Here is a 70084-nt window from a genome sequence, read left to right on the forward strand (position 1 = left end):
CTGAAGCCCTCAGTCGTCCTTCTGCTTCCCCTTGAGAAAGGGTGGTGCTGCCCCAGGCTCCCTCCAGAGCAAGGTCTTCCCTAACACCCGCCCCCCACCCTGTACCGCTACAGTGGGGCGAGGAGGGCAGGCCCCTCCCATTGCCATGGCCTCCCTGCAGGGGGCTCTGCCTCTGCCCAGAGCCCCCTGCAGGGAGGCCGTGCTGACCTCAGACCCAGGCAAAAGAGGCCTGTTTAGAAAGATCCACTCTGGCCTTGCTCTGGCCATGGCCTTCCCCACAAGATGAAGAGGAGTCTGAAGGTCAAAATGCACAGGTCCCACTAGAGCCTGTGACCTCCCTTCTAGGCCACACTCTGGGTTCCTGGAACCCCGAGATTCCCTGAACAAATGCCTTGAGCCTGTGTCCAGTCTAACGGATCTGTTCCTTGCATCCCTCCTCCAGGGAGGAGATCCTCTGTTAATGTGCAGAACCTCAGCCCAAAGGGCGGCCAACAGGCAGCTCCGTATTGAGGGGAATGGATGAACTTGGCCATGTGGGCAGAGGAGTCCACATCCACGTGCACGAGACCCCTGGCAGGAAGGGATGGGGCCGAGGTGGGCCAGGGGACCATGGCAGGCTCTCCCTGTCCCTCCACAGTTCAGCACAGGACCCCAAGGAGTCCAAGAATTCAAAACTCAAACCTGGCCTTCTAGGTTGTGATCAAAAGTGTATTTGTCAGGGCAGGAGAATACACATATGTTACTGAGTATACGAATACGATTTATAAATTCTGGATATTTAGACATCTAGTACGCAGCCCTCTCCTCGTGCTCCTGACCCAGCCCGGCACACCCTGGGGGCAGGAGAGGACTTCCCAAGCCTGGCCAGAGAGGGCAGGGAGGAGAAGCACCCAGCCCGCAGCAACCACACAGGACCGGGCCCAGACCGGTCCCTGGCCTCAGTCTCCCTGCTCTGGCCCCTGTGCTCCCCCAGATCGGACGTGGACATACTCCTTCTCGGGCGCCATCCTCTTCTCCATGGGCTTCGTCGTCGCGGGGCTCTGTTACCTGAGCTACAGATACGTCTCCAAGCCGCCTCCGCCTCCCAACTCCCTGGTGAGCAGTTGGACCTGGGGCAAAAGAGGTCCCAGGGTGGGAAGGGGGGCAGATCCCCAAACCAGCAGACGACACGGGCCCAGGGACCCCTGGCTCTCCCTCAAGGGCAGGAATAAGCACACAGGGTAGAAAATTCGGCCTCATTTCTCCTCTCCAACCTAAAGTTGGTGAAGACATGGCCCAGCAGGGTGTATTGGAGAAGGGTGGGTGATTGGAACTAGTGGGCTTGGAGTAGAAACCCACTTGTCTTGAAAGCATCCGCGTTAGGCAGGGAACGTGGGACCTGGGAGAGCCTCTACCTCTGCGAGGGACTGAGGGGTCCCTGTGCAGACTAAGCCCCATATAAAGCACCCAAGTCCCACTGGCAGTCACTATGGCGGCACGCACTGGCTCTCTGCTGAAGTAGCAGGTCGGCTGCCGCAGAGGCCCAATCTGACAGGTCTGGGGCTCTAGGAGCTGGTTCTTGGTTATCATGTGAGGGACAGGGGAGCCTGAGGGCATTTTGCTCAATATCAAAGCCCACATGAGCTATCTCCTGTAGAACTCTCCCGGCCTCCCCTTATCTGCTATCCTTTCACAACTGGCCCCTTCCATCAAGCTTTTAGGGACCCACGAGTGAGGAGCTGTGTGGGCCACCACCTTGAGAGTGTACCCCAAGGTAACCTCCAATCTGAGTCACCTACTTTCTAGATCATTAGAAGGGACGGCCTCCACCTTCAGGGAGGCCCAGAACTGAGAGGAGTCTCTGGAAAACCAACCGGATGTGCAGCATGTGCATTTTGAAAAGTCCCCCCAGGGGTCTACCCCATCCCCCCTTGCCTCCCCATGGAGGACCCAACCACCCGCGGCCCCTCAGGGATCTTACAACGTGCCCTAATGGGTTGACTGTTGTTGTCCCCACACAGAACGTCCAGCGAGTACTAACCTTCCAGCCTCTGCGGTTCATCCAGGAACACGTGCTGATCCCCGTCTTTGACCTGAGCAGCCCCAGCAGTCTGGCCCAGCCCGTCCAGTACTCCCAAGTCAAGGTCTCTGGGCCCAGGGAGCCCCCAGGATCCCCACCACGGCACAGTGTGTCTGAGATCACCTATCTTGGGCAGCCAGACGTCTCCGTTCTCCGGGCCTCTGGAGTGCCACCTCAGCAGACGCTCACCTCACTGTCCTACGCACCCCAGGCGGCCCCTGAAGTCAAGCCCCTGTCCTATGCGCCCCAAGTAACCCCCGAAGCTAAAACTCCATGCTACACTGCACAGGCCATGGCTGAGGTTCAGCCTCCCTCCTACACCCCTCAGACCGCTCCAGACCGCTGGCCTTCCTATGGGACCTGCGGGGAAGGCTCTGGCAGAGACTCCCCACCCGTGACACCCTCTAGTCCCCAACACCGCAGGACTAAAGGTCAGCTCCAGAAAAAGGCACCAGCTGAAACCCATATCCCAGGTGGCCTTCCTCTGCAAGGGGTGACCTCCTTGGATATGAAGGACCCCCAAGAAGCAAATTTCTTCCACCAGCCTCTGGGAGCTCACAAGGACAGAGCACCTGACCCCAGGGTACTACATAGAGGGGAACCTGGGACACCATCATACCTAAAGGGCCAGCTCCCCCTTCTCGCCTCTGTCCAGATCGAGGGCCACCCGGTCTCCCTCCCTTTGCACACTCCTTCCCTCCCATGTTCCCCCACAGACCAGGAACCAAGTCCCTGGAGACTGCTGGAGTCCCTCGTGTGTCCCAAGGATGAGGGTCCTGAGTCTGGGATGGAGGCCCAGAGCCCAGCCTCTCAGGACTTAGACCTGGAGCCCCCCACAGAACTGGACTCTCTCTTTAGAGGCCTGGCCCTGACCGTGCAGTGGGAGGCCTGAGCAGAGAACGGGGCAGGTCGGGGCTTCCTCCTTGTCCCCACCCAAGCTCACATCGTTGGCCATCACTCCCACCCCCAACCTTGCCACGTGCTCTGCAGCCTTGCCTCAGGGGAATTCTCTTGAAAGAACCAGAGGAAAGAGGGACCCGGGGCCCCTGCCACGGCTGAGCAAGGTGTCGGAGCAAAGCGGCATGATAAGGACTCCGGCTGGAGGATTCTGAGTGTGCGGCACGTGCAGATGAGCTCCGCGGGGCAGGAGGGGACCATCAGAGTGCTGGGTGTTAATGCACGGAGACCTCACGGAGATACAGCGCCACTGGCTCCTAAGAGGCTGGACACGAAGTTCACCCCACTCCCAGCCAGTTTCATAAGCTAGTTAGACAGAGAGTGAGGTCTCTACCTCCTCCTGAGAAACGGAGCCTGGAAAGGACACCCCACAGCAGGCTGGGCTAAACCAGAACTTGGCCCATGATAGCACGATGGCAAGACTCCAGGGAGGGGTGCAGCCTGGGGCTCAGTCCCCACCAAGCCGCTGTTGAAAATCCACACTGTCTCAACCTGGCTCCTCTGCCAGAGGCTTTACCCCAGGGGAAAATCAGGTCTACCCGTGAGGGAGAACACACAGGCCTTTCCAGCCTGCAGAAGCTGTAGACCCTCTCCGGAGAGCAGGATTCGTAAGGAACGGGGGTTGGGGGGGAGGCACACGGCCCCCAAGAAAGAGTACGCACTTCAAGACTTTGAAAACTCAGCCTTGGGTTCAGCTCATCTGGGTTCAAATTTCCACCTTACCACTTACCAGCTGTATGACTTCAAGGAAATGAATCACTGCTCAAAACCTCAGTTTCTTCACCTGTAAAATGGGGATCGTAAGACCGACTCCACGGGGTTGTGGTGAGGATGACGTTAACAATGTCTATAAAGTACTTCATGGGGCCTGGCCCGTGGGCAGTGCCCAATGAATGTAGCTATGTCCCCTTGTGATTTTTTGTAATCGGGCCGCACGGTGAATGACCCACTCCCCCAGCTCAGGGTGGCTTCACATGGGGCATTTTTTCGTGGGCTCAAATTATCCTGATTTTCTCAGGATTGCTCGAGGCCAGGCCAGAGGGGCTAGACTACCTGGGGGAGGTGGAAGGACGGCAGGGCCTTCTGGAAACAGGGTCCAAAGACAAATGGAGCCTTCTCTCTGAGGTTGCAGGGGGAAGTTGTTTGGGAGTGCGGTGGCATTCCCTGAAGATCTCCTTCCCCACACCTCAGCAGAGGCAGTGAGGTGCTCGGTGCTCGGTGCTTGGTGCTCGGTGCTCAGTACTTGGTGCTCAGTACTTGGTGTTTGGGACTTGGTGGTCAGTACTTGGTGCTTGGTACTCGGTACTCGGTGCTCGCTCACTTGCCTTTCTGCCCCTGTGGCCGCTCTCCCATAAGGAAATGGCTCCTTGCTTGTGCTTACAGCATGCTGGCATGTCCTTTGTGTCATTCACCTCCCAGATGACCCTAGGATGAGATAACCAAGGTCCAGAGAGAAGGGACCCAGCTAGGGGACGTCCCACTGAAGCTGGGACACCAACACCGCTGGAGCTCAAACCCAGCGTTTCCATCCTCCTCACGAGAAGGAGCTTCCCACACTAGTGTGGATTCTCGGAGATGGGATGGAGGGGGCGCAAGGAAGGCGGCCCCAATGGGGTCCTTAAGGGGTCAGGACCTGTTGACACCCTGTTGTCCCCAAACCTCTTCTGAACATTTCTGAGAAACAAGATCAACGTCTGTTGCCTCAGCATGATCTTCCCGAGTATACAATGTCCTCCGTTCTCTGCACCCAGATGTGTCTCCCACCTCTTCCTCACCCCCCCCCCACCCACACACAACACAGCACCAGCTGGTGGTGCTCTTATCTGCTTGTTATTAATTTTTAACATCTCTTCAGGGTCACGGGTCTAGATCCAATATCTCCATAACAGAGGGGTGGGCCACCCTCCTGACCACCTCGGCTGCTCTCTCAGCAGCCGCTAAGGTGGCCCCGTGATTATTCCCCTCCCCCACACTGCAAACAAGTCTACTTCCTGTCACTTGGGGTGAACTTGGCCAAAGGTTGACTATCTTCAGTAATGAGAAACAACTTAACAGCCGGACTGTTCTCACCAGGTAAGTGGGACAGGGAGTCACAGAGATAGATCTATTTTTAAGGCCATAAAAGGGCTGAGAAGCTCTCTAAGCTCCTCGGGGTGACAGATGTCCCAGCTATCCATGACTTTCTGAGGGTGGAGCCTGAGTGCCTAAGGGGAGAGAGGAATGGCTCTGAGCCCTGTGAGCCTCCCAAGCAGGCAGCCCAGGCTGGCAGATAGGGCTGGAAGCAGCCAGAAGGCAAAGGGCCTGAAGCCCCTCTGGGCAGAGGCATTGGCATCCCCGAGTATCCTAGGCCCTGACCCCATTACCAGGAATCTGCATAGCCTTTTGCCGCACCCAGCCCTGCTGAGGGAGTCTTCGCAGGAATAAACAGATGTGGCAGCCGCTAGCAGGACTGCAAGCAAGAAGGAGGAACTCAGGGCGCCGGGGTGGCTCAGTGGGTTGAGCCTCTGCCTTCGGTTCAAGTCATGATCCCAGTGTCCTGGGATCAAGCCTCGCATCAGGCTCTCTGCTCAGCAGGAAGTCTGCTTCCCCCCTTTCTCTCTGCCTGCCTCTCTGCCTGCTTGTGATCTCTGTCTGTCAAATAAATAAATAAAATCTTTAAAAAAAGAAGGAAGAACTTAGCCATGTCGCTTACGGGTTCACTCATCCTCCTCCCGGTAAACTGCCATGGAACTTTGCGTTATTGATATTTTGCGAGGAAAAATGTGGCTTAGAGAGGTTACTTGCCCACGTTGGTGTCCTAAACTTGCCGCATTGTGAGAATCCCCTGGGAACATATGAAAAACGCAGCTTCCCCAGCCCCACCCAGACCCGCTAAATCAATGGCTCCTGGGGAATCTGTATTTCTAATAAACACCTTTGGGGATGCCTCTCAGGCAAGTGGAGGGAACAAGGTCCTCATACCAACAGTTTCCTTGTGGATTGCTTCAAATCACCTCCCAGGAGTCGCCCTTATTCCAGCCCCTGGATGGGGGTGCGGGGCAAGGCTACTCAGGGGGTATTTCCACCCGTGAAGTCTGCAGACCTCTGCCCTCCCACACCCCTGGCCCCGGGCACATACAGGGGTTGCCCGAGTTCCCACTCAGAGGATAGGGCCCCTGAGACGAGAGCTCCTCCCGGGTCCCAGAGTCTGGGTCTCTCTGTGCCCCTCCCAGGTCCGAGCATCAGTCTGAACAAGGAGGCCATGACCATGCATCACCGCCAAGTCTGGTCCCCTGTGGCTGTCCCCAGCCGACGTTCCAGAAAGTGAGACAGAATCAATCAGCAGAGGCAGGAATGTCCTCACTTGCTGTGGCTGGTGGGTCACAGCCCTGAGACCCTGGCCCCCACACTCAGCCCCTAGGCTGCTCAAGGCCACTTTCCTTTCCCACGCTCAGGAGGAAGTGGCAGAGGAATGATACATTTTGACCTGTAAGTCTGAGAAGAACCATAAGCAGAATTAACTGAGTGGGGAGAGGGACAGAAGGAGGGAAGGGAGAGAAGCAGGGGGAAAGGAAGGCTGGTGTCTGAAATAGTGGCGTGGAAGGTCAAGGTGTTGGGTACGTGAATTTGAACAACTGTCCTTAATGCTCATACTTCCAGGGAAGGCAATAAAAGGGAGAAGAAGAGAAGGAAAGGGGAGAAAGAAGGAGATATTGAGGGTACCACGAGGAGCCAGCTACTGTACCCGGCAATTTATGCATCTTAACCTCATTTGAATCTCACAACCATTCTGCAAGATAGGTATTCATTCATTCATTCATTCATTCTTCAGCAAGCATATATGAAGGGGCTAGTTGTAGGGCGGGCGCTGTTCTCAGGGCTAGGGATGCCGTGGACAAGACAGGCAGGCGAGCTTCCTGTGTTTTAGAACTTACCTCTAACTCACCAACAAAGAAACTAAGTTAGCCCAGAGAGGAGGCCAGGGTCCCTCCATTAGTGAGCGCAGGGGCCAGAGGCTGGGATTTCAACCGAGGTTTGTAGAATTCCAAGTCTCACCTCTGCTCGACACTGTGACCTGCGGGGTCAGCTATGTGCTCCTTAAGACACTTCCAGACCTCCCCCAAGCACTGCCTCAGTGAGGAAGGAGGGCATCACTGGGCTGAATGGGAATCCCACACACAGAAGGAGGGTAGGCTCTCAGCATTTCTAGAGCTATGGAATCATCAGTGGCGGTCTCATCTAGCCAGTGTCTCCAGGGAGCCGGGCAATCACGTGCCCTAACCCAATCTTCTCATTCTCCCTGGAAAACCAGCATTGTGGAGCCCACTGTACAGATAACAGGGGCAGAAAGGTTGAAGTGACTCACCCAAGGTCCTACGGCTAGTAGCGGTGGCCCCTCCACCAGGCTGCCTTGGGGGAAAGGCAGTCACAGGACCAGTTTAAATGTCCATCTCCTGCTGCTTTGGAAGCCCACACCGCCCTGCTGTATGTACAGATTCACACTCACACCTCACGGAGAGTGTATACACGTGGGTCTTGGAAAGTCCTTTTGAGGTCAGCTCCATACAAGAAGGAAGACAGACACCAACTGTTCTCCCCAGAAGAGGCCTTTAACACTGTCCCCAGGGAGGAAGGGGGAGAAGCAGGAGAGTTTAGAAAGAGGGTTTCAAATAGGGCAGGAGATTAAGATTTTAGCTGAAGAGCTCACTTGCATTCGCTCGCTTTTTCCCTCTCCCTCCTCCCACCACCCCCAGCCCCCGGTTCTGGAGAGCTGTCCCTGAGACACTGGAAAGATCGATGGTGTTTCCGGCCCCAGGAGGAGGCCAGGGAGGGGAGCTGTGCTCTCTGGACCAGAGCTGACACCCCCTTCCTCAAACCTGGTCAATCCTCAAGACCTGGCTCAGGGGTACCTTCCTGATCGCCCCCCGCCTCCATTCCTGCCTGTCTCCGCATTTAATGAAAGCTTCCTCCACACCATGGGTGTTACTCCCCTCTGACTGCAAAGGGTGGGCCTGAACGAACGTGGGGGAAAGAACTGAGATTCAGGAGGGGCCGTGGCAAAGGCTAGGAAGACAGAGTGGCCACTCGGGAACCCCGAGAAATGCCGCCCCGTGAAGGAAGAGGCCGCTGTCGGGGCCACACCCCACGCAACACAGGGCATGAGAAGCAAGCTGCTTCCATTTTGACCAGTGATATGGTACCAGCACTAAATACTGGTTTTAGGTCACATTCTTTCCGCTGTCTTCACGAAGAGTTCCACTGCTCACAGTGGGGGATCAGATTAGAGACGCTGGGTGTCTGCCCCAAGGCGCCAGTCAGAACCCCAGCAGCAGGGAAGACCACCCTGTAGCTGCCTTCCCGCCAACCAGGCCTGAGCTCTTACCTTCCCTCTACTTCAGTTGGGGCTGGAGGTGGGAGGGTGGGCTCTAGAATTGGGCAGAAGGAATCCCGCTGAGGGAAGGAGCCCTGTGCAGAGGCTGCGGTGGGGGTGGGGAGGGCTCCACCTGTTGCTGCCGCCTGAGCGGGGCTGGCCTGGAGAGACAGCCCCTCCTCTCTGCCCCCCCTCCCCATAGTTCCCATCCATTGTCATCAACTGTCTCAGCGCTGCTATATTTAAGGCCCACGCAGGCTCCAGGATCACATTCTTCTCCCCCTCCCTGCTGAGCCCAGGGCAAGAAGAAACCAAGGTCCGGCTCATCCTCTGGAATCTTCTCCCCAGAGACGCCTGAGCGTGCGCAGCTGCCTCTGTGAGTCCCCTCCAGGGATCGGGGTGGGCAGGGACACCTTCAGAAAGTGAGCCCCTCAGTTTTCCATTAGGAAGTGGGGTGTGTGTGTGTGTGTGTGTGTGTGTGTGTGTGTGTGTTGGGAAAGGAGCCTGAGGGATTTGGGAAGAAAAAGTACACGCGTGCTTAGGTAGTACCCCCGAGTGACAATCGGAGGGGACTGTGGCAACCCGCGTCCCCTCACTGTTCTGTGTGGCCCTCCGTCGTCTGTGCTGAGCCCTCTGTGATGTGACAGCTGCTGGAGAGACGATCGGGAATGCCCGCAGAGTGGACGGGCCCAGAGTGAGCTGGCAGGCCCGGCAGAGCTAAGGGACTCCTGGCCTCCGGAGGCCTGCTTGGCCCACCAGGCAGGCAGGGAAAGGGAGGAAGCCCTCCAGGCCTGACTCTCGGGGCCAGGAGGGCACGCGTCCAGCTCAGGCTCACTGGCAGGAAACCGAGGCCCAGAGACGGAAGGGGTGGCCTCGGCCACTCCACGGCAGGGTCAGAATTCTGGAATCAGAAGCTGGCAGAGCACGGCCGGCCCCTGGGACCCAGCTTTCTGCCCTCGGGCTCTGCCAGTCACTCAGCTGCTGTGCCCTGCCCTTTCCCTCCTGAGGAAGGGGCTCAGCCTCCTTGCCCCTGGTCTCTGGGGGTGCCCGTGAGAGGGCCTGGTGGGAAAGCAGACTGGGGCTGGGGAGAAAAGGGGAGGCCATGCCGCGGGACCCATGACCCAGGCCTTGTATCCCTGGGAGAGGGCAAGAGGCTGCTTCCCCGAGGTCCACACCCCGCCGACCCCTCCCCGCCAGGAGCACATGCTGCTTCACTCCCACTGCTGTTTGATCCCAAGCAGTCAGTGCTTTAAAAATAATTGATGGCTCATCTGCTAAAGCTGGGGGGGGGGGGGTTCTGGCTGTGGGAGGTCCAGGAGGTCAGGGATGGGTGCCAGTCACCGCCCCCCTGCCACGGTGCTAATCAGGAACAGAGCATCCGGGGAAGGGAGCCAGCAGCTGATGCCAGCGAACGTTCCTCAGCTGCTGGAGCCAGGGCCACGGTGTCCCAGGAAAGGTGGGGGGAGGGGGCCTCCCCATCGAGGCCAGTTCCCAGGGCTGTGAGGAAGGAGGCACAGAATGAGCTTGGGCCAGTCATTCTCTGGGAGCGAGCAGAGCCTGTTCCTCGGGGTGGGGGGGCCACATGGGAAGCCCAAGGGGTGACAGTCCTCTTACATTCAGCTCAGGTCATCTGCCGGAGACAAAGGATACTTGGGGCAGGCTTTGGTTTTGGCTAACACTGCAGTAATCCAGATACTAAAAGGGAGCACACTTTTGGGAACTAGAAAGGGTAAATGCCCATAGAAATTGTCCCCCCTGACACCCCACGACAGGCTCACAGGGCCATGGTGCTCTAATGAGGCCAGCAGGCCCATCTCCCATGCTATGGACTTAGAGAAGCGGTACACACACACACACACACACACACACACACACAAACACACACACACACATTCCACCACTGCCAGGAGGACCTTCAGGGAGACTGGGGCCAAGGACAATATCAGGTCTAAGCCTGGCAAGGACCCTCCCGGGTCAGAGGCCTGCCGCCCTGAACTCCCATCTGAAGGAGATATGGAAGCCACTCCAGGGACTATGGTCCGAATCCTAGAGCCTCAGCATCAGAGGGACCCTCGGAGACCAGCTGTGACACCACGGCCCAGACTGGGGCAAGAACTTTGTGCAAGAACCCAAAACAGCTCGTTCCTGGGCCTTCCACTCTCCCTGCCTGCCTCTCCACACCCATGGAGTCACTCCCCAATCCCTGAGGCTCCCTCCACACTCGCTGAACCCAGCCCTGACTGGGTACCACCTGTGGCCCAGACCTGAGCCTCAGGAATACAAAGGGGGAGCGCTCCATCATGATGCCCTTATGAGAAGAACGGCCCTGTGGCCTACTGTGTGCCCAGCCACAGCCAAGGCCTGGTCTGGAGTAGACATGTGTCATAGATGCCAAGAGAGCTCAGAGTCAGGTGCCGCTCATAGTCCCAGCCTCAAGCAGCTGGGTGAACCTGGACAAGCACGGTCCCTCCTCATCAGTAAGACAGGAAGATAATGGGACCAGCACACTGAAAACACTCACTGTTGTTACTTTTAACTCACTTATAGTCTTGTTGGAGAGTGATGATGTACAAATACGAAATAATTTCATAAGGGGAGGTGTTTTCTGAATTAGAGCTAGACTGTGGAGTGCAGACAGAAAAAGCATAAAAAGGATTAAAGGAGAGAAAAATTCTAGGTGGCGGGTAGTTTTTTGGCAGGGTTACTCCGAAAAATCATACTAATATCTAACGCTTCCATGGCACTTGCTATGCTCCTAGCACTCTTCCAACCTTGACCACCATCCTGGAAAGTCAGTAGACCCAGTTCACAGATGAGGAAACTAAGTCACAAAGTCTTGCCCAAGGGCACATACCTGTAGCTGGAATGAGAAGCGGGACCACGCCCAGAGTCCCCACCCCTGACCCTTGCACCAACAGAAGTATGCTCTCTTGGCTTGGGCTGTAAAGCCTGAGTGGGGCTCAGCAGGCCAGAAGGGGGGAAAGGTTCCCCCCAGAGCAGCAACCAGTGCAGGCAAAGGCTCCGAGGTAGGGCTGGGTGGGCGTGTGCAGGAAGAGTGAGGACATCTGCCCATCTGGAGTCACAGAGCAGCCCTCGGACACCACAGTGTTGGATCACTCATCAGTGGAGGCCCAGAAAAGGGAAGGCTTTGCCCAGGTCACGGTCAAGGGGAGGGCAGAGCTGTTGCTCATGCAGCCGCAGAGTGCAAGGACTGATGCACTAGCTAGGCTCAGAGTGCAAAGCCTGTCTCTGTCCTGTTGGCCAGGTCCCTGCCCCCTCCCTGGCCTCCCTGCTGTCTGCCCCCTGGAGCGAGAACTCCCACTCCACAAACTTCCCAGGGATGCCCAGGACCACGTGGGGAAGGGATGGGCAGGTGCCTGGTAGAATGACCGTGCGCCCCACTTGGCAGGTTGTTGCTCTCGCAGCCATGACTCTGCCCCACAGCCCTGGAAATGTGGGGGAGCCCCGGCCCCCCCAGGCCGTGGAGGTCCACCGGCTGGAACACCGCCAGGAGGAGGAACACAAGGAGGAGCGGCAGCACAGCCTGCACATGGGTTCCTCAGTGCGGAGGAGGACCTTCCGCAGCAGGTGGGATCATCAGGGACCCCACCCAGGCCACTGCCCCACCCCGAAGGGTCCCCAGTCTGAGTGGGGAGGCATAGCCTGCTTTCAGGATAAGCCAGTCTGAGGTAAGAAGTTCAACACTGTCGTCTGGAGACCCTTCTTTCTGGAGAATCCAGTCTGAGGTGGGAAGCACAGCCTTGCTTTATGGAGATCCCAGTCTGAGGGGGGAGGCACAGCTCTGCTTTGTGGAGGTCCCAGTCTGAGGGGGGAGGCATAGCCCTGCTTTGTGGAGATCCCAGCCTGAGGGTGGAGGCACAGCCCTGCTTTGTGGAGGTCCCAGTCTGAGGGGGGGAGGCACAGCTGTGCTCGCTAGTGTCCTGAGACAGGTTAGGTAGATGCTGCCTTAAGCTCAGGGACACTGGGGCCAGATCTCCAGGCAATCCTGCACCAGCCCTTAACTCCCTTTTCCCTGGGCAGTGAGGAAGAGTATCAGTTCAGCGCCGCAGACTATGCCCTCGCAGCCGCCCTGGCTCTGACGGCCTCCTCAGAGATATCTCGGTAAGTCAGGTGACCTTTTCAGACAGCGCTGGGCTGAGAAAGGGCCAGTCCCCTGCCTCTACTAGGCTCCTACATTGGACTTACAGACTCTTCCCAGAGTTACATCTAGCACGGGTGCCCAGAACACTCTCTGGGTGGGTCCCCAGGCAGTAGTGAGACCCACCCCCGTGGGAGAGGGTGGGGGCCACACTTCACCACGGGGCTTTGCCAGAGAGCATTGGGAGGCCGAGACCTGGGTTAGAAGGCCCGGTTCCTGGTCCTAGCAGCTTGAAGAAAGTCCCTGCCCTATAAAATAGGGGGACAACTCCTGTCCACTTGGTCGTCATAAAGACAAGAGGAACAAAGACTTGTGAAAAGGCCTTGGGAACTATAGCCATAGTACTTATTATGCACCTACTGAAAGAAGGGCATTCAGGTATTTTGGAAGCAAGAGAGGATTAAAAGCTGCTCTTGTCCTCAACAACCTTAAAGTGCAGCTGGCAAGGCTGGCGTGGGGAGGCCGGGCGGGCCTGGCCAGGGTGCCCCCATGAACCCTGGGCCCTCGGCCGCTGCCTGCCTCTGCTGCGCAGGGAGTCCCAGCTGAGGCGCCAGACCTCCGCCGTGGAGCTGGAGGAGCGGGGGCAGAAGCGAGTGGGCTTCGGCAACGACTGGGAGAGGACGGAGATCGCCTTCCTGCAGACCCAGTGGCTGCTGCGCCAGAGACGCGACAGGAAGGCGCTGAGGCGGCGGGTGAGGGGTCTGGGGGAACTGCAACCCATGGCGGGCCACCCACCTCACCTGCCCTCTTCCCAAGGGGTGGCTGGACATCCCGGAAAGAGTCCAGACTCTGGTCTGGGACTGGGTCTGAAGGCTGGCGTCCCCGCCCTCCTGCTGTGTAACCTGCTGTGTGACCCTCCCTGAGCCTCAGTTTTCTCACCTGTAAAACAGATGTGTGTGGTGTACACACTCTCAGGGATGAGGTGGGGATTTTAAACCAGACTGGGCTTGTAAAGTGACCTTCCCAGAAGAACCTTTGGAAATACTATTCCTGACAAACATCAGGGCTCTGAAGCCACCCTCGGTGCCCCCTCCCGGGGCAGGAGAGCATAGCTAACACTCACATGGGCTTTCTCATTGCCCGTGATTTTTCACATACTAACTCCCTTAATCCTCACTACAACCCCACAGGAAGGTGGGGAATATTATTATCACCCCTATTTTACAGATAAGGAAACTGAGGACTTGCCTATGGTCTCACAGGCGGGAAGTGGCAGAATCTGGCCTTGACCCTAAGCCAGCTGTTCCAAAGCCCATGCCCTGCCCCCTGTGCCACCTTGCCGCTCAGCTGACACTCCCAGAGCCTGAGTGTTCAGGGGAACAGTGACAGTAAAGATGGGGAGATGTGATCTCCTGGCTCATGGGAGTCACAGATCCCCTCCTGCCTCCAGACAGAGGAGAAGGTCCGGGAGGCCAAGGAGCTGAGGGAGCTGTGTTCCGGCCGGGGGCCCTGGTTCTGGATCCCTCTGCGCTCCCACGCCGTCTGGGAGCACACCACGGTCCTGCTGACCTGTACTGTCCAGGCTTCGCCTCCACCCCAGGTCACCTGGTAAGCCACCACGGCAGGAGAGAAGGGGGTCCTCACTTGCCCCCAGGTTCTGAGCTTGCAGGGTTAACTGCGTGTACTTTACATCCCAGCACCTCCTTCCAGGAGCCCACTTCCTCCCCCAGAAGTTCTTGCTGCCTTAGGAAAGCTGCAGCCCCACAGACCCTGAGCTCGGCCCGCCCCCCCCCCTCCCCGCAGAGAGCTGCAGCTGCTCCAAGGCTCAGGATGGGTTATTCTTAGCCTCCTCCCGGCCAGCCTGGGGCAGGAAGACCCGGCCACTGGGGAGCCAGCCCTTGTAAAAATATGACTCTGGTGGCAGAAGGCAGCTGCTCTGAGCTGGGCGTCTCCAGGCTTGGAAGATGATGGCGGGAAGCAGGCAGGGGGCAGAGGAGCAGATCGGGAGGCGGGGAGGGCAGCCCCCTCCCACCCCCCCGCCCCAGCGAGGAACTCAGACCTGGAGTGAGAGCCCTGTGTCCAAACCTTGCTCTCTCTACAAACGCAGGGTGTGGCTCCAGACGCATCTCAACTTCTCCAGTCCTGTTCCTTTCTCCTGTTCTGTAAAATGGGTTGAAGGCCTCCTGCCCAGCCTGTGTGTGGTGAGGATTTAATGCCACACTTACGGGGAAGCCTCAGAGCTTAAGAGGGGCTGGGAAAGTAGGAGACACCATTCCTGGGAGTGTAACCACAGCAGAAGCTGACCAAGGGGACGGGAGGGGAAGGGAGGTGGCCAGTGTCTCCCACTGTTTAGGGGGCTCCCTCTGGGTCTTAGACCCGGGGTCAGGCATGCTGGGGGATAAGGAGAGGATTTCAACAAATAGCTACCAGGAGAGCGATCGGCCCCAGGCCCAGATTCAGGCACTGAGGCATAGAAATGAACCAGACACAACCTCCCCTCAAAGAACGCTCAGCCCCAAAGAGAAATGTCATCATACAGAGAAGTACATTCATGGGTGCAGTTGGGAATACAAGAGTGAAGATGAAGACAGTGAGGTGGCTGCCTCCCCCTGGAGGATCCAGGAAGGCTTCTCAGAGGAGGTGACACATAAGCCAGATCTTGAGAGTGAATAAGGCTGTGGTCTAGTAGGAGAGAGAGGATAAGCACACAAACAATAGAGATCATGAAGGAAAAAAACAACATTGTATCCTTGAACCCACTTTTACTGACCCACCACTTTCTTCTCCTTTGAGCCCTGGGGCCACCCATGGGTCAGAGAGGTAGTGTGACTTGTCTAAGGTCACACAGCCAGTTTGAGTCCGAATTCAAACTTGGGTCTCTTGCCTCCCAACCATCGGTGTTGCTACCGGCCTAGAGAGTTCGAAAGTGAAAATTGGGCTTGCTGTTCCTCCTTGAGGCACATGTAATGCTTCAGAAGTCAGAGACAGAGAAAGCACATAGGCCAGGAGCAATCAAGAGAGGCATCGAGGAAGCGGGCTTCGGGGCTGGTCATTGCCAGATGACACGCACTCACAAAAGGGTGCGGGGAGCTGGAATTCATGCTGGGCACTGGATTTCTATGGGGACCAAGGCAGTCCCTGGCTGCAAACGGCTGGCCAGGTAGGAGGACTGCTCCTGCCAGCTGGCCTGGGTTGAGGAAGGGGTCAGTGCCTCAGCTGTCCTGCCCGGTGGCCCCGCCCTGCCCTGCCCTGCTCTGGCACTGAGGCCCACATCTAAGGCATTCCGGAGGAGCCTCTCAGAGAAGAGACTCCCGTCCACCCTGCCAGCAGTGTTGCCACAGCAGGGAGCTGAGTGTGGTAAGTGGTGGAAACAAGGCCAGGCACCCCTCCAGCAGGAGCAACACAGGTGGCCCCCGGTGCTCCTGGTTTTGGGGATCCAGTTTTCCGCTGTCGGCCGGTCAGTTTGGGCAGGGCCATGCACTGTCCTGGCATTGGCCCCCAGGCTCTGTCCAGCTCCTGGCAGACACCCTCCCCCAGGTCAAAAGGAAGATCCCGGCGCACCCAGGCTCGTCAGCCGAGTACATTCATTCAGCAATTATTGAGCACTTCCTGAATGCAGGGACAACAACAGGACAAATCAGGCAAGGCCCAGTCTGGCCACATTAAGGTGGTAGAGGTAGGCCCTGGCCATGATTCTAGATGATATCAGAATCAGTCTCCCAAGCCCAGCAGCCTTCAAAAGTAAAACCCAATACGGAAATCTGTGAAGAAAAAACCATTGAGATAAATAATAAAAACCTCACTGTGTTATGAGGGCCTCTCTGAGCCAGGCTGTGGGCCTGATGCCTCGCCTCTGTCATCTGGGCACTGTTTTATGACTGGCTGTCCCGTAGGGTCAGCAGCACAGCCTGTGTCTTCGAGGGGCTGCCTTGAGGTGGGAGACAGGGCCCCAGCGAGAGGCAAGATAAACACCGAGGTCTCTGGCTGTCCAGGCCTTGCCCAGAGCTGCCGCTGCTGCTTTTTCCTTTGAAAGTTGGAAGCTGGCCAGGCCGAGGTGTCTGGAATGTTCCTGATAAGTGGGGGTAGGGGGAACTGACTTTGGTCCCCAGGCCTAGGAGAGGTAGAAAGATTGGTTGTCAAGATAAGGCACTGCCCTCCCCAAAGAAGACTTAGTTGGGTTTCTTTCAGAAGAGGGTGCAGCCTGGAAGGGGGGTGGTGATGGGGTGTGGGTGTGGCACTGTTTGGTTGCCATGGACACAAACAGGGTGTGGGGGGAGCCGAGTCCCAGGAAGGTGATGCACTGAGCCCAGGGCGCCCTCTCTCGGCTGCGGCCTCCCTTCGACCTCAAACACCACTGGGGCTGACTGTCCCCGCAACAGCCTCATAGACACAGAGGCCCAGAGAGGGGGACTGACTTGGGCAAGGTCACACAGCCAGCTGGGTCAAGAACCAGGGCCTCCCAGGCTTCACAGACTTTCACTCACCAGCCGTGACTCCTTAGGCCTCCAAACCCCAACAAGGGGCTGTGGACAGAGCCCCATCCCCAGAAATTCTGACTCCAGAATGATCTGGGACGCAGGCTGGGCACGGAGATTTTCTTAATGGCTTTAATAAGACAGGAGTTTATTTTTCTTTTGTCTGCGCGCCTGAGTTGGACAGGTTGGGGCAGCTGTGTGACTCTGCTCACAGACTCTGCTCCACTCACTGCTGGAGGGCACAGCCCTGGGCTTCCTTGTGCAAGATGGCCACCGTCTGGGCCACATTCTTGCCGTCACATGGAGGGAACTATGACATAGAAGGGGACAAAGGGTCATCAGTAGCGGCCACATGGCACTTGTGCTTACTTTGTGTTGACAAGTTTTAGTCACATGGCCACACCTAGTAGAAAGAGGGCAGGAGGGCGCCAGGGTGGCTCAATGGGTTAAGCCTCTGCCTTCGGCTCAGGTCGTGATCCAGGGGTCTGGGGATCGAGCCCTGCATCGGGCTCTCTGCTCAGTGAGGAGCCTGCTTCCCCCACTCTCTTGCTGCCTGCCTCTCTTGTGATCTCTCTCTGTCAAATAAATTTTAAAAATCTTTAAAAAAAGAAAAAGAGGGCAGGAAGTTGGTGTCACACTGGGTGGCTCAGTGATGAATCCTGTTCCTTTAGAGTAAGAGGGAGGGGCACCTGGGTGGCTCAGGTGGTTTTGCCTCCTGGACTCCTGATCTTAGCTCAGGTCTTGATCTCAGGGTCATGAGTTCAAGCCCTGTGTTGGGCTCCACACCCAGCATGGAGCCAACTTGAGAAAAGAAAGAAAAAGAAAGAAAGAAAGAAAGAAAGAAAAAAAGAAAGAAAGAAAGAAAGAAAGAAAGAAAGAAAGAGGGAATGGCCACTGGAGACCAATGAACAGCTTCTTATACAAATTTCCAAAGGTTTCTGTTCAGAACCCCGGCAAGCTGTCTCAAAGCACCCTAATGAGAGCCAAGATAAAGAACCGTCCTCCTGAGAGGCTGACAAGGGAGGAAGAATGGGGCACTTTCTGTGGCAACCCCCTCAGAGGACAGCTGCCACTAATTATAGGCTCCATCTTCTCTGTCCCCCCACCCTTCCCAGAAGGAGAATGAACCCCGGAGTGTGGCCAGTGCTCGGGGCACTAGAGAAAAGCTTTACATATCTTGCTGCATTTGATTTTCCCCACAACCTTATGAAGTTAGTGCTCTTATTACTCCCATCTCACAGATGAGGACAACCAAGGTTCAGAGCAGAGAAGGTGCTGTCTCTCGTCCCATGGACAAGTAAACAGCACAAAGCTGAGGTTGGAATCCAGGCCTGAGAGCCTCCGGGTACTTCCCCCTCAGAGCCACACTGCCTGCCACAGACCTTTGTATCCCCACAGGTACAAAAATGACATGAGAATCGATCCCCGCCTCTTTCCCGCTGGGAAGTACCGAATCACCAACAACTATGGGCTCCTGACGCTGGAGATTAGAAGGTGAGACTGTCACCCCTAGAGAGACCCATGACCTCCAAGCCCCAACCCCCCCACCCAAAGCCAGAGCAGGACTTCAAATCCTTATTAACTGAGTCAGCCTCGTGTTCAGAAGAATCTGGGGTGCTCATTAAAACACTGATTCATGACATGGGGCCTCCTCTTGCCTCCAGAGAGTCAGATTAAGTGGGTCTTATTCTGGAATGGGGACTGGACATCAGTATTTAACAGATACTCTTATGTCATTCCAATGCCCTGGAATACACGAGAAGAAATTCGGAGCCAGAGGCCAGCTGGATAGACTGAATGCTGAGCTGGGAATGCTGAGAGTGCTCCCTGCTGGGGAGAGAAAACACACACACACACACACACACACACACACACACACACACACACACACACACACAGGGCACAGGAGCAAGGAGAGGCGGTTGGAGGGGAGAGAGCTGGATGGGCCTTTCAGGAGATAGTGAGTCTTAAACATGGTTTTGAAGGGAGAAGGAGTGGGGCTCCTGGGTGGCTCAGGCAGTTGAGCATCTGACTCTCGATATTGGCTCAGGTCTTAATCTCAGGGTCGTGAGTTCAAGCCCCATATTGGATACAGAGCCTACTTTAAAAAAAAAAAAAATGAAGGCAGAAGCAGCATGCATGGAGTGCGGGCACCAGGGACTATGAGCACAGTGCCCCCCAAAGCACACATTAGGGCTCCCATGAGCTACCACGTGCTGACTTCCTGCCGGTGCCAAGCCCTGTGTGAGGGGACACACACACACACACACACACACATACAATTAATGCTGCTCATCACCATTCCCGCAGGGAAGTCTTGTCCGTGGTGCAGTAAAGGACACCCAGGCTCCAAAAGATGTAGGGTCCTGCATGGCTTGTATAGGGCAGGACCTGAGTTTGAGGCCGTTCCCCACAGCTGGGTTCCTTCCAATACACCAATCCCTCCATCTGAACCAACTTGGGCTTCAGAGCCACAAATCTGGACAGGACATCGATCCTACCCTCCAGAAGCAAAGTGGGGAGACATGGACATAAGTATCTGACCACAAGAGACTATAGAGGGTGGGGGCCGTGGGCTGGGCAATCAGAGAAGGCATGCAGGGTCAAGGTTGCCTAGAGAGGCAGGTGGGCCCAGTCCTTGAAGCAAGACAGATTCCCACCCCAAGCAGTCAGGGTAAGAGCAGGGATACCAAGGAGCCTCTCTGCTTGCTGATGGGGCCAGATGACCACAACCCAATGACTCTTTTGTCCCCAGTGTAGCCCTGGGATGGACCCGGCACAAGCTCTGGGAATGAGATGGGGTTGGCCTGACTAGTGATGAGACCGAGGACTGAGACTGAGAACACCTGGGCATCTGGCCCAGTTCTGGCACAGACTGGCAGGGGTGCCCCGCTCCTGCTCCAAGTCCGTGCCCCGCTCCTGCTCCAGGATTCTGATTTGGAGGTGTTGACAGGGCAGGAGGCTATGCCTGGGAGCGAACTTGTCACCTTGAAGCTGGGTTGAATTCTGGGTGCTGTGTGACTCTGGGCAAGTAACTTGACCCGTCTGATCCTACCAACTCAGGAATGACGATCATATTTCCACAGTTCTTTCACCTGAGTTGGGTTAGGCTGGTGTTATGTCCCTAGTTCTTCAGAGAAGGACATTGAGGCCCAGCAAAGGGCAGTGGCCAGTCCAAAGGCACACAGCTTTTCAGAGCTGGGGCCTGAACCAAAGCCTAAAGTCCGCCCCCCCGACCCCCGCCAAGCCTTCATGTGAATGCCTGCCTCTCCCACCCACACGTGGGGACTTGAGTTTCCCATGGAGCCCAGCAGTCTTGGGGGGCCCTTCCTCTCTCCTTTTCAGATGCACCGTGGAGGACGCAGCCACATACACTGTGAAGGTGAAGAATGCCTATGGCCAGGCCTCCTCCTTCGCCAAAGTCCTTGTCCGAAGTAAGCACTCCCATTCCCACCAGCCAGGCCAGCCCACAGCACACCCAGGGTGAGCAGAGGAGGACATGAATCTGCGCTTAGACTTGAGGACGGCCCCTTGATGCAGGGGTATTGGGTCTGGGACAGGGTGACCAAGACAGCCATAGAGACTCACTTCCCTGGAGCCTGCGGAACAAGGGAGAGTCCCTCAGATTGCACAACCTATACAACTATCTCCAAAGGCCGTGTTCATTTCATTGGGCTGGGCCGGGGGTCAGGACCCAGCTTATGGCCCCCAGGAGGGTGGCCTGGTCCTGCCAGCCCTCCTGAGGGGGTCCTTAGGGGGAAAGGCTGAGCCCTCCCAACTCCCCTCTGGACCTCACTGCCCCAGTTGGGTTCTGGTGCGTATTTCCCAATGGAGCAGCTCCCGACTGGTGGGGTTCCCCCAGGGGCATCTGAGATGATGGCACAAGGCAGGGGAGACACTCGGGAGTCAGCCAGACCCATGTCCACATTCTGGCTCTGCCGCTGACCGGCTGTGTGAGCCTGGGGCACCTCGCTTCACTTCTCTGAGCTTCCTCGACTGTAAAGGGTGTCTCCTCCCATCTCGCTCAGGTGCTCAGGTGGATTCAATGAGATGGTAGAGGTAAAGCGTGGCCTGTAGTAGGTTTGGGGAAGCCGTAATTCTCTCTTCTCCATACCATGAGGAGGGCGGAGCATAGCCAGCAGGCCATGCCTCTGGGCCCAGGAGACTGCTGCCTTGTCCTCAGGGCCCCTGAGAGAGAGGTTGCATACACACACATGCACTCACACACACACACACACACACGCACACGCACACGCACACGCACACGCACTCACACACACTCCCTGGTCAGCAGACAGGCTGGCGTCCAGCTCCCTCCCTGCCTCTCATCAGACCTGTCCTTCACAGTCCTCTCCCCCCATCTGCCCTGTTCCCCAAATAGCTCTTGGAAGGCAGCTGTCCCCTCCACCAGTCCGGCTCTCTCTGGAATTTGGGCTGCCCTTAAAGGCTGTGCCTAGATTCAAGACCAAGGTCAAGCATCAGGGCCCTGCCTCCCTCTGTCCACCCATCCTTCCCATCCCTTCTTCCAGACCCCTATCCCTCTCTCCATCAAGGCCAGCAACTCTGGGATCCACCCTCAGACTCCAGCCAGCCTCCTACTAAGGCGATCCACTCACAGTCATTACCATCCCTCCCCTCCTCTCATCTCCATAGCAGCTGATAAAAGGCCCCGGGTTGGGAAGCAGGAGGTCTGAGTTCTAATCCTGAGTCTTTCACTGACTTTGTGTGACTCTGGGCAGCCTCCCAGCCCCCTCCAGGCATCATTCAGGAAGGGCCTTACCAGGGACCAGTCTCATCATGGCTTCAGGCTGCTGGGGTACTAGCTGAGGGATTATGCCTCAGTTTCTTCATCTGTATAAGAGGATGAAATGGCACCAACAGACAAGGCACTGTGAGGATAATATGTGAGTTAATATGTCCCATGTGAACAAGAGCTATTATTAGGCTCTGTGGTCTTTGTCAACATCACCCTGGATATCACCCGTAAGCCCCCTAGTCTTAGCGCTGCCCTTCCCCTGCTCGCTGCCCCCACCAGAAATCCCATGCTGACCAGAGTTGGCCTCTATGCAGACTGTGTGATCCTGACAGTGGGTCTGGGCAGAGGATGGAAATCACCATTTATTGAGCACTAACTGTGTGCCCAGTTCTGGCTGAGGGCTTTGTTCATGTGAACTCACTTATTCAGAACCCCACCATCAGGAGCGAGGAGCCACTGCCCCCAAGTTACCGAGAAAGGAGAGGCCCAGAGGGGTGAAGGAACTTCCAGCGGCCAGAGGGAGACCCACCAATAGACCAGGACGGAAACCCACATGCCTCTCATCTAATAGGGATGTGAGGTCTGAACCTTCTCAAACTCCATTTGCCTTGGATTTTCAGCTTACGTGGGGAAGGATGCTGGCTTCGATTCGGAGATCTTTAAAAGTAAGGAGGCTCAGGGAGCGATGGCCTTCGGGGAAGAGGGTGTCTGGCTCCTTGTCATATCTTCTTCCATAGCCCCCTTAAGAATATTAACCAACCATTGCCCACAGAGGCATGTCATTGCCTATGAGCTGTTCACACTTGCAGACTGGCTTCTGGGGGTCCCCAGGCACCCCAGAGCGGCCCCCAACCGCTGAGCTATCCAGGGGCAAAAACTGAGTGAGAAAGGCAAAGCCAAACAGACAAACGGACATGGCCTTTGGATAGTGGCTCTTCTGGCTCATCTGATCCCACCTAGATAAATCTCGGCCCCACCTCCACCCACGCCCAGGACCGGGCCCCTCCTTCCTGGCTAAGAGCACCCCAGAAACTATGCCTCCTGACTCAGAGGAGTGGGAATGTCCCAGGCTAGGCTAGGCTAGGTGGCCTCCGAAGACTGCTGCCCTAACGTCTGTTCCCACCCCAGGACTGATGTTGGTCCCCAACGTGGAATTCACGTCAGTGCTGAAGCCAGTCTTCGCGCGAGAGAAGGAGCCCTTCTCCCTGTCCTGCTTATTCTCGGAAGATGTGTTGGATGCTGAGCAGAACATCCAGTGGTGCCAAGATGGTGAGCCCCGCCCCCTACTCCATCCTGGTCCTCAGCCTTCAGGGACAGAGATGGAAGCCAGAGAGGAACCACACTGCTCTTCATCTGGGAGGCAAGGGGAGGCCAAGGCACAGTCACAGTCACTGTGATATCTGATGTCTGAACCTCCTTCTCCACCTGTGACCAGGCATGTAGCCAAAGGACAAGGAGCACAGTGGCCGGCAAGCACCCCTAGGGAGACCGCACCTGCTGGGGGGTGGGGGTGGAGGGGTGGGAGTTGGGGGAGGCAAAAGAGTGGGGAAGCCACAGCAAGCCCTGAGAGACAGTTGTGATAAGGCTGAGATGTCTTCCCAAACCTGTAGATCTTCCAGAATGGAGGTCCTGACAGGAGAGGGGAACACAGAGCAGGACGGCCCCACAGTGTGGCCTCAGGGCAGGACCCACTTCCTGAGCCTCGGAGGCCCCTTCACCGAGTCCCCGTCCCTCTCACTAAGGTTACACTGCTGAGTCCCCACTCTCCTCACTGATCCCCACACCCCTCAACAAGCCCTCTACCTTCTGCACGGATGCCCCAACTCCCTCAGTGAGCCCCCAACCCCTTTCCCGAGCCTCCATGCCTTCAGCAAGTCCCTACTCCCTTCACTGAGCTTACAACCCCCACCCACTGAACCCCCAACACCCACAGTGACCCCCCAACCCCCATGCAGAGATACTGACCCTCACAAAAGGGCCCGTCTCTCATTTCCACTTTCTCACAGCACCTCCAACTCCTCCCTGGGCCTCTGACCATTTCTCTAAATGCTCACTCCCATGTTGAGCCACCGTCCCCTTCCCTGGACCCGGCCCCACTCCCCAAACCTTCAGCAGAGGAGAGTTTGGGGCCACGTTGGCAGAGCTCTGGAGGTCACCACCCCCTCCCCAACTCCCCAGCTAAGCCTCAGGCTATAGCCCCACCACCCACACCAGCCACACCAGCCACACCAGCCACACTGCTGCCTCAACCCAGACCATCTAAGGGTACCCAGGTGAGGCCAGGGCCCAATCTCCTCAGGGAGACTACTGAGACCCTCAGGACGCCGGCAGATCCTCTACGAAGACCGCCAGGCATCCCTGAAGGTGTCCTGTGCCTACAAGGAGGATGAGGGGCTCTACACAGTCCAGGTGCCTTCCCCCTTGGGGCTCCAGGAGCAGAGCGCTTACGTGTTTGTGAGAGGTGAGTGGGGGGTTAGAGGGTAAAAGGTGTAGCTGAAGCCCAGCAATCAGATTGGCTGTGGCACCTTCAGCAAGTTTCCCTGCCCTCTTGGGGCCTCAGTTTCCCTGTTATAAATAGGGGTGTTGAGTGAGAGTCTCTAAGAATCCCTTTGGCATCCTATGACCCTCCAAAAAGATACAGCTTGAGTCTCAGACCTAGTGGGAGCTGTGGAGGGAGCGCTGAGCATGGGCTGGGATGATTCCAGTACCTGCTAAGTTCTGCCTCTTGGTCTTTAAACTGATTCAGGTTCAAATCCTGACTTTGCCACTTCATTAGCTGGTGACCTTGGACAAGTCACTTTTCCTCTGAGACTCTGTTTTCCCAACCACAAAATGGAGGGATGCTACAGGGCTCAGAGTTTCATTACACTGATCATTCAGGGGCATAGAGTGGAATGGGCCCCTAATGACTGGTACTCCCACAGCCTCCCAGATGCTGTTGTTAAAAAGGAGGGCTCGGCAGGGAGCCTACTTCCCCCTCTCTCTCTCTGCCTGCCTCTCTGCCTATTTGTGATCTCTGTCTGTCAAATAAACAAATAAAATCTTTAAAAAAAAAAAAAAAGGAGGAAGCTATTGTTCAGGTCCTTGAGGACCACAAGATCACAAGTGAGCCCTGGAGGGTTCCCCCGAAGTGGTTGCTGGGAGGGAGTGGGAGGCTCCGTGGCCAAAGAGACACCAAGTGAGGAACCTTCCTCTTCCCCTCCCCCCACACCCTACTCTGGGTCTCAGATGCTGCAGCTGAGAAGCCAGGGGCCCCGGGTTCCCCTCTGAATGTCCGATGCCTGAATGTGAACAGAGACTGCCTCATCCTGACTTGGACCCCACCCAGCGACACCCGGGGCCACCCCATCACCAGCTACTCCATCGAGCTGTGAGTCAGCCTCTTGAGGGGCAGAGCCCCCCGGGGGAGACCTCGTGAGAATAAGAGCGGGGTCCACAGGATAGAGGGAGCCCCATGCCTAGCCTCAGAACCGGGAGGGAAGGAGACCAGGTCATGTGATAGAGAGGCAAGAGAAAGGTATCCGTACCTCCAAATCTGTCACCTCTGACACCTGGAATTCCACCACTGGAGTCAGCCGTGTGGACCCTGGGAGGGGCAAACATGAAGTGCTTGGAAGTGAGCCTGAGTAGGTATGTTGGCTCCCTTCCTCCCTGAGTGACAGACAAGAGACAGGACAGCACTGACCCGGAGGGGAGGGGAGGGCCCGGAACATCCCACCCCCTGCACAATCTGCCAGGTCCTAGCCCTAGTCTGAGGTGACAGATGGCCCTGCCCCGAAGGGGCTCACAGCAGGTACTGAAGCTGCGTGCCCACCCTCACTGAGTCCTTGCGATCCTCTCCAGGGCAGCAGGGGACTCTGTGGTGCCCCATTCTACAGATGAGGAAACTGAGGCACATGGGGTGATGACTTTGCCCAAAGTCACATTGCTTTTCAGTGGTAGAGCCAGGATTCAGACCCCACGAGCCCACTGTCCCATCCAGCTGGCAGCGCGTGCCAGTGTACCACCTGAGGACAGTGGTACCCGGATGGCACAGAGAGCCCAAACTCAGAAGGTCCGTCTGGACTGCACGCCAAGTTAGGGAGTGGGCAGCCCTTGGGTAAAATCCGAGTTCTATCATTCACGAGGTTTCGAGAGCAGGACTCGAACTGGTAGCCTGGGGTGAAGGAATGGCCTTGGTAGGGGCTCAGACCCAGCAGGTGTGAGTCGGGGGCAGGGGCTGAAGCCAGGGCCTCTCTCCCGCAGGTGCCAGGGCGAGTCTGGGAAGTGGGTGCCCTGGCACGAGGCCCCCGGCGGGACCTGTCGGTGCCCCATCCAAGGCCTCCTGGAAGGCCAGAGCTATCGGTTCCGGGTGCGAGCTGTCAGCAGAGCAGGCAGCAGCCTCCCCTCCAAGGCATCAGAACTGGTTGTCATGCGTGACCATGATGAAGACCAGAGAAAGAAAGGTGGGTGCAGAGGCCCTGAGGAACATTCTAGAGCATCCATCAGGGCACTCTGAGGACCACCGCATGCAGGACACAGGTGGCACAGACCCCATTCCAAGCCTTATTCCAAGGGGCTGAGGGGAGACAAGGCACAGCCCTCGGGAACTGCTAGTCTGATGAGGGAGACACAGTCTCAGGAACCCCTAGGCTGTGGGAGGAAGCACAGTGCCGTCCTTAGGAACCCCTAGCCTGAGGGGGAAGGGACAACTAGTCTGACGGAAGAAACACAAATCTGTCCACAGGAGATGCTAATCTGAGGGGGGACCACAGCACCTTCTTCAGATACCCTGAAGGAGAAAAACAGCCCTGCCTCAGGAGCCCTGAGCTGGGAGAGATATGGGGGGGGTGCGGGCACCACCCTTTCAGCCTTGAGGGGTCACCCTGACTTGGGTTTGCCTCCCAGCTCTGCCTTACCCTAGGTATCCGACCCCAGGCCCATCACTTCTCCTCTGTCCCCATTGGTCGCAAGGAGACAGGGCATCTCTCAGGGTCTAGAACAGCAGTGTTCCACTTTGGACCCTGGAGAATTGCGGGCTCAGAGAGCACCTGCCTGAGGTCACACAATGAGGGGCCCAAAGGCTAGGACTGGGAAGAGGGTGAGGAATCAGCACCCCGAGTGGACAGGTCCTGCCCTGACCCTCCCTGACACGGCCCCACCCCCACACACCCTGCACCCTCTGCTTCTCCCGCAACGTGCTCCGTTCTCCACCCTAGAGATCTCCTTTGACCTGGGAAACAAGATCACAGTCAACACAGATGATTTTGAAGGTACGTGTGAACCCCCTGACACTCTGCCTTGAGCTGTGAGTCAGCCTCCTTTATGTTTCTGGAAACTGGGGGAAACAAAGTGGTGGAGAGGCGGAAGGTGTCTGTGTGCGGGCTATGGGGAGGCGAGGGCGGGTGAGGTCCATCTGGAGGAGGCCAGGGTCCTCAGGTGACCTCGGCCCGTCTTGCCGTGCCCCTTGTGGAGGAGGCGGCATGTTGGGGAAAGTCCTGGGGAGGACATCGGGAGACGTGGCTTGTGGCCCTGGCTCTGCCTGGTCCTGCTGGATGACAAGGAGCAAGTTCCCGCCCCTCTCTGGGCGCATTTCCTCTTCTAGGAAACGAGGAGTCTCTGAGGGCCTACCCCATCTCCTCCTCAATGACTCTGATTCCAGACTTTGTGACCATCCCCTCGCCCCCCACCAACGTCCACGCCAGTGAGATCCGTGAGGCCTACGTGGTTCTGAGCTGGGAGGAGCCAAGGCCTCGGGGCAGAGCTCCCCTGACATACACTCTGGAGAAGGTACAGAGACCCCACGGGCCCCAGCCCCAGGCTGGGCTGAAAAGCAGACACGCCAGCTCATGGGAGGCATCGGGGGCAGGGACAGGGGGACAGCTGGAGAGATGGCAGACGGTGTCCCTGGGTGGCTTTCAGAGACTAGAGGAGAATCCGTACTTGGAAGAGCTGAGAATAGCCCTCCACGGGGGCCCCTTCCAAAGCGACCTGAGCCCAGCGCGGCCAATGACTGGCAGCAGCTCCTGGGACTGTTCGTGAAAATGCCCAGAATTAGGACATATAGACGACAGTGACAACAGTACAATCCACCATTTCCTGGGTACCTCCCCACCCCCGGGTCTGGCTGGCACGGGGCCACACATCGGGTCCAGCAGGAATTCCTGGCCATGGCCATGTTGGGAGGGTACCCATGAGCCAGGGTCACAGTGGGCAGCCCTCCCATAGCAGGGGGTCGGGGGCGGGGCGCCTGGAGGTAGTTCCCACCCAGATGGGGTGGGGGCAGGTGTCTGGGGGCGTGGGCCGTTTGTGCATGCAGGGCAGATCTCACAGCGGAGCTGAGGCAGCTGGCAGCATGAAAAACAGCGTGGTGTTAAGATCAACTCAAATCCTGGCTTCTGCTGTGCAAGCCAGGTTCCTGAGCTCCCTGAGCCTCAGTTTCCTCCGGCGGCAAATGGAGAATGAAATAAGACGCCGCACGCAGCCCGGCCAGCAGCTCCAGGCCTGAAAACGTGTCCCGAGGACACATTGTTGGCCCTAACCCCCTAGAGGAAGAGACGAGGTTTGCTTCTCATTACTTCACCGTGCCCAGCACAGGGCCTGGCACACAGCAGGTGGACAGTACAGGGTTAGTGAAAGTCCCAGGGAGGAGTCTCTACCTCTGGTTGTTCATACGGGCCTCCTTTGGCACACTCATGGTGGTGGGGGGGCAGAGTTCAAATCTTGTTTCTGTTACTTACTAGCTGTGTGACCTTGGGCAAGTTATGGAGTCTCTCTGTGCCTCAGTTTCCTCTTCTGTAAAAGAGAGATAATAACCATACACACCCCATAGAGCCAATACAAGGACCAAGTAAGGCACCTACGGACTTAGAATAGAGAACCTGGCACACAGGAGGTGCTCAGCAATGTCTGCTGGTTTTATTGTGGGTTTGTGTGTGTGTGTGTGTGTGTGTGTGTGTGGCCAAGCTGAGTTCTGGACTCCTGGCAGGTCGGTGGGCCTTGGGAGGGGAAAGCACGGCAGGCAGGGAGATGGGGTGCACGGCGGGGTCAGCGAGTTCCCCCAGTGCTTCTGGGTCTTTCCTGGCACCTGCACTGCCCTCAGCTCGTCACCCTCTATCTGCCCAGAGATGCAGGATTTGTGGCTACCTTTTGGGTCCCTTATGCTGGGGAGAGTGAACAGGTTTGGGGACACCCACTCCTGGGCTTAAATACCGAATACACCAGTTATTAGATGCATGACTTTCAGCCAAGGGGCTTAAACTCCCTGAGCACAAGTTTTCCCACTGGCGGGGAAATTAATACCCCCTTCAAGGTTATCATGAGAATTCATTCCTTTTCTCATTTATGGGTCCCCCAAACATAAACTGAGCACCTCCCATGTGCCAGGGCTCTTCCCGGCCCTGGGCACGTGACAGTGGATAAAACAGGCAAACCCCTGCCTCATGGAGCTGAGCTTCGAGTCAGGGGTGTGGGGACTGATGGTAAAGGAGATAAATCAGGAAAATCCTTAGCTAGTTGTAGGCACAAAGGCAAAAGACTAAAAGCAGGGAAGGGGTTTGAAGTGTTGAGGGAAGGGGTGGCTGACATTTTAGATTAAAGGCTGGGAGTTCTCCCTGAGAAGGTGAGTTTTGAATAAAAACCCAAAGGAAAGGAGGAGCCCACCAGGGATTTCTGCAGGGAAGAACATCCCCGGCAAAGGGGTAAGCAAGGCGCCATCAGGAATAGCAGGGAGGCACAGGGCAAAGAGGGAGTGAATGTGACCAGACAGGTAGCAGGGGTCAGGCCACGGAGATGCTTTGGCTCTAAGGGAGATGGTGGTTTTGGGCAGCTGGGGACAGTGATCTGACTTGTGTTGTGAAGGGATCCTTCCGACCATCATTTGGAGAAAAGAGTGATGTAGCTCCGGTAAAAGATGATGGTGGCTTGGATCAAAGTTGTAGCAAGGGCATCAGGGTGGTAAGCCAGGGTGGGATTCTGGATGAAATCTGAAGGTGGGGTCAAGTGGATTTGCCTATTTGGGGTGGGAGGGACAAAGGGAAGGAGTCCAGGATGCCTTCAAGGATTTTTTTGGCCTGAGCCACTGGAAGGATAGGTCCCATTAACCAAATGTGGGTGATTTTGGGAGAAGATCCAGAGTGGAGTTCCGGACATGGCAGATGTGAGATGCTCGGTAGGCACCGGGCAGAGATGTGGAGGAGGCAGAAGGGTCCAGAGCTTGGTGTTCAGAGGCAGCCAGGGCGGGGGGTCAGAAGTGAATGAGAGCCCCCAGCACAGAGCCCCGGCCCAGGCAGCTGCTTCACCAATGCGCGTTTCTCTCCTTTGTCACAGTCAGTCATAGGTAGTGGCACCTGGGAGGCCATCCGTACAGACACTCCTGTGAAATCCCCAAGGTTCGCCCTTTTGGATCTGGAGAAAGGGAAGTCGTATGTCTTCAAAGTGCGAGCCATAAACCAGTATGGCATGAGCGATCCCTCGGAGCCCAGCGAGCCCATCGCCTTGAGGGGGAAGCCAGGTACTGATGCGATGCCAGAGATGGGGGCTAGGCCAGGCCAGGCCAGGCTGTCAGCCTCCAGGGCCGGGGCCCCACCGCCCGCAGGGACAAAGCCATACTCATTTCCCTGTCCCTGACCCCTTCTTCCCATCTTGAAACGGCAAAGCAACATGATCTCAGGCCTGTCAAGTTTCAGAACACCAGGAATCGCATCTCTCTGAGTAGGGAGCTCATGAGAGTTCGGGGATTTTTTTTTTCCAGCTCAACAATTCACATGTTGCAGAATCCAGCTGGTCCAGCGAGGAGCCAAGTGTGAGCGGGAGGGGGTCCCTCAGGTCTAACGCTGTCCCACCCCAAGCTCTGGCTCCCCAGGCAGGACGCCTCTCAGTAGCCACACTGTGTGGACCTGGGCAAGTCATTGCCTACCCGCAAACCTTGCTGTCCTCAGCTACCAAATATGTTGTTCCCAAGGCCTGGTTATGGCTCCCACCTCCATCTCTGAGTCTCCCAGGTGCAGCTCCATCCTGGTCCCCACTCCGGGGCCCCTCCCTCTCCTGAGGCCTCCGGATTCTGGGGCTCTTTGAGTTTTGATAAGATCAGATCAGAAGGTTCCCTGCAGCTGTCACGACTGAGACTGGCCCTTTAAGGAGCCCAGCTGCAGCACTACCGAGCCCAGGGGAGCCTGGTGGGCTGCGGGGTCCATCTGGGGGAGAGAGCAAAGTCCTAGATTTGCTCTGTTCCAATAATATAGGAAATATATGTGTGTGTGTGTACGTATATACATATGTATTATATGTGTATTTGTGTTTGTGTATATATATATATACATATACACAGTCATAGCAAATATGAACGGGTTGGTGAGCAAGTGATGTTTTCCTTTGATTCTGGCCCAGTTAACATTTAGCCATGATTCGGGGTCTGACCTCTGAGCGGTTTATGACTGAATGTGTGATCATAGTCTCTGAAGCACAAGGAAGTTTTAGGGCAAAGTTCTAATACACGTCAGTAAAAGAAAGAAGAGAAGGGGGGGATGGGAGGGAAGGGAACAAAAAAGAAAAAGCATTTACTTGTATGAGAAAAGTAAGATTATTATACAAAAATGGGAAAACACCAAAAAAGCAAAAAAGAGTGGCCAGGGAGGGGAAAGGGACAGAGACTGAAGATGAATGAATGGAGGCTTTCGTGAGGAAGCGGAGATATTTGGAGGTGAGAGGGGAGAGGACTTGTGACTAACAGGGCCCAGGAAGGGCACCCCCCACTTCGAGGCTCCCGGGTCATGACTGCCACCTCCGTCCCCGCTCCCTGGTTTGCAGGGGTTGGGGGGGGTTCTCCCAGCCGTTCCCCACTCCCCCCCCCTCCCCAGCTAATTAGGCCCGCTTCCTCACACAGCCCACGTTTCTGTTTTTTAGCTACTCTCCCTCCTCCAGCTCAAGTTCAAGCGTTCCGAGACACGCAGACATCTGTATCCCTGACCTGGGAGCCCTTGAAAGACGCCCCAGATCTCCTGGGTTATTACATCTACTCCCGGGAGGCGGGATCATCTGAGTGGCAAACAGTGAACAACAAGCCCATCCAGGGCCGCAAGTGAGTTTGCCCCACCCCTCCCGCAAGGACTGCCCACACCTGCCGTTCGCAGTGTGCTGCTGGGCACTGTTCTGAGTTCTTCTCAGACGGAGGCATAGAGCACTTAAGTAACTTGCCCAGACTCCCTTAGCTAGTCATGGAGACACTGGGACTTGGCCAGGACGACCTTGTCTTCGGCACACACTGGCTGAGGGCATGCTGTCTCTAGAGGAGATGGACTGAGTCTCGTCCGTCCTGGAGCTTAGAGACAGAGAGAGGCAGAGGATGCGGCCACGGAGGCCAGGGTTCAGGCTCTGCCTGCACCCCTCCCTTGCCTGGGGCTCTTGCACTGACATTTGCCTCCCCAAGCCTGGGGGAGCCATAGAGCCCCCGCTTTCAGCTGGGTAGGACCACACTCTCCTCCCCACTGAAGCTCCCGCCTCATAAGCCCCTGGTCCTTGTAGGCAGTGAACCGCAGGGCTTCTGGGCTCACGTTTTGAGGCTCTGTAGGGTCAAGGGCTTGGGTGGCGAGGGCTCTCCCCACCTTTCCATCAGCCGGCTGGCTGAGCCCTGAGCACAGTCAGCTGGGTCCCCCTTGGCCAGGAGCCCCTTGACTATCTGACCCAGAAAAAGGGACAGGACCTTGAACCCCACAAGTCGTTGGTGTCTCATGGTCAGCTGTGAGGGGTCACTCACAACTTGTTATTGCTAAAGATCCCAAGTGGGAGAATCATCAAAGTTTTTACAGATTCGGACAGATTTGACCAGGTTGTCAATAGAACATCTCCCCCCAGCTTGCATTTCGTGTGCTTCCATGAGGGAGTCACTGGAAGGGAGTGGCATGTCTTGGACACTTATCACACACAGTGTGGGGGGAGGGGGCACGGGCTCCTCTGGAATGTCTAGAGAACTTGTGCGTGCCTGCCGTTGGTGACATGTGTCATGGTTGGATAGAGGCAACCACCACCGCCAGGGAGTGCTGCCTGTGTGAAGGCATCAAGGGAGCCCCATGGGGCTGTGGGGGTCCGGTTCCCTGCCCTATGGCCGGCCCCACAGCACCGGGCTCTCACTGGAGGTGCTCAGACAGCATCCGAATGTCTGAATGGATGAGTAACAGAAGGGCAGGCTCTGCGCTGGGATTCAGGAGGCCTGGGCTGCGATCCCGACTCTGTTCCTAACGGGCTGTGTGCTCTCGGCTCACCTCTTTCCTTCTGGGGGAGGCCCTCCCCACCTGTAAAATGAAGAAATGGGACAGTTTGATCCCTCGAGATCCACCCCCAACATTCCAACATTCATCTTCAACCTCATCTCCAAAACAGGGGTGTTGTGACGAGGGCCCGAGTTTACGTGGATGACGGGACGAGCCGTGGCTAGATGCGCGCATGTAGCTGCCGTCACTGCTGTCATCGTCACCTTCTGAGGTCCACAGGGGCCAGTCTCTAGGGAGTCACCCCTGGCCTCACCACCGTTCAGGTCCTCCCTCAGCCTTGTCCCCTTGGTGCTTCGTCTGTCTTACTGAGGCATGTTCCCCATTGGAGTGCATGTCCCCGAGCAGGGAACTAGTTTCTCTGTCAGCCATCAGCACTTGATTTCAGTCCTTGGGTCTCGTCAGGGACGCCTGGCTGGGAGAACCTCCCTGCAGGGCCAGATTTGCTGCAGGACGCTGTTGACAAGGGAAAAGAGAGAAAGGGGTCTGCCGTTTGGGTTTCATCAAGAAGGGACAGGATGAGGACATTTTTCTCTAAACCAGAGCGTATCTGGATGTAGGTCTCTGATTGCCAGTTCTCCTTGGGGGCCTTGGAAAGGACGCCAGGCTTTAGAATCACAGCACTCGGAATAAGGGCCACTGTCGTGTTTCAGGGATGAGGCCCAAAGTCCTGGAAATGCGCCAGGTGGCACAGGTCTGGGGTTGGCTCCCTGGGCCATGACTGTGTGAGTTCAAGGTGGATAGCATGATGGTCTGATTTACAGATATTACGAAATAATGACCACCAGAGGCTTAGTCAACATCCGTCATCTCATATAGATACAATAAAAAGAAAAGAAAGAAAGAGGGGCCTGCGGGTGGCTCAGTTGGTTAAGTGTCTGCCTTCCACTCAGGTTGTGATCCCAGGGTTCTGGGATCAATTCCTGCTCAGTGGGGAGTTTGCTTCTCCCTCTGCCCCTCACCCCACTTGTATTTTTTTTCTCTTGTTCACTCTCTCTCAAATTAGATTTTTAAAAATGATTTTATTTGTTTATATGCCAGAGAGAGCGAGTGCACAAGCAGGGGGAGCAGCAGTGGGAGAGGGAGAAGCAGGCTTCCCGCTGAGCAGGGAGCCCGATGTGGGCCTCGTTCCCAAGCCCCTGGGATCGTGACCTGAGCTGAAGGCAAACGCTTAACCAACTGAGCCACCCAAGTGTCCCTCTTTCAAATTAATAAATAAAATCTTTTTTTTTTTTTTTTTTTTTAAGAAAGAGATGATTTCTCCTTGTAATGAGGACTTTTAGGATCTACTCTCTAACAGCTTTCTCGTCTATCACACGGTAGGGTTAACTATGGTCGCTGTGGTGTGTATTACACCCCGAGTACTGATTTCTCTTAGAGCTGGAAGTTTATACCTTTTGATCACCTTCCTCCAGCCTTTCAGATCTTAAGAACATCACCCTCTAGGATGCAGGCATCACTGTGGGGGCAAGGGCCCATATCTTTAGGTAAGAGCTAGTCCCAAACCCTCAAATCCCACTGCTAGGGGCCACTTATCCCACAAGTTGTTCTAGAAAGTTCAGGGATGTCTGCAACCTGTTTGGCCTTCCCTGAAAGCTTGCCCATGTCTCTTCTAGGTTTACAGTTCCCGGGCTAAGGACGGGGAAGGAGTACGAGTTTTGCATCAGATCAGTCAGCGAGGCTGGGGTAGGCGAGAGCTCACCCGCCACTGAACCCATCAGGGTCAAGCAGGCTCTGGGTAAGTCCGAAGGGCAGGTGCAGCCTGCAAGTCTCTTGGGGGCAGCCCCGGGCTGGGCAGAGAGCAGGGGCTTATAGATCACATCTTGGAGGGTGTAACCCCAGAGGCCAAGGGATCCTATGTCTTCTGAGGGGATCTAGAGCAGATCCTGACCTCCCCCTTTCCTTTGGGAGGAAAGGACATTGGCCTGAGATCATAGGACAATATCTGACCAGCTCTGGACCCAGGTGTCCTGTAGGGAGCAGAGTCAAGGTTACCAGCAAATGCCCCTGGCTAAGCGAGTACCCCCACCCCGAGCAGGGGTAGGCATCCATAGGGGGTGCTTATTGGCTCCCTGGGGACCCCCTGCCCCATCCAGCAACCCCCAGGAAGCAGCAGTCCTCACCTACTTCCTCCCCACAGCCACGCCATCTGCCCCATACGATTTCGTGCTCCTGAACTGTGGGAAGAATGATATGGTCATTGGGTGGAAGCCCCCCAAAAGTTGTGGTGGTGGCAAGATCCTGGGCTACTTCCTGGACCAGCATGACTCAGAGGAGCTGGACTGGCACCCAGTCAACCAGCAGCCCATTCCCACCCGGGTCTGCAAGGTAAGCCTGGAATGGGCCACTGGCCGGGGCAGTTGGAGACCCGAGGTCACTATTGGAGGTCCTAAAGCCAAGAGAGGCCTCAGGTTCCCTGAGCCAGATAATCTGGCTAATTCTCAAGTGCAGAGTCACATAACTGATCTCGTTTAAGGCCCCCTGGACTTCCTGCTCTGATGTCTCCCCTGCCACCGTACCTCTTTCCCCTTTGGTCCCAGCCCTGGTTTTCACCGTCTGTCTCTGTTCTTCAAGGTCAGTAACCTTCGTGAAGGCCACTTCTATGAGTTCCGTGCCCGGGCAGCAAACTGGGCAGGGGTTGGTGAGCTGTCGGCGCCCAGCAGCCTGTTTGAGTGCAAAGAGTGGACGATGCCCCAACCAGGTGAGAGGTCCAGCACCTGCCCCCGCCCCACCCCCCGCCCCAAGTCCAACCAGTGAGATGAGCACCACTGAGCTTTCTGTTGGTCCCAGACCTCAGACCACTGGCCCTTTCCACCAAGAGACCCCATAACCTCTGACACAGACAGTCTTAACCCTGCCTTAGAGGACCCGTGACTTTGGCCATCTACTGGCTCTGTAACCTCAGCAATAATTATCCCCTAGCTCAACACGCCATCAGAGCTCTGGCTCTGGCCACAGACCAATGTCAAACCCCAAGGGCACACTGCTAGGGTGACCCTCACCCTGCACACCACTCCCACAACCCTGTTAGCTTTTCCCCAAATGAGCCCTCACCTCCTCCCTAGGAAGGAAGGATCACAACTTTCCATCATTCTGCTCAGCTCGGTGCTGGTTTTTTCAAGCAAATGGCAGATCATTAGTAGATGGGATGCTTGAGACAATAATTATGAACAATTGATATTTGTCGGGTACTTACCATGTACCACAGATTCCACAAGTTTTGCCATCAATGCTCATAACAGCACTGGATTTTAAGAACTATTATTATCCCTACTTTGCAGATGAGGAGACAGGAACATAGGGGCCAAATAACTTGCCTAGAGTCCCCATAGCCTGAGAAGGTGGAGCTGGGGCACGAAGCCCAGTGAGGTCACGCCTTTGCCCCTACACTGATCACTGAGAAAGCAAAGGTGCTAGAAGGGTTATGGCCCCCTGGGATAGGGAAGAGGAAGATCACGGATACTTCTGGAAAAAGTGAGGCTGAGCCCGTTTTGAAGAGTTAACCCTATCTCAGGCCCAGGTCAAGACCAAGATTTGTCATGAAGCCAAGACCTGCCAGGTCCCTGCCGTGCCCAGAACAGGCACTTCCCGGCCCGGTTGTAACTGACAGACTGACAAGGGTTGGTGACTGACCACCCAGCTCGCTGCCCACCTCTCTGGCTGGCCCACTCCTCCTCTGCCCCATCTCCCACAGGCCCCCCGTATGATGTGCAGGCGTTCGAGGTGCGGGCCACCTCCCTGATGCTGAAGTGGGAGCCCCCACTGTACACCGGGGCCGGGCCTGTCACGGGCTACTGCATCAGTGTCCAAGAGGAAAGCTATGAAGAATGGAAGCCGGTCACCCCAGACCTCATCTCTGGCACCCACCTGAGGGTGAGTCCCTGCCCCTTCACCCCCTGACACCCCCTGAGCCTTCCCTGCCACTGGACATGGCAGGATTACAGAACATCAGAGCCAGCATGACCCTCAGAGATCGCTGCCCTCACTTAACGTCAGCGGAGGACCAGAGAGGGGAAGGGCCCCACCCAGGGTCACGCAGTAAATTGACAGTCAGGCTGGCTGGATGGCTGCTTGTCTTAACCTGCTCCAGGCTGGGCAGACTCCTCCCTAAACCCCCATCAGCCAGGTAGGTCAGCATTGGACATGCATCTCCCCTGAGCAAGGAATTCTGCTTCTGGGATTGGACTGTAGGGAAAGAATGAAGCAAATGGGCAAAGATCTAAGGGCAAAGATGCTCACTGCAGCATTATTTATCAAGGCAAAAGTTGGAAACAATTTAAATGTCCATCCGTAGGGGCTTCGCTTAAATAAATCAGTGTATCCTTCAGACGGAATCCTGTGCTCAGTAGTATCAAGACTATGGTATTTTAAGGACAATGGGTTGGACCTGCAGGTATGTTTTGACATGAAAATATATCCATCATAGGTGGCTAAGAAAAAAATCAGAATACAAGTAGGCTACTCATGTTAGAAAACATACTACATATATATTTCATACATTAATGAACATCTACACAGATAGCTATTTCTTAATTTACATGAGAAACTCTCAACTCTTGGGATAAATAAGAAATTTAGCAGAATCATCGGTGTTATTCACCTGGGATGGTTGTTTTAACTTCCACTAACTCACAGAAATTGTCCATGCCGGAAAACAAAATAAGTGTCGATTGCAGTGTTCCTAGCGGACACAAATCACTACTTTAGACCATCAGTGAGAATCCAGACCTCCGGGTTCCTGGGGGGCCGCCCCGCCCACGCACCCCACCACCACCCACCCCATTCCACCCCACTCCCACTGCCGCACACCCAGCGCCCAGCTCTGCAGCCAGCCTGACTCACGGCTCGCCTGTGTTTGAGGAACGGTGGGGGGGACAGTTCTGTGATGTGGATTGGATTTTGCTTTCTGGAGCTCTAGGGAAAGGGGAAATGTCTTCTCCAGCTCACTTCGATGAGGTGTTTTTCCAGCGGGCGGGAGGGTGAGGGGTTTTCAAGACCACACATGTGCATCCCATCAGTGAGCACCAAAGAGGAAAGAAGGCAAGTTCGAGACACCCAAAATAATGCGGAAAGAAGATACTAACAAACAGTGTGCACTCCACGTTTCTCACGGCTTATGTGCGTTTCAAAGTCTAAACGGATCTTTACAAAATTGTTATTTCTGGCCATCTCTGGGGGGAGGGGGCTGCCAGGGAGGCTATAACCCTTCCTTTTATATTCTTTATTGCTTTAATATTTTCCCAACGATTGTGTATGTCTTTTATATTGGGGGGAAAAAATCTTTCATTTCAAAAAAAATAACAGTAAACCCACCTAAAACAGAAGCAGGGAAAACAAGCCTTAGCCAGGTGGATGCTCTAAGACTCTGTGGTTTCTGCCCCATGGGGCCAGGCTCCCTGCGGTTAAATCAGCCAGCCCCGGGGCAGCTGGCCCGAGAGAGCCCTGTGAGATGGACGGTCCCTCTGCCTCCCACATAGGTTAGCCCAGGCCAGGGCTGGGTGAGCCTCGGTTACTTGGCCCATTTCTGCAGTGCGGGTCGTTGACTGGCATTCACTCGGTCATTTACGAAACACCTCTTGACACCAACTTAGCACCTGGTCTGGAACCAAGTCTTAGACAGAAAGAGTTAAATAAGTCTTGGTCTTTAGGGTAACAGGCAATTACCAGACTGTGCACTGTACCACTGAGGGGGTCCAACAGGATTCTGGGAGTTCCATGGAGGAAGATAAGAGGCCCTTCCTGGAATCCTCGGATCTGCCTGAGCTGAGCAGGCAAAGACAAGTTGGCGTTGGCTAGACCGAGAAAGAAGGGAGGGCATTCCAGGGAGAGGGCTCAGCAAGGACAAAGGCAGGGAGCTATGAAAGGGGAAACAGATGAGATGAACATGGGCACCTGGAGGGAGCCATGGAGTAAAGGGGACCGCCAGAGAGGAAGAACACAGGAGGCTAAGACCTAATTAGGAAGACTTCAGGGACTAAACCGCAAAATCTGAACTTTACCCTGAAGGCCACTGAAAGGTTTCAACACAGACCGGCGTCTTAGAAAAATTGGCAGAAGGAAAGGTTGACTGGGAAGAAGGGCCTAGAGTCAGGGACAGCATTTAGGAAACTGCTGGACTAATCAGGTGAGGAGAAATGAAGCCTGGATCGGGGCCATGGCTGGGACACGGAGAGAAGTCATGTTCAAGACATGTTAGGGGAATAAAATGTGAACTCACTGATTAGATGTATAGGGCTCCAGAAAAAGATGTCAGAGATGGTCCCCCGGCTTCTCTCTGGGGTGATGGATGGAGGAGAGTTGGGGCGCAGGAAGGGAGAGTGTCTTCTTGTGGAAAGACAGGTGATGAGTTGAGCGGGCAGAATTCCAGGGCCCACGGGGGTGGGAGGTAATACCCATGCAGGGACCCACTACGAACTGGGACCTGGGACCAGGGAGTGCACCCCGGGGCAGCCTGCTCCCTGCTGAGTCCCAGGAGGGAGGGGCTCCCTCCAGCCCAAAGCCATGGCTGGAGAAAGGTCTGGTCTTCTTTGTCCTCTGTGCTCACACTTGCCCACCCCTCCACCTCCCCCAGATCTCTGACTTGCAGCCAGGGAAGAGTTACGTGTTCCAAGTTCAGGCTGTGAATTCGGCAGGTCCAGGACAACCATCCATGCCCACCGACCCCATACTCCTGGAAGACAAGCCAGGTAGGGACGGGCAGAGGTGTTAGCCCCATAGGGCCGGGCTGTGCCACCTAGGACAGGTGGAGGTCAGAGGAGGGTCGGGAGGAGCATATGGTTCTATAGCAGGAGGGGACCACGTCCTGCTGCCCCCCACCACATGTCACCCAGCTCTGACTTTCTTTCTTGCCTGTTTCTCCCCCATGCCCCACTCCCATTTCTTTCTCTGGGATCCCAAGATACGAGCACTTCTTTCTCCCTTCTTTCATACGCTGTATTCATAAATTCACACAGCTCTTCCTTGATGTTTAAAATAATACCCAGCTGCATTCCAGATGCCCCGTGAGGCTTTGTCTCTCTTGCAGTCACAATTCCTGAGGTCCTCTCCTACCACACACACCAGGTGCTAAGGCAGATCCTCACAGGGCCCTGGCCCTCCCCACAAGCCCCTGCGTGAGGGATCATCGCCCCCACCTTAGAACTGATTTTTCTGTAGCTCTGAATTTGAGTGATCTAGTCACACGGCTGGTCCGTGACGGAATCACTCAACTCTGCAAACTATAAAGCACATTGTCTTTCCATTCTTTTACTTATTCACTCATTCAACAAATCTTGGGGGACACAGAAGTGACGAGAAAGCAAGGCGCCTGCTCAAGCTTGGGGGAGGGTCAAGATGGACAGAAAGCAGAGAAATAATGACATGAAGGTGATGATCCAAGAGGCTAGTAAGTGCTATAAAGGAAATGAACAGGGTGGTATGGCGGGGTGGGTCTTACTTTAGCCAGAGCAGTCAGGGAGGGCATCCCTGAGGAGGTGTGATGTTTGAGTTGAGAAGAAGCTGATCACAAGGTCATGAAGACCATGGCAAGGGGATGGGGATTAGCGATGGCAGCCATGGAAGGTGTATGACCTGGTTTGTCACTTCTAAATATCTCCTGGCCCCCACCCTTGAATCCTGCCCTCAGATGCCCGAGAGATCAAGGTTGGTGTGGATGAAGAAGGACTTATCTACTTGGCTTTCGAAGCTCCGGAGGCCCCTGATTCAGCAGAGTTTCAGTGGTCCAAGGACTACAAGGGCCCGCCAGATCCCCAGAGGGTCAAGATCGAGGAGAAGGCTAACAAGTAAGTGAGGGGAGAGGGGGTGGTCGAACTGGTCCACAGGTGAGTCTGCAGAAGCTCATGGGTGAGACCACCTGGCGGAACTCACGGATAACGCGCCTGCCAGGGGCTGTCCGGTCCCTCACCAAGGATGCCACGTACCACCTGAGGGAGCAAGGAGGGGACAGTGAATTTAAGGGCAGAAAGGACAACATTCACTAGCGATTCTCCTTCTGCAAGGAATGCTATGTGCCTTTGCACCTGTGTTTCCAGGGAAACACGAAGCCCTTGGTCTCTAGCCTGGACACTTGCAAATGGTGACTTGCTCCTGAAAGTTGTCTGGGCCCAGCACTCTCATCTGTAAAAGAAGGGGCCTGGGACCAGATGTCAGCTGCCCCATGTCTTACTCCCCCACCCTCAGCAGCTCTGGCTTCAGCCCTGTCCAGACAATGACTGGAGTCCTGGGGGTTTAGGGGGAGAGACTGGGCAGTGCAGCCAGTAAGAAGAGAGCCTGGGGCCACTGAAGGGGCCAAGCCAGAGCTGCCCTGGGTAGGGCTCCCCACGGGGATGCAAGGAGGCAACCATCCCTGCTGCCTAGCACGGCTGGAGCTGTGGCTGGGGTGCAGGGCCCCCGGCTCCCAGGCCTCCAGTGCACAAGGCGCCTCCCTGAGGCTCTACTCTCCTCTGTCTGCCAGATCCAAGGTCATCCTGAAAGACCCTGGCCTTGAGGACTTGGGCACCTACTCCGTCATGGTCACCGATGCCGATGAAGACATCTCAGCCAGCCACACACTGACGGAGGAAGGTAATGCCTCTGTTCTACTACCACCTCCCCAGAGAGGCTTTGATTGAGAGTCCCAGAAGCAAATGGCCACAGAAGCTGGCGAGAAGCAACAAAAATTAATAAAGCAGTGATTTCCAGAGAAGTAGGCCCTCACCCACCCGTTCAGCCAGCCAGGCAGTTAATCAGGATTCACTGAGCACTACCCTAAGCCAGATACCATCCTAGGCACTGGGCATTACACCGGGGGAGGGGGGGCAACAGTCCAAAATCCCCGCTTGGTGGAGTTCACGTCCTTCAGGTCTCTCCTTCCTTTTTCTACTTCCTATAAAAGCAAGGGTACCAGGATCCTTTCCCCTTCTTTTGGAGCCCCAGAAATACAACAGTGCAGTGTCAGGATAAATTGCAGATGGCAGCTGGTCTGAGCAGCAAGGATGACAACAGGGAGCAGTGGGGACTGTGGCAAACCGGAGAGTAGATGCTGCGACTCAAGGGTCATCCACGTTTGATGATTTAAGCAGAACCGAAACCAGTACTGAGGACTGACAGGACTCACGCTCTGCTGTCTCCAGAGTCACTGGGGGACCACCCAGGGCTTTCCCTGCTGATTGCTTAGGAGACCCTCTGACTTTGTGAAGAAGCAGAAGACAGGCTCAGGGTCCAATTCCAGTTCCATCGTTCTCTGGCTTTCTTATCCTGAGCAAGTTATGTCACCTCTCTGGACATCAGTTTGCTCATCTGTAATGGGAGGTCATAACCCCCGTGGTTTTGTTACTCAAATACAATGTTCTAGGCACATCAAAGCCGTCCACACACAGGATACGTTTTGGGTTTTGTTTTATTTTGTTTTTACTTGCCACGAGTCCAGACTCATACTAAAGACGCTGGGGTTTATAAGGGAAAATGAAGTATGGGCTCTACCCTTGCCAATTCTTCTATCAACACATATATTTTTAAAGATTTTATTTATTTACTTGACAGAGAGAGAGGGAACACAAGCAGGGGGAGTGGGAAAGGGAGGAGAAGGCTTCCTGCCAAGCAAGGAGCCCAATACTGGGGCTCGAATCCCAGTACTGTGGGATCATGACCTGAGCCCAAGGGAGACACTTAACGGCTGAGCCCCCATCAACACATATTTATTGAGCACCTACTATGTGCCATGTGCAGACACTCCCAGAGGTCCAGAGCTCAGCTTAGCAGAAGAGACAAATCTGCAAACCCAAACCAAAGAGGCAGTAAGCGAAGAGACAGCACGCCACCGAGTTGCTCTAGAGATTTGTAGACTTAAGTGCTCAGGGCGGGGGCTAGATCCTCCAAGATGGGACAGCAGATGGGACAGCAGATGGGACAGCAGAGTACGGTGGGTGAGCGCTGAGGCTCAGGAACCAGTGAGGCTGGAGCGGGGTTGGTGGTGGACAGTAGGGCTCGCCCCACAGCGTTGTGTGAGGACAAGTGAGGTAATGTGATGCCTGGCCCTGGTGGGCACCCACTTCTCGGAGGAGGTGGCCCTTGATCTCAGGGTGTCCCGCAGCAACATCCCCCGATCCCCGTCAGTGCCCCAGGGCCAAGCCCCACAGTGTTCACCATCACCCCCTGTGTAGCAAGTGACTCCCGGTTGAGGCGGGGGTGGGGGGGGTCTCTTGGGATGGCCTGCATGGACCCCACTGCTCAGGCATTTCATTCTGTTTTTGGTCTGTTTTTTTTTCCCCTTGTTCCTTTCTGTCCCAGAATTGGGCAAGCTGAAGAAGTTGAGCCATGAGATCAGAAACCCAAGTAAGCTGGGCCTACTGGGGTGCCCGGAGCAGAGCTGAATGGGGCGGAGAGCCAGAACCTAGCTGAGGGGCAGAGAACCGGAGAGTCATGGGGCTAGAGGGTCAGGGGCCCAGGGAGTCAGTGGTCCGTGAGTGGGAAAGGGGTGGCAGGCAGGGCGGGGACGGGGTTTTGTCTCCTTATAATCATTATCACTGGCCCCTTAGTAGTTCAGATTTTGGATTATTTAAACCTCTACTTCCCCGTTCTTCTTGTGCAAAATAGCTCTTGATCTTCTTGCTTTACTTCTCTTAAATTCAAACCAGGTCATTATAAATCAGTGCAACATGAGTGAGCCGCAAGGCCTTCAGATGCCTCTGGCACTTTGCCCTTTAAATGCCCAGGGTCTGCTCAAGGTGGGGCTGGTTGGGAGTGCGGAGGGGAGACCGGTGCCCCACCCACCCCCTCCGTGTCCTCTGTCTCCCAGCGATCAAGCTCATCTCGGGCTGGAACGTCGACATCCTTGAACAAGGAGAGGTGCGGCTGTGGCTGGAAGTAGAAAAATTATCTCCAGCCGCTGAGCTGCATCTCATCTTCAATGAGAAGGAGATCTTCAGCTCGCCGGTAACTGGGAGTTCAGACTGCTTCTGGGAGGTTCCGCTGCGCCCGACGTGGCCTCTAGGGGCGGTGGTTCGCCACAGCCCATCACCGCCTCCTAGTGGACATTTCAGAAACAGCCACATGCTTTGGCTGTCCTAGGGAAGGCGTGAGGGTGGGGACACCTGGCCTTTGGTGGTGGGGGAGGCTCCTGGCTAGATGCCCGCCAATGCAAGGGACTCTCCCACAGATAAAGAATCCCCATGCCCCCCGACACACCACTCTTGAATGCCCCACCAGACATTCTTAAGATTAAAAACCTACATTCATTCTCATAATTATCTAAGCCTAGACCCTAACCTGGTAATATAAATACAAAGGACTTCTGCATAGCTTGCGGGTTTTTTAAAGATTTTATTTTTATTTATCTGAGAGAGAGAGAGAGAGCACAATCTGTGGGAAGGGATAGAGGGAGAGAGAGAAGACTCCCCACTGAGCAGGGAGCCCGAGGTGGGGCTCGATTCCAGGACCCTGAGATCATGACCTGAGCAGAAGGTAGATGCTCCACTGACTGAGCCACCCAGGTGCTCCTGCACAGTTTTAATACACACTGAACAGAGACTTTTTCCTATAAGCCACTTTACTTATGCTTTTTCATTCATTTTCCTCTACTTCTCATACAAATCATTTTGACCTTCTTGCTTTACTTAACTTCCCTTAAATTCAAGCCAGTTCATTATAAAGCAGCGCACATGAGTGAAATTATGTCTGAGCAGCTACTATTGAAATACATTTTATTTGGCTTTTATTTCTTCTTCATTTGACAGTTGTGGTATTACATTGCTTTCCTGGGGGGGAGGGCGGAATCATGTGTGTAGGTTGTATTAGACTGAGCCATGAACTGCCCATAACCAATCATGTTTTTACAAACATGGCGATTTCGATTTCATGAGAGATTCAATCATGACATCTGGTTACTTGCACATTCCATCTCTGGGTGGCAAAGTTACCATCAGAGGATATGTGTTACAGAGAGGGGCACTGGTTCCGAAAGAGAAAAGGGAGCTCAGGACTCCTACCCACCTCCTGTGGGCTGTGTGCCCTTCACCTCTTTGTGCCTCAGTTTCTGTATCCAAAAGTTCTGCGTAAAGATTAATCATGACTTTGGCACACGGTAGAGGATGTGTGACCAAGTCTGCGGTCTGCCATGCACAGCATTGGGACTATTGGTCGTCCCTACAGAAGAATAAAATAAACCTAGCTGCCTCCCTCAAATCAAACATAAAAATAAATCCAGAGGGAATACAATCATAAATGTGGAAAATAAAATTTTTAAAAACTGTTAGAACACAACAAAATGTAAGTGAGTGTTAGTTCTGGGGAGCAAGTTCACAGGCATTTTTCATATTATCCTTCATACGTTTATGGGGATTTGTAGAAAGAAGTAGAGAATGTGGCACTGTGGGGGGCAGGGGTTTATTATTCATTGCAATTAATTCAAGCACCCAAGACTCTTTCCTGTGCCTGCTGGGCCCCACAGGTGTTCCCAGGACTCTGCCCCCGCCTCAGAAGGCTTGTCACTCTGCACATACCACCCCCCAAGTCCAAGTACACTCTGATTTGTGCCCCACAGCACAAATCCCCTGGGACAGGAAAAGGGCAAAAAAGATTTTCCGGGTTTATTCTCCCCAGAACCGCAAAATCAATTTTGTCCGAGAGAAGGGCCTGGTGGAAGTGATCATCCAGAACCTGTCGGAGGATGACAAAGGGTCGTACACCGCCCAGCTCCAGGATGGAAAAGCCAAAAACCAGATCACCCTAGCGCTGGTGGATGACGGTCAGCCACGCCCACTGCCCAACCCCCACATGCCAGACCTCAGCCCTCCGCTCTCTGGCCTGGGGCCTTCTGTCCCTCCCGCTGCCCCTCTCCGGACCTGCGCGCCTCCCACTCAGGCCAGTTCGCTCCTCTGTGTTCACAGATTTTGACAAACTTCTGAGGAAAGCAGAGGCTCAGAGAAGAGACTGGAAGAGAAAACAGGGTAAGAATTGCTGGCGGGGGAGTTCAAAAGAGGCCAGTGTTCCGTGCTGGGGACCTGCTGGGTGCTGGACAGGTGGGCTAATCCATCCCTCAGCTCCGCCGGGTCCCAGAGGGAGCCACTGCAATGCAATCCACTTCTGTCCCCGTGCAAGAACAAAACAGAGAGCGACACCCCCGAGAGTCGATCCAACCCTGAGAGTAACACCTCCTTAAATGTCGCGCCCTACGCACCCCCCTTGCGTCGCCGCAGTCCCTGCCATGGCGGGGGCCGAGTCTGAGGGGCCTGTAATCACCAGCTGCCCCCAACCTGGCCACCAGGTGGCGCCCTGACGGTGAGCGTGTTTGTTCTGCGCTCCCAGGTCCGCATTTCGTGGAGCCCTTGCAGTGGAAGGTCACCGAGGACTGCCAAGTGCTGCTGACCTGCAAGGCAAATCCCCGCCCCCGCCCCCGCCCCCGCCCCCGCCTCCAGCCCCGTCCCCTGGCCCAGGGCGGGGCGCGTGTGGCTCGTCCCAGTGGCTGTCCTTGCCCACCTTCCTGAGTTCCTGTGCTTGGCTGACCCAGAGGAGAAGTAGCCCCAGGGAGACCACATTTAACTGGGAAATAAAATTTACGCCCCCCACCCCCGCAAGAGCCCACGGAGCCGAATTAGTGTGGTTTGGATCAGCCTCCAGCCAGATCTCCCCGCTGCTCCGGCAAAGGGGTTCTGTGGGGCGTGGGCATCTGGGAACAAGTGAGGGGTGTATAGATTGAGGGGGACTCCCTGACGTTTATTAGTAGCCTTCCCAGACCCTGTGCTCGGGATTCATCCGCCTCGCGATCGTCTGTGAGATGGGCATGGATCCGAAAACAAGTAGAGAAAGAGCTCAAGACCACCCCCAAGCGGGAAGAGTCTAGAGCACGGTTTTTTTGTTTGTTTGTTTGTTTTTTATTTAAAGATTTTTTTAAAATTTATTTGACAGAGAGATCACAAGCAGGCAGAGAGGCAGGCAGAGAGAGAGAGAGGAGGAAGCAGGCTCCCTAATGAGCAGAGAGCCCCATGCGGGGCTCGATTCCAGGACTCTGAGATCACGACCCAAGCCGAAGGCAGCGGCTTAACCCACTGAGCCACCCAGGCTCCCCTAGAGCACGGTTTTAACGCGATCGGTCTGACTCCAAAGCTGGGCTCCTTCTCAGCACTCTGCAGCCTCTACAGATGACTGGGGAAGGGCAGGAAAGGCAGGGGAGAGTGCTCTCCGGGAATCCCCAAGCACTCCCCAAGGCCCTGGGCATACAAAGACGAAGAAGTGGGGTCTCCTTGGGCCTCTCAGAGCCCAGGGGTCTGAGGCAGGATCCTTAGAAAACAGCATGTCTCCTGCTGTGATGCAGCACGTGCAGGAAATCAGTTAATCATGATTGAGGCACTCTGGGGTGCTTCAAGGAAGGCCTCTTGGAGGAGGTGACATCTTCCTTGCTTCCTTAAGATGCATAGGGACTTACAAGGACAAATGGAGTAGGGAAGTGAGCAAAAGGCGGAGGGAACACCATTAGTGAAAATCCAGAATGCGGAACCAGAAGAGGAGATACGGTGTGAGGAAGGACTAGCGGAGATCTAGGAAGGAATTAGCTAAGAGTGAGTATGGGGGTGGGAGAGAGTCAGGTTTGTGGGAGGAAAAAAAGCTGATGAGTTTTTACTTAAAAATGTGAGAAAACGTGAGGGAGTCTCTCTTCATTGATCACCCTCTTCGTTGATCGCCCCTCAGGCGACCAACACCAAGAAGGAAACCCGCTTCCAGTGGTTCTTCCAGAAGAGAGAGACACCGGACGGTCAGTACGACCCAGAGACTGGAGTAGGAACTCTGTGCATCAAGGAGGTAAAAAAAAAGTACAGCTCCGGCTTCAGGGCTCACACCGCCCTGGCAGCACCCCTGGGCACAGAGTCAGGAGCAGGGCCAGGGGGAGGCGAGTGAGGCGCTCACCTCGAGCACAAAATGTAAGGGGGCACTGAAAACTCAGTAATCAATATTTCAGGCAGTATTTTTTTTTTTTTAGTCAAAATTAATGCAAATTAAAGAAAAGCCCATGGAGGAGGAAATAGCAAAATTTCAAATAAAGTCAGAAACAGTAATACTGATTTTTCCTTTCATTTGGATTCCATTTCTGGGCCTGCCACTGTGTGGCCTGGGGCTGGTCACTGTCCTTCTATGACCTTGGTTTTCATCTATAACATGAATTGGGTCAGAAGGGATGCTGTCTCTCAAAGGTTTGGTCCTACCTCAGTCAACAGTCTGGGATTCGGGACAGGAAGGCTCTCTCTGTGGGGCAGGGCTGGGCAGAGCAAAGCAGGGCTGGAGGCCCGTTCTCCGGCCCACAATCTCCTCCTGGCCTCCAGAGGAGGGTGGCCTGGTTACTGTAGAAGCACAAGGCTTGTTTTCAAATATTCAATGCTTTTCTGCCCCGCGGCTGGTTTCTGTGGCCTCACGGGGTGTCCAGGAGGACTGGAGCACATGCAGGTTTGCTGACTAGGAAGGAAATAATGATTTCAGGGTCTTTCCCCCCATATCCCAGCCAGGACTTGGCCTTTGTCACCACAGTGCATGCTCCTTAAACAGAGATTATCAACAAGTAGGTGCTTCCTAGCTACGAGGCTTGTTCTAACAGTCTGTCCAGCTGGCATAGAACTTTCTGGCTTCCCAGATCAAACTTCCCCTGATCCCCACAGCGACTACAGTGCATAGCCAGGCAAGGATGATGCCACCATTCTACAGATGAGTAAATGGAGGCCCCGAGGGTTTACACACCAAGACACAAGGCTAGAGAGCGGGCTTAGAAGTCACTCCAATCATTCTCCCCCCAGGTTCGGCTGGGACTTTGGAACCTTCCCTGGGGAAAGGGTGGGGAGACATAAGAGAGGGCTAGTGGGGCTCATCCCTTCTCTCCCCAGGTTCAGAGCTGTCTCTGCCTTGGATTCTGCCTCAAAACACACTAAATAGAGACAGTCAAAGTGGGAGGGCCCCCTGGAGGGGACAGGGAAGCAGAGAGCACTTCCCAAGGCTTCAAAGTCCAACCCAAGTTCTTGCTGGGCAGAGGGTTAGTTCAGACTTCATTTGGGGATGGCAAGCATAAGCCAGAAAGAAGCCCCTTGTCCTGGGCCAAAGATAACACACTTCCTTTTGGACAAGGGCAGAGGGGTCCCCCGGTCCCTCCATCCAGGGACCTCCAGGGAGGAGGAGTCCAGCTCAGGGGACTGCAAGGAGAGCTCATCATATGCTCTGGTTGGCGCAGCTTCCTGTGACTCCAAATGTGGGGTGTCTGCTTCTGCCCTCAGTTCCCCCTCATCCCCACCCCGAGGCCCAGACACGACCCAAACCTGATTCAAAGAGCTCTGGAGCTAGAAGGAGCCTCAGCAATCACCCATTCCAGATGGGTAAACTGAGGCCCAGAGAGGAGAAAGGGGGGAATTTTGCCTGAGATCATACAGAGTTAGGAGCAGGCCCGGAGTCCAGGCTGGTTGGTACTCCTTCCAGAACCCATGCTGACACCATGTCATCTCTCATCTTTCTTTCCAGCTGTCCAAAGAGGACAAGGGAATTTATAGAGCAACGGTTTCTGATGACCGAGGGGAGGATGACACGATTCTGGACCTCACAGGGGAAGGTAGGAGTTGGCGAGGTTAGACATGGGCCACGGGGACCCAGGGAATCACACGGACTCAGAAGATGTGGGGTCAAATTTATGGGATCCCCATATCACTTGGAGGCAACAGAGAGCCTAAGTGACCTGCCCAAGGCTGCACAGCTGGTCACTGGCAGGGACCTGGTCTGTGACACCAACACCCTCGTTCTCTGTAGTATACCACAGTGAGCCAAAGCCAGAGTTCGCTCCCCTGCCCCACACTGGGCCCCAGACTCCTCATGAGACTGGTTGGCCCAGCCTCAAGAAAATGGTCAGGCTGGCCCATTTGTCCTCCCTCCATGGTGTGCCCCTGCCCCATCAATCAGTGAGTGCCCCAGACCCCCTCCACCCCCAAGCCATGGGAGTCATCCTGCTGTGCCCCCTGTGTGCTGAGCTCTTCATGGTTCCACCAGACTTTCCCAGGGACATACCCACCCCAGGCACATCCCTGGGAGGTCCCTACATCAGCTAACCATTCTCTCCGTCTTCCTCCAGCCCTGGATGCCATCTTCACTGAGCTGGGCAGGATTGGTGGTAAGCAAGCCCCACTCCCTGCTTCGCTAGCCCTGTCCTGAGGCAAACAGCTTCCAGGGCCCCTCCAGCCAGCCTGGACTACTGGGCCTGGGTTTCGTTTCCAACCTCAAAGAATCCCTGCCTCCTCGCAATGCCACATTCCCCCCCCACACACCCCCAGAGCAGGGCTGAGCTGGCTGGCCCCAGAATGCTCTGCCCAAAGGACCTTGGCCTTCTCCTTTGCCTCCGCAGCCCTCTCTGCAACCCCATTGAAGATCCAGGGGACCGAGGAGGGGATCCGGATCTTCAGTAAGGTCAAGTACTTTGACATCCAGTATATGAGAACCACCTGGTTCCATAAGTAAGTTGGCCTTTCCCTGCAGACCAGGGTGGGTAGAGGGTGGGGAAGGACAGGGGGCATCTGCCCCAGAGTCCAGTCCCAAGGGGTTGGCAGACACAGGGTCTCCCACCAGTCGTGCTGTCCGCAGAGGGAGTTGGGGATAGGGAACAGCAATTAAAGGTAGAGAAGGGAGGTTCCCCAGCAAAGGTCAGAACCCTAGTGATAAAACCATTTTTCCTGAACATCTGTGGCCATAGAAGGATCATTGTCTAAAAGCAGCATCTGGGAACTGGGGGAAGAAAGGAAGACCAGATGGTCAGGGGAGTCACGGTGCCCCTATGGGTCTTTGCAGCCCCAGGCAACTCAGGCAGCGAGGCTGAGAGGAGAGGTGCAGGCGGAGGGACCTGTGGGACTGACGACTGACTGAGTGCCAGGGCATGAAGGCAGGATGGATAAGTTATCCACAGAGACTCAGCTAGGAGCTAAGTGACCACAGACAGCTTGAGAGCATTCTTTTCCCAGGGCTGCTTGTCATTTGCATGCCTCAGCCTCGCAGAGCAGACATCACTGCACCTGCCCTATGGAAAAGGCTAGACTGACTTGGTCAAGTTTGTCAAATGAATGAGAGCCAAAGCCAAGGGCTCCTTTCCCAACTATAGTTACTGAGCCTAGTGACCGAGACCAGAGGTGTCAACTCTGTGACCCAACACTGAAGACATGGACCAAGTGTCTCCAGGAATGACATTTCAGTAAAGAAAGAAGGGAGTTTCTATGGTTTTTAAGGGCTGGGGAAGGATGATTGTTCAAAGAAACGCTGGAAGGGTTTAAGCTGACGAGAAGGAAGAGGTGGAGAAGTGACCCCTGAGGGTGGGGAAGGTGGTAGGCACTGACCCGGGAGCCTGAAGGATGTGTCACAGGTAGACTCAGCACTGGAACTTACCTGATGTGCCACAGATTTGCTGAACAAACAAATGAATGATGGAAGGATGGATGGATGGATGGATGGTTGGCCAGCTCACAGATTTGGAAACAAAACCCCAGGAGAGGAGTTTGGGGCAGGGAGTGCCTGTAGCCCCACAGCCAGCCAGCACGATGAGCTGAGCCAAGTCACACATTTCTTTGTCCTCATACCCAGAGAAAAGCGCCTGGAGAGCGGTGACCGGATAAGGGCTGGAACCACCCTGGATGAGATCTGGCTCCACATCCTGGACCCGAAAGACTCAGACAAGGGCAAATACACCCTGGAGATAGCCGCAGGGAAGGACACCCGGCAGCTCTCAACGGATCTCTCGGGACAAGGTGAGCCAGCCAACTGTCCGTCGGCAGAGAAACCTGCTTAGAGAATCCTATGTCTTTGAGGGAAGGGGACTCCTGTCTCCCCACCCAGTCCGGGCACTACCCTGAGAGAACACAGGACGGGGAGGGCAGCGGAGGAACAGTCAGCACGAAGCCCTGTTCCTACAGGTCACAGGGGCTGAGGAGCTGACCCTCCCCTCCCCTCCCCCTCTTTCCTTCTGGCAGCTTTTGACGACGCCTTGGCTGAGCACCAGAGACTGAAGTAAGTGCCCTCTGCATCTCTTGGGTGAATCATAGGCCCCTGGGGGTATGGCAGGAGCTGGGTACAGGACCCCTTCCTGGGAGCCTGGGCCAGCTCCACCTTTCCCTCGTCACCCCCTCACCCCTGCCTGGGGCGGGCCTGATCTTTCACGAATGGAACTCAAACCTTTTACCCATTTCTGTTTTTCAGAGCCTTGGCCATCATTGAGAAGAGTAAGTCCCCTCGTATTTCTGGTGTTTCTGTGTCTGGGTTTGGGGCACCTTCCCATGAGTTTACCTCCCGGCAGGCGTCTAAAGTCCTAGTTCCCCATGGGGTCTGTGCAGCCGTGGGCAGCAGCAGCCCAAAAGCAGATGATGGATGGATAAGGGTCCAAGGATCAGGGAGATGGTGGGTGTGGACCGAGCAGGCTCACGGACAAGGTCAAGGGCAGCAGCCGGGCACAGACAGGAATGAGGCTGGGCGGGCTCTCTGCATGAGGCCTGGGGAAGGGACAGCCTCTGAGCTGAAGCTGGTTCTGGCCGGTGGGGACACTGAGGCCTCACCTGGTCTGGGACACAGGCCCAATCCCAGAGGGACCTGGCTTGCCCTCGAGCAACAGGAACACCCCTGCCAAATCCACCTACTTGAGCTTCATCACGTGTCCCCAGCCAGTTCCTCCTTCCCCACTTTTGAGGGCAAGGGCACCTCCCTGTCCCCTCCAGGTACCAGTCATTACCAGGATCACTTCAAGTCCATACCACAAGCGCAGTATGTCCCCCATCTTCTGTTGGGAAAGGCAAGGAAACACGTGCAAATTTAAAGATTTCCACCCAAAATGATGAAAAGGGAGAAAAGAAAACGTGGCTTAAAAGTAAACCCCAGCTTGTGGAACCTGATTCTGGGAAGCAGCTGGCAGGAAACCATTCATCATTGGAGTCTCTCTTTTCCCTTCCAGATCGTGCCAAAGTGGTGAGGGGCCTGCCAGATGTAGCCACCATCATGGAAGACAAGGTAGTGAGCGACCCTAGCCCGTGGCCGGCCGGCCCACCCCGTGCTCCCACTGTTCTGTACCCATCAGAGATCATGGTACAAAGTAGCACCATGGATTCAAGGGCAGAAAGAGCCGGCTCCCCGGAGCCGGGCCAAGTGACCACACCTTGTTGGTCACAAGGAAACACTGATCCTGGTGTCAGGCCCATGGGGGTCCTCACCCCACCTCTCCAGGTGGCCCTGGGCATCACAGACTTCTGTCTATGAACTTCCATTTCCATTCCCTAGGAGTTCTACTACATGATCCCTAAAAGCCCCTCTTGACCTGAAAGTATGCAAGTCTCGTGTTCTAGAAAATGATCGCTCATGTCTCTATGGTGCTTACTTTGCGCCAGACACTGCTCCCTGTATGTGTACATACTGTAGTCTGTTTAACCATCAAGGCAGCCACAGGAAATAGAATATTATTACTACCATTAGTCACCCTTTATAGCAAAGCAAACTGAGACCCAGAGAGGTCAAGAGACTTTCCTAGGGTCACACAGCTTGAAGGGACAGAGCTGAGAGTCAGTCTGCCGGTGCCCAGCTCCAGAGCCTGTTCGACCCCCACACTATAGTGCTCTGTGTTAGAGCTTGTTCGAGAATTTTCAAACCCAGTTCATAAATCTTCTTATTAAGGCAATATAGTCTTATTTGCATAGTAAAATCATAACAACATATATGTGACAAAAAGCAATAAAGCAAAATTCAGGCCGGTGTGGGACAGATGATTGCTAGGGTAATGATGGAAATTCTAACTAGTAAGCATTCCTGTAGAAATCTTGAGGATGGAGGATGTGGGATTAAAATAAAACGTCTCTCCCTTTAATGTTATCCTTTTATGGGTTATAATAGAACTCACATAATAAATTTATCACCAGGAGCAACTTGTACTGGGAGCTGTCTGGGGGAGTGAAGGTGAATGCCAAGTATGATTATAAGGAGGTGAGATGGAGCATTCCCTTCCTGTCTTTTCTTTTCTTTTTTTTTTTTTTATTCATTTGACAGACAGAGATCACAAGTAGGTAGAGAGACAGGCAGAGAGAGAGGAGGAAGCAGGCTCCCCGCTGAGCAGAGAGCCCGGGGCTCGATCTCAGGACCCTGGGATCATGACCTGAGCCGAAGGCAGAGGCTTTAACCCACTGAGCCACCCAGGCACCCCCTTTCCTGTCTTTTCTAACAGACCCTGTGCCTGACCTGTGTCATCTCGGGAGACCCCACCCCTGAAATCTCTTGGCTGAAGAATGACCAGCCTGTCACCTTCCTTGACCGCTACCACATGGAAGTGAGGGGTTCGGAGGTCACCATCACCATCGAAAGGGTCAACAGTGAGGACAGTGGGCGCTACGGTGTCTTCGTCAAGAATAAGTATGGTTCTGAGACGGGGCAAGTCACCATCAGCGTGTTCAAGCACGGGGAGGAGGCCAAGGTGCTGGAGAAGAGGGTGCTGGAGAAGAGAGTGCAGGCTGAGGTTCCACCTGTGGTCTAGTCTGCGTGGACCAGCGGGGTCAACCAGTAGGTCACAGCCTGGCACAGGCAGCGGGGAAGGGGATAGGGTGGAACCCAGGACAGGGGGGTTGGGGGGCTGAGAGTGGAGTGGGCATGCCAAAGCACAGAATTAAAGACCTTACTGGGGTTCTGGGGGGGTCTCGGGGTCGTGGGATGGGCAAGACTCTACTCCCCATCCAAACTCTGCGTAAGCCTTGACTTTCTCATCTGCTAAATGGGAATTCCTACCCCAAGGGGTTGTTTCTGAAACACCCTGTATCAACCATATCCAGGGATTCTCAACAGGAGGCACTTTGTCTTCCGGGGGGACATTTAGCCATATCCTTGTTACAACCGGGGGTGTCTGCTGGCATCGGGTAGGTAGAGGCCAAGGACGCCACTAAACCATAGCTCCCCACCACATAGGATTATCGGACCCCAAAGGCAGGGGCACCGAGGGTGAGGAGCCCTGCTGTAAACCACTGGATGGCCATATCCTCCTTTAGGAGTCTGTATTTTCAATTCGCTTCAGTTCAGCGAACATTGATCTGAGCCCCAGTGTCAGGCTGGGGAGATCCTTGGAAGCAGAAAGATAAATGATATGTAGGCCCAACCCTCGAGGCTTCAGCCCAGCAGAAGAGACAGACCTGGGTACAAAAGACTCCAGGACAAGGCAGATAAGGATGACAAAACGGATCCAAAGAAAGTGCCACTAGTGGTCAGAGGAGGGAGAAAGATGCTCGTCCCAGTGGGGGAAGGCGGGCTTTAAAACACCTTCACGGACCTAGCAGAACCGTGTTGGACCCTGATAAACGAGTTCAGTTTGGCAGTGGTGTTGGGAGGAGGACATTTTAGGAGGTGGGGAGATGCTACCTGGCTGGCCTCGTGTGCCAGGCTGGAGAGGTGGATGACCTCAGGACCTCTCCCAGCTCGGGGAACAGATACTGGTGTGACAGATACTGGTTGGCCTTGCCCAGCAGACCTCAATCCAGACCTGGGCATGTCGCGGCCCTCCCACTTCCTTCTTTTTCAAAATAAGATTTGGAGGGATGGGGCGCCTGGGTGGCTCAGTGGGTTAAGCTCAGCCTTCGCCTCAGGTCATGATCTCAGGGTCCTGGGATCAAGCCCCACATCGGGCTCTCTGCTCGGTGGGAGGCTGCTTCCCCCTCCTTCTCTCTGCCTGCCTCTGCCTACTTGTGATCTCTATCAAATAAATAAATAAAATCTTTAAAAAAAATAATAAGATTTGGAGGGAGTGGGGTTTATACAATTATAAATGTTTGTTGTATTATTTTGGAAAACCTTGAACATTATAAAGGATAAAATAAAAATCATCAATACTCCCACCACCAGGAGATAACCCCCGCCTCTGATTTCTGAAATGGCTTCTGACCTCGAGGGTGAAATGAATGCCTCCTCCATCCACCCACTACACATGGACGCAGCGTGGTGGGTTAACTTACACACCCCGCAGCTCCCGTTCCAGGCTGCCTGGGGGAGCCAGACCCGCTGTTCAGCGAAGGGTGTGGGGGGAACATGACTATCCCTGGCTGGGAACAAGCATGGGAATTGTGCAGATCTGGAAAACACACACGCCTAGGGTTGAAGCCACACCTCGCTGTGTGCTCTTGGGCAATTCTTTTCTTTCTCTGGGGCTCACTCCCATCTATAAAACAAGAAGCCTGAAAGGTCATTTTTGAAGGCCCTTCTAGCTGACCCTAAGAGTTTTATTACCTCCCCAAACCTCACTCTCTTCTGCTTTGCTCGTTTCCTAACTGGTGAAGAAGGCTGTATCCGAGCCCCTGCTCCCACTCTTGTACTTGGCATCTCAGAGAAGACGTGGCTTCTTTCATGAGTCACTGCAAAATGGTACACATTTCCAAGAGATCAGGAAGCACAGTATCGTGCTCTTCCTGCTAATTCCCATGAGGCTCACGTGCTCATGTATGTACTTCATCGTAACACAAAGCACTTTCGCGTCTCCTCCACGAGATCGTCTCCACCCAGGGAGCAGGTAGGCAGAGGTCATGATGGTCACGTGCGTACAACACTTCAAAGGTTAGGCAGCATTCTCCTGTGATCAAATACAATAGCATCATTGAGTTGTTGAATGCCCAAATAGTAAGTGGCAGAGTCAGGACAAGAACAAGAATCCCTGGGTCCTGGTTCAGAGGATGTTTTGCTCTACCACGCCAATCCTGAGCAATGTCCAAACCACTGGCCTTCACCTTTGCCTTCTTCTCCCCTTCCCAGCCTGTTCCCAATGGCCTCCTGCTCCCCCACCCCCCAGCCTAGGCTATTCTCAGCACCTGCTTGCTGGACCCCGATGCTTCCTCCTTAGCTGCGATTCCCACTCACTCCTTGTGTTCTTCTTATAATGGTTCATCCTGGGAAACATCTCAGCTGGTCTAGCCTGATCCCCAGTACCTTGCGTGGGACTCAGAGAGGCAGAACCTTGTGTCTCTTATCTGGTGGAGCCCATCAGTGAACACAGGAGCCTAGCATTCCCCAGGATCCCTCTGTGGGTCTCCCAACATACTGGACTTCCAGGGAGCCAGGCAGGGTTAGGGGAACAATGGCAGTGGGTTCCCCCCTTTATCAGACCCCCAGGCCACTCGTCCCCTACAGGTACCTGTTCTGTCACTTTCCGTATACCAGCCTGGGGAGCAATCCTTGACCTAAAGCCTTAAGACCTAAGAATAAACACACAGCACAGGGAGCAAGAATCCTAATGGGAAATGACCAGCCAGTGTAATAATTAACCTCTACCCACTCGGCCTCAACCACCACACTAGTCAGATGCTTTCAATACCTTAAAATTTCCAAATCACTTCCAGCAACTTGGGTGACGTTTTCATGCCAAAAATACTTTCAGAAGTAACACTCCCCAGTTGTCTCTAGCTAGAGGAAGCCAGATATTTTTTATTTTGAGCATTTGAAAAAAAAAAAAAGTATAAATCTTGAGGCCAGAGGAGTTTCAGCAAAGGAGGGCCCTGGCTTGGGAGCAAAACAAGTTGCAGAGCCTGGAAGGAACGTGCCCTCCGCTCCTGGACCTCTTTCAGGTCATGGAGCTGGCCAACGCGGGCGTCACTGCTTCCTATGTGAGCAGATCTAAAGAAAGAAACACGAGGCCACTCAAAAGCCTTTTATTCCAATTACAGAAATGTTCATGATGAAATCAGTCTCTGGGCTTGCTTTAAAATACTCCAGTTTGTTGGGTTTTTTTTTGGTTTGGGGGATTTTTTTTCTTTTTTTTAAGTAGAATGAGGGAGATAAATGAAAAAGTTAGCAAAATCTTGATGACTCATCAAGCTCAGTGGGTACAGGCAGTTCTACTACCATTCATCTGGAGTCATAGTAAGCTTTTTTTATCCAGATATTAGTCAAGGATATTAGACACAGGCAAGAGAGCTGAGTTCTTTTATTGCAGGCAATCTAGAACAGTCTGTTATTTTTCGATCGCACTGATTAAAATTAGTGCTAACACAGATACACTACAAGAAATCATTATCAAGTAATAGCTGTAGTTTAAAAAAATTGCATACCCATCTGTATGATGTTTCGCAAAAATATATTTTCCTGTCTGTAGCTTGGATAGTCATTTACTTAGTGGTATTCTTTGAGGAGCATAGTTTTTAGAAATTTTTATGAAATCCATTACATCCAAAAAAAATTATACATCCAAATGACTCATCTACTCTGCATTCATTCAACACAATCTTTACTGAGCTTGCTGCGTGGAAGGAATATACAAAATTAAAGTTGGTGCCACCAGCACAGACTTGGCTTTGCTTTATTCTGTGTGTGACTTAATTATGCAACCTTCCTGTATCTCTTCTGGAAAAGGTGGCTGTTGTGAGAATTGGGTAAAGGGAGGTTGTCCAAGGAACTAGCACAGTGCCTAAGTGGGGGCAGGGGCGGGGGGAAGACAGATGAGTCAGTCGGGCTCCCACAGAGTTCAGCACTTGTTTGTGCACATTTCTGACTAATGACAATACAGATGCTTCCAGAGACGGAAGCCCACAACTTCACAAGGAATTTCTAAAGGAATATCTGTTGTACCTTTTTTCAATTATAGAAATTATAAAGGCGGGTTGCAGATATATTGGACAACACAGAAAAGAACCAAGAAGAAAAGCAAAAATGTTCATAAGCCCACCACCCAGAAATAAGCAGAGTAGAAGACATTGTGTATTAACTAACGTAACAGATATTCCTATTCCTTCCCTGCTGCAGCCTCTAGTCTGGAAACTGGGAGGCTAAATATTCCCTTCTCCAGGCTCCCCTGTAGATGGAGACAGCCACAGGACACAATTCTGGTCAGAGACTTAAGCAGAAATCTGCTGGGGCACCTTGGTAGGCTCTAGAGGTACCTAATAAAAAGGACAGATGCTTCAGGCACCGTGCTACTCCTCTTCTTCCTTCCTATCTCAGATGTGGACATGATGCCTGGAGCTGGGGCAACCATCTTGTGACCATAAAGAAAACAGCATTGCGAGATGCCATACCTAATATCACCAAGCTGCCGATGGCACTCCCTCAAACCTCTAGACAACTTATCAGAGAAAACTAAACCCCTCTGTATTTAAGGCACCATAAGTCAGATTTTCAGTTCCTTAGAGCTGAAAGCATTCCCAATTCACACACCACCTGTTAACATTTTTTGGTTTATTTCCTGCTGATCTTAACAGAGTTGGGAACTCTTATAATTTTACCTTCTGGACTTTTCATATGCCATCAAATCATAAGAATTTGTTCACATTCCCAAGAAGCATTCTAAAACCCCATATTTGTGTTCATCTATCATGTGATTATGTATCATTTCCATATTCCTTGAAACTGTTTCCAATTTTTCCTTATTATAAATAAAACTCAGATGGACATCCTTGATATAGATCTTTGCCTACATCTCTGAAAAAAATTCAGATAAATTCAAGAAGAGGAATTGCTTGGCCAAAGAGCATGAATTATTAGATCAAAAACAGACTAGCTACACGGCAAGAATGGAAACCAGCAAACAGTGATGGTACCTTGGGCCTTCCCCTCAGGGGCACAGGTGAGAAGTTAGTTGATCGGCCAACACACATTTTTATTGAGTAGCTATTTCACTCCAGGCAATATGCTAGGTGCTGGCAATATAGAGATGAACAAACCAGACAGGGACCCTGCCCATGTGGGAAATGCCATTTAACAGATGGCTACCCAGAGAGATGGCAGCTGATTTTTTTTTAAGATTTATTTATGTATTATTTGAGAGAGAGAGAGAGAGAGAGCACAGGTGGGAGGGGCAGGGAGAGGAGTGAGAATCTCAAGCAGACTCCACACTGAGCACAGAGCCCAACAGGTCGCTGGATCTCACAACCCTGAAAACACTGCCTGAGCCGAAACCAAGAGTCAGATGCTTAACCATAGGTACATGTACCTATGCACACCATAATTTGTATAAAAAGCAAAAACCAGGGCACCTGGGTGGCTCAGTGGGTTAAGCCTCTGCCTTCGGCTCAGGTCATGGTCCCAGGGTCCTGGGATCAAGCCTCACATCAGGCTCTCTGCTCGGCAGGGAGCCTGCTTCCCCCTCCCCCTCTGCCTGCTTCTCTGCCTGCTTGTGATCTCTCTCTCTGTGTCAAATAAATAAATGAAATCTTAAAAAAAAAAAAGCCAGCTGAGAAAATTATTTGTAATGGATATGAAAAACATAACACTAATATACTTAATGTATAATTACAATCCAGTCATAGCATCAAACATGATGTTGCAGGGGGAAAAAAAAACATTTACGGGCATGGAAAGATGTTCAGGATAGGTTTTAACATCAAAAAGCAGATTTCAGGGGCGCCTGGGTGGCTAAGTGGGTTAAGCCGCTGCCTTCAGCTCAGGTCATGATCTCAGGGTCCTGGGATCGAGTCCTGCATCGGGCTCTCTGCTTGGCAGGGATCCTGCTTCCCTCCCTCTCTCTGCTTGCCTCTCTGTCTACTTGTGATCTCTCTCTGTCAAATAAATAAATAAAATCTTTAAAAAAAATAAAAAAAATTTTTTTAAAAAGCAGATTTCAAATAGTATATAGAGTGTGAATGTACTTGATTAAAATAAAGATGATATATATTTTTAGAAGACTAGAAGAATAGGGATGCCTGGGTGGCTCAGTTGGTTAAGCGGCTGCCTTCAGCTCAGGTCATGATCCCAGCGTCCTGGGATTGAGTCCCGCATCGGGCTCCTTGCTCAGCAGGGAGTCTGCTTCTCCCTCTGCCACTCTGTCTGCCTGTGCTCACTCTCTCTCTCTCTCTCTCTGACAAATAAATAAATAAAATCTTTTTAAAAAAATTCTAAAAAAAGAAGACTAGAAGAATAAACATCAAAGTGTCAACAGTGAGTTATCTAGGTGATAGGATTACAATAGATGTTTGTTCTCTTACTGTATTTTCAAAATCTCTACAATAAACTTGCATTATATTTTAAACAGAAACAAGAAGTAAGACTTTTGAATGTTATAAAAACTACCACAGACATCTGCCCCATCTCGGCCAAACTAGCCTCTCCTTATTCTCTGTGTTCCTTGATCCAGGACCATTTATTTTGCCCATTTACTTCATTCATCAGTGGTAACTGGCACCCTCACTTCATGATACTTTGAGACTCAGATGACTTTTTACATTTCAGATATTGTACTGTCTACTTTTGGAATTTCCATCCAGTTCTTTCTTAAAGTTATATTTCTTTATTAAGATTTCCTATCTTTTCCTTCACTATGAACATATTTTCCTTTATAGCAAAGAGCATAGCTAAAATAGTTCCTTTAAAATCATTATTTGTTCATTTCAGGGCCAATCTTTGTTGATTATCTTTTCTCTTGAAAATGGATCACATTTTCTTCTTCTTTGCATGTCAAATAATTTTGGATTGCACTGTGAATGTTATGTAATGGACATTCTGGATTCTGTTATATTCCTCTAAAGAGTGCTGATTTTTGTGATTGTTGTTTTGCCAGGTAATTAAGTTGGTTGGATTCAAAGCACATTGTCTTTGGAAAAGCAGATCAAATATGAGTTTACTTCTTGTGTCCTTACCTGATCTGCTTGTAGTCTTTCCTCTACATGTGCAATTTACTGGTCAGCCAGAGATTTGGTAAAAGAGTTTACAAAGAACTTGTGACTCCTCTTCACTCTACCTCTTACCTTTCCAGGATTTCTCCCTCACTTTCCAGTGGCTGTGGATGCCCTCAACTTTGCCCTCTGGGTTTCAGGCCTGAAATACTGTAGATTTTCTATTGGGATGTTAAAAGACACTCTCAAATCGTACTGACTGCAGTGTGCTGAAGGCCATAAAATATTAGAAACTCATTCTGCACCATTCTTTACTTCCAAGTATTAACTTCTTTCCAGGATCTGCCTGCTTTTGTTTATCCTCCAGTGCTTCAGGTAAAATTTGGGGGCGGGGGGTAGGGGGTATAGAACACAAGTTAATAGCTACAGTTTGCAGGAGGATCAGTCTAGTTAAAGCCTATGTGGACATACCATCAGTGCAACTCCTCATTGTGATTTAGTGTCCTTGCTTCAATCTTCAATAGCACCTTCCAAGTGAGAAGCCCACATGGGCAAGGGGTCATGCCTCTCAGAGCAGCCATTCCTTCTGGGAAATGCCCCCAGGGATTTCTGGCATTTGCTTTTAGATCTATAACACAGATATTGGAGAAGGTTGAGCACCCTTTGCCTTGGCATTGCAGAGACAGCCTAGCAGGTCTGACCCTTAAGTGGCTGCCCACAACCATACAGTCAGAACTCAACATACATTCTTTTGAATCATTTCAGCAAGTGGTAGCAAATCACTGAGCTTTGAGGATGGGTTTATTTTCAAAAACTGCTTAAAATCTCTTGGAGAAACTAGCATTGGCCTTAGACCCAGGCAAGAGGGTCTTCTTCCTCCGGGCCCCATGCTTTTATGAGGTATTCTCTGACCCTCTGCTGGCCACACCCCTCTCTATGGGTCAAGGAGTCCATGAAGACAAGGGAACAAGGCCACACAGAGTCTATGACATCCCCCCTTTATTAACTATGCACCCAGTATCCAGAAACCAGAATTCCCTGACCAAAAGTCTCCAAACTCACTTCCAGGATCTACACGGACCTCTCCCACAGGTGCAGAAAGCAGAATAATGGGAGTCCCAAAGATGTCCATTTAAAATAAACTATAATAGTTGGACAAGGAAGGCCTGGTCTAAATGCAAAGAAACCAATCTAAATTAGAACAAGGAAGCAATACACGGAATGAGTAGGGATGAGAATGGATTGGGGATATGGTGACAATGGCACACGTCCCTTGGGTAGAGCACAGCGGTTAGGCAAGTAAAGCCAGGCCGTCTGCATTAAATCACAGCTCCCTCACTTTACCTCTCTTTGGTTCAATTTCCTCTTCTGTAAAACAGGGAAACTCTTGTGCCTTCCTCTTTGGGTACCTGCGAGGATTAATTATGTGTAGAGCACTTAGTAATGTACCCAGCATGTGGCAATTGCTCAGAAAAGATCAGCAATTTTTTTACTAGCCACTCCCAACAAGAAAACAGAGGCTCAGAAATGCCAGGGGGAAGGGCCATATAGAATAGACATAATCCAAAAATAAAACATGTCATGATTTTAAACCATTGCTGGTGGGTATGAAAGAAGAATCCATTTGAAATTGACTCTGGGGACACTCTCCTCTAGGGGCATTAAGTGAGCAGAGAAGGAAATGCCGTATCAGCACATTACTTGGATCTACTTACATGATGCTCATATGTAAATTCTGTTTACTGGAAGCCAAAGGTAACAGCAGAAAGCTAAGGGAAAAGGAAAGAGGTTTAGGCAGCTTGAATCCACATAACATCAAAACGAGAAGAGAGGAAAGGAGGTTCTATAACACCCGACGAGAAACCAACAGCAATGTCTAAAATTAATGCATTAAGGAATAACCACACAAAACCTATCTTTAGAGCTGTATGGGAAGCCACTAGAAGAACTAAAAACAGAAGTATTTAAAGTGCTGCCTCCAGACCGCCTTCTGAGGAAGGGAGAGCAACTAACTGCATTCGGTTTAATGAGTATGTCTCTAATACTCAATTTCTGGGTACACGATACTCAGTCCTCTCATCTCTAAAACAGCCTGAGGGTCAGACGACCTGGGTTCTACTCTCAGCCCATTCATTTTGGCCTAATCGCTGAACCTTTCCAGAACTCCATATGTTCATCGGCCAGGTGGTGATGCAAACATGCCTCCATTCCTGGGTAACTGATGCTCTCCGTTTATCAGAAGATGGCTAGCAGCTGGGCTCTGAGGCCGCCCAGCTCCCAGCAGAGCTTCCCCCATCTAACTCTGAATCCTAAATTTAAGGGAATATGTTCACATAGCAGATTACAAGAGCACACAGTTGCCAGCCCAAGAGCTCAGATCTCCCCGACAGTCAGAAACCCGCAGGCTGTGAGCTGGGGTCAGGCCCAGTAGGCAAACAGACTGGGGCCTCGGAGAGATTTGTACCTCCTGACTTTGCCCAGATGAGCTGGCTTTCCCAGCTCAATATCCTGGCACATCTTTAGTTGCTCCCTACTTGCTTTTGTACTGATTTCGTAGGATACTAAAGATGCTTGATAAAGTTGTTTCATTATCCATCCAGTGCTCAGCATAGGACAACATTCTGAAATCATTTGTGTTCTAGAGAACATGAAAATAACACTCTGAGGGCTGGATGTTCTACTAGCAAATCCTGTTCCCGCAGAGATGTGGATCTACCTGTATGTGCATACACACATGTATATTTCATGTAAGCTGCTCAACAGATCTCTACAATTGCCCTTTGATGCGTGTAAACCAATTAGGGAAACGGAGATCAAGGAGGGTCAGTGATTTGCCAGAGTCTACACAGTTACCAACTGGGTGACTCAAGATCCAAACCCCAGGCGGCCAGCTTTCAGACTCTTTGTCGGTGTACCGTGATGTCTATACAACACCTTTCAAACTCTTCACTATTTTCCCTGAAAATCTGGTACATGGATCATTAAATTCAAATAGCTAGCTGGGGCTGGCCAATACAGCAGCCACCAACAGGCGGCCATAGCTCACGGGATGTGTGGCCAGTCCAAAAGAAAGATGTACTGAAGGAGAAAGCATACACCCACCTCTCGGACTTAGCACAATGAAAATATTATAAAATAGCTCATTTAATCATTTTACATTGATTCCGCGAGGAAATGATAAGATTTCAAATACATTGGATTAAATAAAATGTTAATAAAATCAACTTCACCTGTTTCTTTGCATTTTTTTAATGTGGCTACTAGATATTTTTTAATTTTTCATATGACTCAGGTTACAGAACCTGGACAGAGCCATGCTAGACTGTTCAATTAATAGAGATACCTGTGGTTTAACAGAAGAAAAAAAAAAACTGCGGTAGAGAGGTTGGGGGACAGAGATCTTCGACAGCATCTAGCTGTGTGGTCTTAAGCAAACCACTTATACTCTCTGAGCCTCAGGCTTCCCCCCTCTTGAAATGAGGGACTAGCCCATATTTCAATGAGCCTTTCCACCTTGACAGTCTAAGTGTGTACCAGCAACCACCTTATCTCTCAGCACTTACTTACATTTTTTTTTAAAGATTTTACTTATTTATTTGACAGACAGAGATCACAAGTAGGCAGAGAGGTAGGCAGAGAGAGGGGGAAGCAGGCTCTCTGCTGAGCAGAGAACTGGATGCGGGGCTCGATTCCAGGACCCTGGGATCATGACCTGAGCCGAAGGCAGAGGCTTTAACTCACTGAGCCACCCAGGCACCCCTACATCTCTGTCTTATGGGAGTTTCTCAGCCAGGAGTTCTATCTGCCCCTTCCTGATCATAAACTCTGTGAGGATAAAATGACAGTATGTGAACTCCCCTCAGCCCCCACCCTGATTCTCACTGCGCCATAAGCAGCACACAGTTGGTGTTTAATAAGAACTCATTGGTGGTTTGATACTGGTTTGAAGTCTATTCCTGACAGCTCCTGCTTCTTTTTCCTCCATCCCTCCATCTTTCCCCCGGATTTCCCCCCAGAGATTCACATAGTAGAGTTCCAAGAAGCGTGAAATGAGACTATAAGGTGGCAAGAGCTTAAGCAGCTTCTTTTTTTTTTTTTTAAAGATTTTTTATTTATTTGTCAGAGAGAGAGAGGGAGAGAGAGCGAGTGCAGGCAGACAGAATGGCAGGCAGAGGCAGAGGGAGAAGCAGGCTCCCTGCTGAGCAAGGAGCCCGATGCGGGACTCGATCCCAGGACGCTGGGATCATGACCTGAGCCGAAGGCAGCTGCTCAACCAACTGAGCCACCCAGTCATCCCCTTAAGCAGCTTCTTGCCACCTGATAGGCAACAGGTGAAGGGAAAAGATGAAGGGCGGCGCCAGCTTCTAGCACAGGATTCAGCATCTTCCTTGGATCATCAGAGGTGGCAGAAGCGTACAAATAAGGGGGAGACTTTTCGCGCCGTTTCTCTTCGCCCACTTTGACTAGGACTCCCAAGTCATGCTGCGAATTTTGAAATGAATTTGACTCATATTAAAACACAAGCTAACTCCCTCCATGAACCTTTCCTCGAGAGTCAATGTTCTGGCCATTGTTCTGTTTCCTCTAGGCCAATGTTCTGAATTTGATGTGATTCTGAGCTGCTTGAGGACAGGTGCAGGGTCTTGATCATTTTGATGTCTCGGGCCTTCATGGTGTTGGGCAAACTGGAGACCAAAAAAAAAAAAAAAACCCCAAAAAAAACTCTATGCTGGCAACAGAAAAGTAAATAGAAGCCAAGACAGCAGTTATGAAGGTCAGGAACTTGGGCTGTGAAGCATTCACGGACCGCCACCATACACAGAAGTGTGATGACAGGCCGGGGCCCCATGCTAGGACGTGAGTGGTTGCATTTCATCCTCTTAACAGCCCTACAAGGTAGGTGATGGTTATGCTGCCCTGTTCAGTTTACCGGAGAAATGTGTTCCTTTCTAAAATATGTACTGAGCTCCTACTGAGGGTCAGGCACTACTGGAAGCACTTGAGTCAGTATTCTAGTGGAAGGGCGATAATAACCAAGCAAATAAATAAACAATTGTACCATCAATTCCACTCCTAGTATGTACCCAAGGGAATGGAAACCAAGGATTCAAACAGATCCTTTTTTTTTTAAGATTTTATTTATTTTAGAGAGAACAAGCAAGCAAGAGAGAGAGAGAGCACAAGCACAGAGGGAGAGGGAGAAGCCCACTCCCTGCTGAGCCCCCCCCCCCCCATACACACACACCCCCGCCCCCGACACAGGGCTTGATCCCAGGACCCTGAGATCATGACCTGAGCCGAAGGCAGACACTTAACCCACTGAGCCGCCCACGTGCCCCTCAAACAGATCCTTGTACACCTCATAGCAGCATTGCTCACAATAGCCAAAAGGTAGAAACAATCCGAGTGCCCATCAACAGGTGAATGGATAAGCAAAATGTAGTATATCCATACAATGGGATATTATCCAGCCTTTGAAAAGAATGAAAGTCTGACACCTGCTGTAATACAGATGTATCTTGCAAGCCAGACACAGAAGGACAAGTATTGTACGATTCCCCTTATTGATGAACCCAGAATAGGCAAATTCATAAAACCAAAAAGTGGGATAGAGGGACGCCTGGAAGGCTCAGTGGGTTAAGCCTCTGCCTTCGGCTCAGGTCACAATCTTAGGGTCCTGGGATCGAGCCTCGCATCGGGCTCTCTGCTCAGTGGGAAGCCTGTTTCTTCCTCTCTCTCTCTCTCTCTCTCTGCCTGTCTTTCTGCCTACTTGTGATCTCTGTCTGTCAAATAAATAAAGAAAATCTTTAAAAAAAAGAAAAAGAAAAAGTGGGATAGAGGTTACTAAAAGTAGGATAGAGAATGGGAGGAGAAAGGAATGGGAAGGTATTGTTTATGGGTGAAGAGTTTCTATCTGGGATAATGAAAAAGTTCCAGAAATAGAGGTGATTGTTATATATAACATTGTGAAAGTACATTGCTACTGAGCTATACACTTAAAAGTGGTGGAAGTGGTAGATTTCATGTTACGTAGATTTCACCACAATAAAAAAAAAAAATCAATTTAAAACCCAACCATTTCAGACAGCAGCATGTGAACAAAGTGAGGCCATAAGAGACCAGGACTGAGAAGGGAGTTATTCTAGGTTGCGTGTCAAGGCAAATCTCTAGAGGGTGACATTTGAACTGAGACTTGAAACGTGAGAGGTGTCAGCCATGTAGAGAATGTCCCAGGGGAAGGATCCTGCAGGCAGAGGCAACAGCAGAGAGAAGTTCTCTGGCAGCTGAAGGAGCCAAGGGCAGCAGGGACATTGGCAAACAAGGGGTGAGTACTAGGAGCTGTGGAGAGGTCAAGAGCCCTGAGGCCAGGAGACCCGGTAGGAGGCTACTCCACTGTCCAAGATCTTCTCTTTCCTATCCATGCCCTCAGCCCAGATTATTCTCCCAAGTTCAGTGGCCTTAAGGTCCATTTAGCTGCTCATGTTATCCCACTTATATCTCCCCATTTATAAATCAAGTTCGCATGCATCATAGATCCCTCAGGACCAAACCCTACTATTTCAAAGGATACAGCAACCAAAAGACATGCGCAAAACATTCCTTCCTTGGGGAAGTCTGAGACCATCAACGTGGCTCCCATAAGTACTTCCTCGCCCACATAGGAGACATTGTGATTTGGATTTAACATGTAAGTCTTAAGCAATTACGTGTGCCATCACTTACATGAGGCGGCCATATTGGGTATGCGGCACCTTTTTATGCCCCATTAAGTACACAGGGTATGTAACATTTTCCAACAAGCAATGCCCCATGAATTCATAAACTCTGAGTTTATTTGTAATAAACAACCCAGGAAGTTCAAATATATACTAATAAATGCATTTTACAGATAAAGCTTATTATCTTTCTACTAGTACATACCATTTATTTGCTTACCAGGAGCCCTGGGTTGGTTTGTTTGTTTGTTTGTTAAGGATTTTATTTATTTATTTGACAGAGAGAGAGAGATCAAAAGTAGGCAGAGAGGCAGGCAGAGAGAGAAGGGGAAGCAGGCTCCCCGCTGAGCAGAGAGCCCGATGTGGGGCTCGATCCCAGGACCCTGAGATCATGACCTGAGCCGAAGGCAGAGGCTTAACCCACTGAGCCACCCAGGTGCCCCCAGGAGCTCTGGTTTGAATACAGAATATTTGCAAGGGGATCTGAGTGGAGATCTTTTTTTTGTCCCCCCAAAGGGTCCTTGGTAAAAAAGAATAGGTTACAGATCTGCTGCTATAACTGTAAATGGAAAGTAACTATGTTCTCACTGTAAAAAAAAAAAATGTAAACAGAACAAAAATACCCAAAATAAAAAGCAGAAGTCTCCCATTCCCCTCTCCAGTGTCACACACTCAAGACCTCCCTTCCCAGAGGTAACTACTCTTAGCAGTTTGGAGTGTATCCTTCTAGTCCTTGTTCATACATTCATAAACATACATGTATATATAAAAATATAACCACCTGTGCATTTCTTTTCATATAAACAGAATCATACTATTCATATTTTTCTACTTGCTTTTTTGAACATCAGTGTTGAAGATTTTTAATGACCATTCCTCATCCTGTTTAACCAATATATGGTATTTTTTAAAAGATTTTATGTATTTATTTGACAGAGATTACAAGTAGGCAGAGAGTCAGGCAGGGTGGGGGGGAAGCAGACTCCCTGCTGAGCAGAGAGCCTGACATGGGACTCGATCCCAGGACTCTAAGATCAGGACCTGAGCCAAAGGCAGAGGCTTAACCCACTGAGCCACCCAGGCACCCCAGTATTTTATTTTATATCCAGAACTAAATTGTGTTTAGCCATTCTACTATCAGTAGACATCCAGGCAGTTTCCTATTTTTTCATCATTACAAACAATGACAACAGGCATTGTATGTGACCCTTATTCACACACCATTGGGCCAGGTGCCATATTTCTAAAGAATAGAATATTTCTGTAGGATAAATTATTTCTGTGGGATTAAGTAACTAGAAGTGGAACTGCTACATTGAATGGGAGGCATATTTAAGTTTTTGATAGATATTGTCACGTCTTTCTGGCCTCCAAGAAAGTTGATGCTAATCTATGCCCCAGACAACAGGGCAAGACGTACCTATATCCCAGCACCAATAACCAATCCTTGCTATCACCAAACTCTATAATAGTTTACTAGTCTAATGGGCTTAAAATGACAATCTCATTCACTAATGGATTTGTCCTACAAATATTTTTCAGACCTACTGTGTGCTAGTCTCCGGGGAGCTGCATCCAGCAGGACAGAGAAGAGAGCAACTGGCAGGTAATTAGTTAAAAGGCATCCCTCAGGGGCAAAGAGAAAGCTCTAGCACAGAGATGGGCATATGCACAGCACAGGTAGGGATCAGTGGCTGAACTAGAGAATGGGATAGGGGAGAGTTGGGAGCGACAATACGCGGCCAATTACAGATGGCATCCAACACCAGGGAGCAGAGTCTGTACTCTACTCAGTGGATGGCAAGGAGCCAATGCAGCTTCTTGAGTGGCAGAATGGAAAGACCAAAACGAGTGAGTTCCCCCAAAGGCAGTCCCCAAGACAAGGATTTGAGTATGAGTGGTTTATTCG

At 52.8% G+C, this 70084-nt stretch overlaps 2 protein-coding genes across 2 annotated transcripts in view; both read left to right on the forward strand.

The window, feature by feature from the left end:
- LOC111154911 (interleukin 22 receptor subunit alpha 1) overlaps positions 1-3807 on the forward strand; it is a 20391-nt gene extending 16584 nt beyond the window's left edge. The window contains exons 6-7 of the mRNA XM_022514867.1: positions 974-1095; positions 2001-3807. Of these exons, the coding sequence (XP_022370575.1) occupies positions 974-1095; positions 2001-2951 (1073 nt within the window). The 3' untranslated portion in view covers positions 2952-3807. The remainder of the gene's footprint in view (positions 1-973; positions 1096-2000) is intronic.
- A 7986-nt stretch (positions 3808-11793) lies between these two features.
- On the forward strand, positions 11794-54472 carry LOC111154772 (myomesin 3). The gene is made up of 36 exons (XM_022514670.1): positions 11794-11954; positions 12408-12488; positions 13058-13217; positions 13916-14073; positions 18339-18434; positions 20286-20374; positions 22317-22361; positions 22825-22965; positions 23996-24157; positions 24925-25066; positions 25942-26141; positions 26895-26948; positions 27338-27465; positions 30004-30187; positions 31579-31753; positions 34556-34677; positions 35080-35267; positions 35514-35640; positions 36634-36812; positions 39511-39625; positions 40564-40720; positions 41392-41501; positions 43206-43250; positions 43714-43850; positions 45516-45660; positions 45803-45862; positions 46221-46288; positions 47601-47711; positions 49407-49494; positions 50008-50046; positions 50278-50386; positions 51501-51664; positions 51887-51923; positions 52113-52135; positions 52858-52913; positions 54115-54472. Exons 1-36 carry the CDS (start codon positions 11794-11796, stop codon positions 54418-54420), a joined length of 4362 nt encoding a protein of 1453 aa, XP_022370378.1. The 3' UTR covers positions 54421-54472.
- Positions 54473-70084: the final 15612 nt, after the last annotated feature.

Source organism: Enhydra lutris, unplaced genomic scaffold (genome assembly GCF_002288905.1).
Source record: "Enhydra lutris kenyoni isolate GAN:26980312 unplaced genomic scaffold, ASM228890v2 scaffoldscaffold38, whole genome shotgun sequence".
In the NCBI taxonomy this organism is placed as follows: domain Eukaryota; kingdom Metazoa; phylum Chordata; class Mammalia; order Carnivora; family Mustelidae; genus Enhydra; species Enhydra lutris.

Excerpts from the sequence above, each read along its gene's own strand:
- LOC111154772 (XM_022514670.1), top strand. The coding sequence starts at position 11,794 with ATGACTCTGCCCCACAGCCCTGGAAATGTGGGGGAGCCCCGGCCCCCC. Across the intron at positions 11,955-12,407 it reads AGGAGGACCTTCCGCAGCAG|TGAGGAAGAGTATCAGTTCA; the intron begins GTGGGATCATCA and ends TTCCCTGGGCAG. Across the intron at positions 34,678-35,079 it reads CAGGGTCAAGCAGGCTCTGG|CCACGCCATCTGCCCCATAC; the intron begins GTAAGTCCGAAG and ends TCCTCCCCACAG.